Source organism: Crinia signifera, unplaced genomic scaffold, assembly GCF_055691185.1.
Source record: "Crinia signifera unplaced genomic scaffold, ASM5569118v1 HAP2_SCAFFOLD_89, whole genome shotgun sequence".
Lineage (NCBI taxonomy): Eukaryota > Metazoa > Chordata > Amphibia > Anura > Myobatrachidae > Crinia > Crinia signifera.
Window position 1 is genome coordinate 671,682 of NW_028142806.1, and position 62,916 is coordinate 734,597.

The following is a 62,916-nucleotide window of genomic DNA, read 5'->3' on the forward strand; positions in this document are numbered from 1 at the left end:
ACTATGACCAGCGGGGCGGCCCATGGGCTGTGACTTTCCTTGATCACACCGGCCTCCTGCATTTCTCCGAGCATGGTCCTCACTGGCTGGTACATGGCCGGTGGAAGCGGCCGGTGTCTTTCCTTAATGGGTGGGCTGGATCCGGTAGGAATATGGTGCTGCACCCCTTCCGCACGTCCGAAGTCGGCTGGGTGTTGGCTGAACGCGCTGGCATTCCGGCAGACGACCTGAAGGACGCCCTCACGCTGTTCTGTTGGGGTATTGGAGTCGCCAACCTGTATCTCCTTCCACCACGCGGTTTCAGTTGTGATCAGGCTCGACTGACCCACCACGGCTTCTAGTTGGGCTTTCGGCAAAGACTCTCCAAGGATATCCTGGAAATCAACCAGGACCACGTTCGCCACTGTGCAGTGTCGGAACAGCCGCACCGGATAGCTGTGCGGGTTCAGCACGCGGACGGGGACTCTCCCACGCTCTACTCTGGCTAACGTCCTGGCCACGGCAAAAGGCTGCTGTCCCTCGAGGTCACACGGTTCAATGACGGCATCATAGTCTCGCCCACCTGGGCCAATCCTGGCCTTGCACCAGATCACGTGTTCGGCATTGGGGCGCAGAAGGATGGGTTGTCGGTCGGTGATCCTCGCCTTGCCCACTTCCCCTTGTGAGTTGGTGAAGCGCTTGTGCCCTTCGATCAGGCACACTGTCTGCTGCATGGCTCTTCGCTCTTTCGGGGCGGCAGCCCGCATCTTGATCCGGAGAGCTTCCACCAGCTCGTCTGGGCAATTTTTTAGGACGTTCATTCCCAGGATGACCGGGGGTAGATGTTCGTTGCAGGTGGACGTGACCAAGCAGCCCTGACGTTCTAGTCGGGCATCTCCAATGTTGAGATCTGCTTCCCAATAGCCGCTGAACTCAATTGGCTGTCCGTTACTGGCCAGCAGACTAAGCCACGGGGTCGGGGGTGACACTATCTCTTCCTCTCTCCAATAGCGTTGAAACGCATCCAGTTGTATCGTTGTCACCTGGGACCCGGTGTCCAAGAGAGCTGCCATTTCCACTCCGTTCACCTTGATCTTCAAGTGGGGGCACTTGCCAACGAACTGCGGCCACCACTCTTGGGTTGGCGGACCTACTGGCGAGGTTCCTCCCGAGGGTCGGTCCCTGGCCTCGGGGTTGAGTCGTTTAAAGGCTGTTTGTCGCACTCTCGTTCGACATGCCCGCTGAGTTTACATCGGCGGCAGATGGGCCTTCCTTGGGCATCAAACTGATCTGTGGAGCGCCTGCCCGACCTTCGTGGGATGTCCCACTGTCGCCTGCCTCTTCCACCTGAGTCACGTTGCCATCCTCCTTGACGGGTTTCATTCTGTTCCTTTCGCATGTCCCGTAGCTCTCTCATCATTTCTGTGACTGCCGTGGTGAGGGTTTCCATCTGATTCGAAGTCGCCTGGGCTTGTTGTGTTACTGTGGGCTTGGTCTTTCTGGGTTCAAATCTTGGGAAGAACTGGGCTTGTTCCACCTCATCATCCTCCATTCCCGCTGACGCAGCTCCACCTTCTTCATCGACATTCTGATTTAACCCCAGGATGGTCAAGGTGGTTTCTTTACACTCCGGGAAGGTGCAGTCGGGTTTCTGTCGCCTGCACATTCTCAGCTGTGACCTGATTGCCTCTCCTCGGGCTCCTTCAATGAAAATGTCAATCAGCGTCTCATCCACTGGAGTAACGTCTTGTGGGGTTCTCGCTTGAATGGCCCGCATCGCTTCCTGCAGTCCTATGGCGAAGTCCCGCAGGGTCTCCTGAGGCTGCTGTTTCCGAGCATACAGTCGCCGTTTCAATTCTGCAGCGGATTGTGCGTTGAAGATGCCGGCCAGCTTCTTCAGTATGCCATCAGCTGACTTCCTTTCTTCCGCCGACCATGACCGGACCTCTGGTCGCGCCGCCCCTTTCAGCTGTCCAATTACCATTCCCGCCTTCTGTTCTTCGCTGGGGCTGTACATCAGGAATGTGTTCATTAACCCCTCCTTGAACTCTCTGAAGGAGCTGGTTCCAGGCGTGCGGGAGTCTCCGGAATATGTTGGCATCCACGGTGCCCCAAAGAAGTAGGGCATGGTGATTTGAGCCGCTGGAGCCATCGGTGTATCTGGCAGCCTTCTCCTGCCTTGTACTTGTTCTGCCGGCTGTTGCTGATTAGGTTGTTGCTGGTCGAGCTGTTGTTGGTCGACCTGCTGCTGGTCGACCTGCTGTTGGTCTCCTGCGTCCGCTGCGTTCTGTGGCTGCAACATCTTCGCCGTTCACAGGGGTCTTTGACAATCCTGTTCGTAGACGCCAAGTTGTGACAGGTGCCCCTGAAACTATTGGATGACAGCGTACCTGGATCGGACGACGGCTGTGCACTTGGGAGTCTTCACGGCCCTTTCTGCTGATGAAGACGCACCTGTGGCAGGGGATGGAACACCCGGGAGAGAACCCACAAAAAAGCACAAAACAACCACAGCTGGCAGCAACTGATATTTATTAAATGGAAAATACGGCACGGTTGCTGCGGTTTTCTCAATGAAATATAATAACATCACACTTATAGTACAGACTACACAAATGAATGAATAAATATCCCTGTAAAACACTCTAGGAACCAATGACCACCTCAGTCCGTATCAAAGCTCAGACTGCTTTGGTCATGAGCAATTCTACCTACGGTACCGTAAGACTAAGGGATGGCACATAAAATAGCAACAACGATAATGACAGAATAATGCGACAAATAAACTAGGAATAAAAGAGCTGTAATAAAGATAGATATTACAAAAGGATACTGAACTGCTTCACTAAAGAACGTCCACCAGAGGGCACCATACACCTTACCAATACATTTACATTACAGTCTCGGATGTGAGTAAGTGTCCCTAAACTCAAATAAAGGTCCCACGACGTTCAATCCTCTGGGTGAGCAACGGGCCTACCTAAGTGTGCACACTTTTATAAAAAGACTACGGCAAGATAACGGTCCCCTTAGGGGTACAGGCGAGTCCCCGCTCCCTGGGTAACTCCCTGCTAGTACTGTGGCAACTTGTCGCTAGGGCTGGGCTTAACCGGGCAATTGGGTCAGTGGCACAGGCAAGTGTCCTCTTTACTTAAATACTGCGGTGAGGCAATGTCCCAGTGGGTGGGTATGGCCAGGCAGACCCACAATGGCACAACAGGGCGGCAGGACTGTTAATTAAGTGGAAGTCTATCTTCCCCCAGGGACCCTTGTGGAAGGGGATAATACTGAACGTCCCAAGGGACAAGGTCTCCGGGAGGGGCTTGGGCTCACAGGGTGCTGGCCAGGTGGGTGGCAATGAGTACCTGATCAATCGGCTTCCGTTGCCGGCTCCTGCCAGTATCGATACGGCTCCCGGCTTCTGGGTCTTTTCTCTGCTCCCACAGGTCGGCGGGGGTCACTGCAGCTTCTCCTGTCCCGCGGCGTCAGCAGCATCTTCTCTTCTAGGTGCAGGCAGCATCTTCCCTGGACACCGGCAGTCTTCTGTGACGTGACCCGGCGCTCCGCTCTCCGCCTGCTGTCACTGACGTCGGCTGGGGGTGTCTTCTCCCCTCTGCTGCTCCCGGTCTCCTCACCGCTGGGACGCCTGCTGCTGGAGACTGCTTCAGCTTGACACGGCGTCTCTCACAGCTCCCCGGCACGCTGGTCCCCGTGTCAGTCTTCCGCTGCGCACCGCTCTGCTAGCAGGTTAGTGGCACCTTCTTCAGAGGCTCCGTTTTCTTCTCTCCCTTCTCGGTGCCTCTTCTGCCTACACGCTGCCGGGCGCCCGCTGTCAATCAGCGCCGGAGGCTTCAGGCTGGGTGACGCGCAGTCTTCTGTTCTCCTCACGCCGCTCTGCTCATCAGTCACGCTTTCGCTGCAGCTCTCCTCTCTGCTCTCAGGTCAGTCTTTTATGCCCTCCTTCCTCACGCCGACACCACGGGGCTCACCTCTGACCCCTGTTCCTTCGCGCCATTCCAGCGCCAGGCAGGCTCCTTTCACGTGAACAGGAGCTGGGCGCTCACTGGGCTCATTAACCCCTTCCGTGCCTGCTAGGCAGGAAAAGGATTTCTGGTCAATAAATTCCACCTGAGGCACCACACAAGGGGCACCACGGCAGTGGGGTGCCACACTTGTGCTGGCTGGATGGATGAGAGAGCCACGAAGAATGGATAGTTTAGTGATGGGAGGTGCTAACAAACAGAACCCTCATCTCTGCTGTCAAATATCATGCTAGCATCGGATGATTTGATGAGAGTCAGAGGATCATGCGATAGCTTCCTCTAAGATGAAAGAGGACGGGGAGGGATAGGGATGAGGGAATAAGAGCCCTTAGGGCTTTAGAGAAAATTCATTTTATGAAGAAAAAATGGTAAATGTACCCACGGTCCCTAGATAGGAGGGAGATTGGTCCCTAGTGTCAATGTATATGTTACAAAAGACACCAGAAACAAACCGGGGAGTCCAGTTATTGATTGGGGTAATTAGGGCTGAGAATAATGAATGATTCAGTCCTTAGAATTCTGTGCTGCAGTAGATATAAACACAACTTGGTAGTAAGTGTGCGGTCTCCCAACAGACCATGTGGATGTAATCAGACACTGATTAAACGGGTAGTATTAGGTATCAGACGTCTAAATGACATGCATGAGTGATAGGTTACTATAAATCACAGAGAACCACAATGCAGAGTGTTTTGGAAAACAGGTATTAGCAATATAACCTGGAGAGAATGTATGCTGTCACCAGGTATGCAGGGTTAAATACAAGCACAAATGCAGTAGGCAAATCAATAACTTGCAACTAAGGGGTTAATATTCTACTAGTACCATTTCAGTCCTTAGAATTCTGTGCTGCAGTAGATATAAACACAAATTGGTAGTAAGTGTGAGGTCTCCCAACAGACCATGTGGATGTAATCAGACACTGATTAAACGGGTAGTATTAGGTATCAGACGTCTAAATGACATGCATGAGTGATAGGTTACTATACATCACAGAGAACCACACTGCAGAGTGTTTTGGAAAACAGGTATTAGCAATATAACCTGGAGAGAATGTATGCTGTCACCAGGTATGCAGGGTTAAATACAAGCACAAATGCAGTAGGCAAATCAATAACTTGCAACTAAGGGGTTAATATTCTACTAGTACCATATAGACAAATCTAGTGATCAAGCAGATAAATATGCAGATAATGCTATTAAATGCCACACAGACTCATGCAGTCTCACTTTAGAGAATCCCTCTTTTCAAAATTAGGTGGGTATTAAAGGGAACAATAGGGATGATTGTTGCCCGTGAGACCAGGGTGTGGGGGTTAACCCCGTTACCTGCGCCGGCTGCGGCCGGTGGGGAGGACACTGCTCTTGAGTTGGGTGCAAGTCCAGGGCAGGAGCATGGGAGGCTGCAGAGGGTGCTGGCCGTGTGGTGCGCGCTATTGCGCCGTGTGCGGGGTGACAGCGGGACGGCTGGAAGATAACTCCATCACACCCCTGTGACCAAGCTTTACGCGAAACACGTGTCAGGACGCACGTGGTCACGCCCACTGCCCCCACCAGTGCCGGCTGAAAACTCCAAACTGAGACGGAGTTATCTTCCAGCCGTCCCGCTGTCACCCCGCACACGGCGCAATAGCGCGCACCACACGGCCAGCACCCTCTGCAGCCTCCCATGCTCCTGCCCTGGACTAAACTATCTATTCTTCGTGGCTCTCTCATCCATCCATCCAGCCAGCACAAGCACTCCTGCAATGCTACATGGGTAACAGGTCTGCCTTGCTCTGAACGGTTAGGACAGCAGAAGCTTACTTTGGCTCACCCTCAAAATTGACATCGGAATTAACCAGCGAGGGCCATACAGCCATACTTCACTGGACCGCCTGTAATCCATCCGAACACAGAAGCTAAGCAGTGAGAGGCTGGATAAGTACCTATATGGGGGACCTATAGGGAATATCCAGTGCTGTATTCATCCACTGGGGCAGTACGCCTGTTAATACTGTTGAGGTGCAGCCACAACAAACTTGGACCCCCTCCTTCTCTTTTCCTCTCATGCCCCAACTGTCCATACCCATCTCTGCCGACACTGTGGTGGATATCGTAGTGGTGGTGCGCAGTGACCTATGCCCTGTCCGATTGCCGATACCGTATATTATATATAAAAATTGGTACTAGGCAACACTCTACCGAAACATTTTCGCTCTTGTTGAATTATCTTTATTCTTGATATTGTCATAATAAGTGGCGGGAGTCCATCACGTATGGTGCTCTCCGATAATCACATAAATGGTGTGTGGATATAGTTATATGAACCTATTTTATTAATTAAGCTTTCAATTAAAAGTTACGTTTTATTGTTACATCATCTGTACATCCATTTAACTGTATATTATATCAAGTGTGCCCCAAAAACCTTGTTGGTTCTTCTTTAGTCTTCTTCTATAGACTACCTCCATTCTCAGTTGATATTCTGAACTTTTTCTTGGGAGCACCACCAACCAGTAAAACAGCCTGTCAGGGTCTTTCCCGCACGGCTTTCCTCTTATGTTGGTTTACTTCAATTAACAACGCTTAAATTATACCCAGTAATTCTTCCCCCAAGCCTGTGCCAGCCCAACCCCTATCTCAAACCAGTAGGGAAGCCCCAGAAATACCGCAATCAAATTTGGACTGCACCAGCGGTGGGAGCTCACCTCTGTGGATCAGGAGCCTGTCCCCTCATTCCAAACAGCAAGTAAATTCTGTTTTGCAAAGCAGCATCTAACCACTATGTGCACTTAAAGTGGGGACTGTATCTATACTAACAAACGTTAATAACAACTTATCAAGCCCTAAGACTAACCATCTGGATGATTGCATGCATAAACTAACCTGCTAAATACTAGTATCCAAGGGGAATTGTTTGTCATTTATGTATGTATGTCCTGTCCATGTTGCTGGCCACAACACAATTTTTATGAAATTTTAAAATAAATATACAATTTATTCTGCACAAGTGCTGCTTGAAATCTTTGTTTTCATCGTTTTCTTTTGCCTGTAACGTCTAGCCAGCATCGGGCTCCCTATAGACGGTTTGGGAAGGGGTGGCAGTAAGGTCCTCAGGTCCTAGTACCTTTTAGTTTGTGGAATACAACCACGCAGGCGCATTGGACTGTTACAGGGCATTACCGTTACTGTACTGAGACATTTCCACTTTTCACCAAGCGCCTGGGATGCTCTTTGTACAACTTTTGAAACACCTTCAGTCTTTGCCGTGTGCAGAGCCTTCCATAGGATTTCCAAGTCAACTGAATTTAGTTCCTCATAAGATATGAAGTCCTTTATTGCTGTTATATGCCTCACAACTGCCCAAGCTTCTGCAGATGCAGGAAACGCTTTTATTGCTTCAAGTAGCAAGGCCTTCAGATGGCGTTTCTTAGCCAGTTTGCGATAAATGGCCGTTATGTCCCTTGTGTCCCACCACTCGGTGGCACCTTCCAGGACAATGGCCCTGCAGCCCAGGTGGGGAAGGCAGTGGCCGAGGCAGACTGCTGCAGCTGATACGATTTCTGGGTTATAGCTGTGCAGATTGACCAATAATGTGCTGCAATGTTCATCAATCAATCTGGTGATGGAACTGAATGGAAGCCTTCTGGATTGCTGGACTAGCTCACCAAACAGCTTAGTTGCACATAGTCGGGTGCTTGGTTGTTTATCATTGAGATACTGTGCGATGTGGCTGAGTATGTCATCATCGTATTTGTACCAAGCTTTCTCCTTATGCAACTCCAGAATGGCCAGCAATGGTTCTAGGATCATGTAGACCGAGTTCTGATTTTCTTCTTTCTTTAACTCGCGCACGAGTGCCCCTGTAAGGGCTTTTCTGAATTTTATAGTCAGATTTATAAAGGTCTTTGTGGTGTATTTAATGCAGTCTAAAATCTTTTGGCGCGTATAGATATTAACGCCGTCCATTATGCGCAATAGATCATTGAGGAGTCCTTTATGTAGGTCTCTTGGCAGACTCAATGGAAATGACAGGAGAGATGCGCAAATTGTGACACTTGTTTGTTTGGTGTCTACATCCTTCGAGTCCCATAGTGGCCTAAGAAGTCCCAACATCTCTGTGCATTTCCCAGTTTTGATCATTTCCATAACAAAGTCATCCAGAAGTTCAGACTCGTTATACAGACTGCCAGATAGATCTTTCCGGTACACTGCTTCGGGACCATAGACAATGAGCTTGGCCTTGGGGTGCTGGTCTACGTGGCTGGCATCGGTGCTGGGTGTTGTTGGTCTCTGCTGGTGGTCGGCCAGTAAGGTAGACACTTGGTGTATAGTGGCTGTTATGATCTCTTGGACCTCAGCACAATCCACGTTTTGCACTTCCCAGTTAGCTAGCACAGTGCGGGCTTTTGTGAACAATAGGACAATATTTGGCTCTTCCATGCCATTACCTCCGAAGGCCACAGAGGCATTATTGATGAACATGGCAAATACCTTTTGGGTGCCAGGATGAGTTGCGGCTACCATGTTGTCACATATTTCCGCTAACAAATACACCTTCCGATTGAAGGGAACGGTGGGATAAGACATTATAGCAGTTAGGGTGGTAAATATAGACAAAGTCGAGGAGTACCCGATGCTTTGAACGGTAGTCACAAGCTCCTCAATAGTGGCCTCCATGTAGTCCCGGGCTAAGTAATAAAGGACTTTGCTGGCTGAAAGCCAAAGGCCCTCACTGTTGACACACTCTGCCCCTAGCATTGTCTTCACAACGGCCGGTATGATGTTGCTGAATAAGCTGCTCACGTCCGTTCTTAGCCGTAAGACGTGGCTCAGAAAGTCAAAGATCACGTGTCTGTCTGTAAGGGCCATCCAGTGCATCTCCTTCCTGATGACATGATTTATCGTGCGGATCTTCTGCACAAGGCCCTCCAATGGCATGCAGGCAATGATATCAGGCAGACATCTCTTCATCACATGAGAGTAGATGGGTTTCAGTTCATCCAGGATCTTCTTACTGGAGTTTAGGTTCATAGTAAATTTTTTTTTTTTTTTTTTTTTTATTTTGTGTCTAAAAAAATAAATAAAGGGTTATCTACTGTGGTACAATTACTAAGCCTCGTTCTGTGTAAGAGAGGAGAGCTCCTCATACGTGCAACTAAATCTATATTATCTGGTTATTTGACTATGATCAAAAAACAAGTGCTTATACATTCAACCTCTCACAGTTATTGACTCTATGGTCTGCTGACCTATTCCAATATCCCCAAATGCCCTGGTATTTAGAACTCGAACCCCTGGATGCATGCACAAATTTCTCATGTTCACTGGTCTGGTTCACTAGATTGACCCATTCTCCATGGAGCGGTCCCAAAGGGGACATCCACCTACGTGCTATTATTACCTTCGCTAGGGCCGCTAGGTTCTTTGCCAACTGCTTCATTTCCCGATTAATTGTCCCTTCCGCCCAGATCCCAAGGACCAGATTTAGTTTATTTAAGGTATTTCGTGGGACACCAATCAGGACCAAAGTTTTAATTATTTCATCCCAAAACCTACTAACCATCTTGCAGCTCCACAACAAGTGGTCAAGGGTGGCATCCCCTTCTCCACATTTCGGACAACTATCAGACCCTCCTCCAGCGAATTTTTTCATTCTTTACTATGTATTCCTTCACACAATATAAATGTGAAAGCTGGATATAATGCAGAGGTGACTAGAGGGGTAGTAATCTAGGCCAAGTATTATTCCGGCCTTACCCAAAGCTGGTTCTTTATCCAAAGATGTTTTCTTATTGGAATCCAGTCCTCTGTAATCCAGTAGTCAGTAGTAAATATTTTTTCCAATGGGGTTTTCGGACTCAAATAAATTGAGAAGAAATCACTCAGAGAGAAGCAATGCGGTTCTAACTGTAGAGCTGTCACCACAAAGTGGCTGGCAGTTGCCCAGCATCGCTTTATGTAGGACAGCCTGTGTGATTGTGACATCACAGGCATGTAGAGGGCAGTAAGCAAAGGTGTCAGGACCTGTGGTTAGGAAAGGGACTAGTGTACTGGTAGAACTACTAATCTTATCACATCAACCATGATCTTATAAAAGCCAGTCCAATCCCAACTGTCACGTTACCGTCTGGGTTTCACAGATGACAGTTAGGGGCTGACTGGCTTCTGTAATGTCACCTTCCACTTGGTCACTTCATCAGGCTTAAGGTGGCCATACACACGCAGATTTATCTGCAGATCTGTCTGGTTGGAACAAAAACCTGGTTATGGATGAGAGCAAATGACAGTTGACTATTTGCTTGGAAATGCTGGAAAACTGTCAAACTGTCACTCATCCATAACCATGTTTTTGTTCCAACCAACCAGATCTGAAGATAAATCTTACTAGTGTATGGGCACCTTAAATGTACCTGTCCTAGTTCCTAGCGCAAAGATCTAGTTCCTAGCGCTACCTTTGTGTGCAGTTCTAAGTTACTATAAAGGAGCCCATACACGCTCCGTTCTGGGCGTCCGTTTTGTACTTTTAAAGTACACATCGTATCGCATCGAATGCCTTGTGCGTGCAATGCGATACGATGTAAAGCTAGTACAAAAAGTATGAGCTGCGCGGGAGCGCACATCTCAGAGTACAGAACGGACGGAGCAGGAACGGAGCGTGTATGGGCACCTTAAGGGGGGTGGAAAATCAGTTCAAGGGCAAATAATAATAAAAAAAAAAACATGTCATTTACTCAGATTATAGCTATGCATTTACATTCCTATACGTGTAAACCTCACACATATGTACCCCTAGCTATGCATTTACATTCCTCTAGATGTTACCCCACATAGGGCCAGATGTATCAAGCTTCAAAAAGTCATTAAGTGGAGAGTGATCAACAAGCAGCCAATCAGCTCCTACCTTAAATTTTTAAAACCCAGCCTGGCAGGTAGGAGCTGATTGGCTGGTGGTTTATCACTCTCCATTTTATCACTTTTTGGCCTTTACACATACTTGCCCACCTTTATAGTCTCCTCTCCATGAGAAACCCAGAGAGGAGACTCTCTCTGCAGTTTTCAGGGGGTGGAGCTTGCCATCATTAAGCCCTGCCCCCATTTCAGTAAATGCCGCTATTCGCAGCTCTTAGGGGAGGGGATGGTACCAGTTGCATCATTTTAGCTCCGCCCCTCCTAGATGAGGGGGGCCTAATAGCAAATTAGCAAAGTATTAGTCTGACGTACAGGGGAATATGGATAGTGAGATTTAAGCTGTGTACACACGGGGGCGATAGGGGCTGAAATCGCTGGAAATATGGTCGCAGGTGACCATATTGCCAGTGATGGAAGTGTGCCCCGGCGATAAATCGCCGGGTGCGTGCTCCCGTTTTCTGCCCCATTCTAATCGCCAGCTGATTACCTCTGCGGCACCGCCGGCTGAGGTTCCTTCTCATCAGCGACCATCTGCTAGCAATATATCTCCCCCCGTGTGTACGGGGCTTTAGAAATGAATTTACTATTAACTCTCCTATTTGCCATCAATGTGGATCATTTTCAGATGCAAATAAACCTAATTTCTATTGTGGTATCTTTAAATTGCCATTAGTAACACTAATCAGACTGTGTGGTTTGTCGCTTTCTGATGATGTCAAATATAAGACACAGGTGTATTATTTATTTATTACCAGTTTCTTATATATCGCATACATGTTCCGCAGCGCTGTACAGAGAATATTTGAACATTCACATCAGTCCCTGCCCCAGCGGAGTTTACAATCTATGTCCCCTTCCACATGTACACGCACACACAGACATTCTAGGGTTAATTTGTTCGGAGCCAATTAGCCTACCAGTATATTTTTGGATTGTGGGAGGAAACCGGAGTACCCGCTGTAAACCCACGCAAGCACTGGGAGAACATACAAACTCTGCACAGTTAGGGCCATGATGGGAATGGAACCCATGTCCTCAGCACTGTGAGGCAGTAATGCTAACCATAACACCGTCCGTACTGCCCGCCACCTCTGGGTTTGCTTCTGAGCCGGGCCATCTTGGCTGGGATTACATGTGATATATTGTATGCTAAAGGATATATATGTATGGAATGCTGCAGATTTCTGCCACCCTGCTACTTCTGTCAGTGCCGTCTGCTGATGCAGCTGTGGTTATGTCCCCTGTGCTTGTCTTCTATCGTATTCACCTGTTTCCTGTTTGCTTACTTCTCTATGTACTCTGTAATTGGGCGCTGCGGAACCCTTGTGGCGCCATATAAATAAAGGATAATAATAATAATATAATAAACCTTTTTTATATGTATTTCTTTTTCGGTTTATCCTGTTTGTATTGTATTTTATAGATTAAACACTTAACCAATGGGAAATGATTTCTTTCCTGCATAAAATCAAAAGTAACCAAGATTATTCCTGCTCCTGATTTTCCCGATATGTCGTCAAATGGGCCAGATGCAGCTCTGTTAGCTGGCCTTCCATCCACTAGGGCGTGGAGGGAGAATATAATAGTGCGCCGAGCGAAGCAAGGCACCGTCATTCGGGACAAAGAGAGTGGAAAAACGCATGTCGACCTTTTCACTGTCGACCTAATGCTTGAGCCGACCTTTTGACCCTGTCGACCATCAGTGGTCGATCCAATGGATATGGACCTAATGATCCATCCACCTCTATATACAGAGCGTGTGGTGGCGTTATAGAAGGTGACAGCCGTTAGATGCAGCAGATGGCCACCATCCACCTCTATATACAGAGCGTGTGGTGGTGTTATATAAGGTGACAGCCGTTAGATGCAGCAGATGGCCACCATCCACCTCTATATACAGAGCGTGTGGTGGTGTTATATAAGGTGACAGCCGTTAGATGCAGCAGATGGCCACCATCCACCTCTATATACAGAGCGTGTGGTGGCGTTATATAAGGTGACAGCCGTTAGATGCAGCAGATGGCCACCATCCACCTCTATATACAGAGCGTGTGGTGGCGTTATATAAGGTGACAGCCGTTAGATGCAGCAGATGGCGACCATCCACCTCTATATACAGAGCGCGTGGTGGCGTTATATAAGGTGACAGCCGTTAGATGCAGCAGACGGCCACCATCCACCTCTATATACAGAGCGTGTGGTGGCGTTATATGAGGTGACAGCCGTTAGATGCAGCAGATGGCCACCATCCACCTCTATATACAGAGCGTGTGGTGGCGTTATAGAAGGTGACAGCCGTTAGATGCAGCAGATGGCCACCATCCACCTCTATATACAGAGCGTGTGGTGGTGTTATATAAGGTGACAGCAGCCGTTAGATGCAGCAGATGGCCACCATCCACCTCTATATACAGAGCGTGTGGTGGCGTTATATGAGGTGACAGCCGTTAGATGCAGCAGATGGCCACCATCCACCTCTATATACAGAGCATGTGGTGGCGTTATATAAGGTGACAGCCGTTAGATGCAGCAGATGGCCACCATCCACCTCTATATACAGTGCGTGTGGTGGCGTTATATAAGGTGACAGCCGTTAGATGCAGCATATGGCCACCATCCACCTCTATATACAGAGCATGTGGTGGTGTTATATAAGGTGACAGCAGCCGTTAGATGCAGCAGATGGCCACCATCCACCTCTATATACAGAGCGTGTGGTGGCGATATATAAGGTGACAGCCGTTAGATGCAGCATATGGCCACCATCCACCTCTATATACAGAGCGTGTGGTGGTGTTATATAAGGTGACAGCCGTTAGATGCAGCAGATGGCCACCATCCACCTCTATATACAGAGCGTGTGGTGGCGTTATATAAGGTGACAGCCGTTAGATGCAGCAGATGGCCACCATCCACCTCTATATACAGAGCCTGTGGTGGCGTTATATAAGGTGACAGCCGTTAGATGCAGCAGATGGCCACCATCCACCTCTATATACAGAGCGTGTGGTGGCGATATATAAGGTGACAGCCGTTAGATGCAGCATATGGCCACCATCCACCTCTATATACAGAGCGTGTGGTGGTGTTATATAAGGTGACAGCCGTTAGATGCAGCAGATGGCCACCATCCACCTCTATATACAGAGCGTGTGGTGGCGTTATATAAGGTGACAGCCGTTAGATGCAGCAGATGGCCACCATCCACCTCTATATACAGAGCGTGTGGTGGCGTTATATAAGGTGACAGCCGTTAGATGCAGCAGATGGCCACCATCCACCTCTATATACAGAGCGTGTGGTGGCGTTATATAAGGTGACAGCCGTTAGATGCAGCAGATGGCCACCATCCACCTCTATATACAGAGCGTGTGGTGGCGTTATATAAGGTGACAGCCGTTAGATGCTGCAGATGGCCACCATCCACCTCTATATACAGAGCGTGTGGTGGCGTTATATAAGGTGACAGCCGTTAGATGCCGCAGATGGCCACCATCCACCTCTATATACAGAGCGTGTGGTGGTGTTATATAAGGTGACAGCCGTTAGATGCCGCAGATGGCCACCATCCACCTCTATATACAGAGCGTGTGGTGGCGTTATATAAAGTGACAGCCGTTAGATGCAGCAGATGGCCACCATCCACCTCTATATACAGAGAGTGTGGTGGCGTTATATAAGGTGACAGCCGTTAGATGCAGCAGATGGCCACCATCCACCTCTATATACAGAGCGTGTGGTGGCGTTATATAAGGTGACAGCCGTTAGATGCAGCAGATGGCCACCATCCACCTCTATATACAGAGCGTGTGGTGGCGTTATATAAGGTGACAGCCGTTAGATGCAGCAGATGGCCACCATCCACCTCTATATACAGAGCGTGTGGTGGCGTTATATAAGGTGACAGCCGTTAGATGCAGCAGATGGCCACCATCCACCTCTATATACAGAGCGTGTGGTGGCGTTATATAAGGTGACAGCCGTTAGATGCAGCAGATGGCCACCATCCACCTCTATATACAGAACGTGTGGTGGCGTTATATAAGGTGACAGCCGTTAGATGCAGCAGATGGCCACCATCCACCTCTATATACAGTGCGTGTGGTGGCGTTATATAAGGTGACAGCCGTTAGATGCAGCATATGGCCACCATCCACCTCTATATACAGAGCATGTGGTGGTGTTATATAAGGTGACAGCAGCCGTTAGATGCAGCAGATGGCCACCATCCACCTCTATATACAGAGCGTGTGGTGGCGATATATAAGGTGACAGCCGTTAGATGCAGCATATGGCCACCATCCACCTCTATATACAGAGCGTGTGGTGGTGTTATATAAGGTGACAGCCGTTAGATGCAGCAGATGGCCACCATCCACCTCTATATACAGAGCGTGTGGTGGCGTTATATAAGGTGACAGCCGTTAGATGCAGCAGATGGCCACCATCCACCTCTATATACAGAGCCTGTGGTGGCGTTATATAAGGTGACAGCCGTTAGATGCAGCAGATGGCCACCATCCACCTCTATATACAGAGCGTGTGGTGGCGATATATAAGGTGACAGCCGTTAGATGCAGCATATGGCCACCATCCACCTCTATATACAGAGCGTGTGGTGGTGTTATATAAGGTGACAGCCGTTAGATGCAGCAGATGGCCACCATCCACCTCTATATACAGAGCGTGTGGTGGCGTTATATAAGGTGACAGCCGTTAGATGCAGCAGATGGCCACCATCCACCTCTATATACAGAGCGTGTGGTGGCGTTATATAAGGTGACAGCCGTTAGATGCAGCAGATGGCCACCATCCACCTCTATATACAGAGCGTGTGGTGGCGTTATATAAGGTGACAGCCGTTAGATGCAGCAGATGGCCACCATCCACCTCTATATACAGAGCGTGTGGTGGCGTTATATAAGGTGACAGCCGTTAGATGCTGCAGATGGCCACCATCCACCTCTATATACAGAGCGTGTGGTGGCGTTATATAAGGTGACAGCCGTTAGATGCCGCAGATGGCCACCATCCACCTCTATATACAGAGCGTGTGGTGGTGTTATATAAGGTGACAGCCGTTAGATGCCGCAGATGGCCACCATCCACCTCTATATACAGAGCGTGTGGTGGCGTTATATAAAGTGACAGCCGTTAGATGCAGCAGATGGCCACCATCCACCTCTATATACAGAGAGTGTGGTGGCGTTATATAAGGTGACAGCCGTTAGATGCAGCAGATGGCCACCATCCACCTCTATATACAGAGCGTGTGGTGGCGTTATATAAGGTGACAGCCGTTAGATGCAGCAGATGGCCACCATCCACCTCTATATACAGAGCGTGTGGTGGCGTTATATAAGGTGACAGCCGTTAGATGCAGCAGATGGCCACCATCCACCTCTATATACAGAGCGTGTGGTGGCGTTATATAAGGTGACAGCCGTTAGATGCAGCAGATGGCCACCATCCACCTCTATATACAGAGCGTGTGGTGGCGTTATATAAGGTGACAGCCGTTAGATGCAGCAGATGGCCACCATCCACCTCTATATACAGAGCGTGTGGTGGCGTTGTATAAGGTGACAGCCGTTAGATGCAGCAGATGGCCACCATCCACCTCTATATACAGAGCATGTGGTGGTGTTATATAAGGTGACAGCCGTTAGATGCAGCAGATGGCCACCATCCACCTCTATATACAGAGCGTGTGGTGGCGTTATATAAGGTGACAGCCGTTAGATGCAGCAGATGGCCACCATCCACCTCTATATACAGAGCGTGTGGTGGCGTTATATAAGGTGACAGCCGTTAGATGCCGCAGATGGCCACCATCCACCTCTATATACAGAGCGTGTGGTGGCGTTATATAAGGTGTCAGCCGTTAGATGCAGCAGACGGCCACCATCCACCTCTATATACAGAGCGCGTGGTGGTGATATATAAGGTGACAGCCGTTAGATGCAGCAGATGGCCACCATCCACCTCTATATACAGTGAGTGTGGTGGCGTTATATAAGGTGACAGCCGTTAGATGCAGCAGACGGCCACCATCCACCTCTATATACAGAGCGCGTGGTGGCGTTATATAAGGTGACAGCCGTTAGATGCAGCATATGGCCACCATCCACCTCTATATACAGAGCGTGTGGTGGTGTTATATAAGGTGACAGCCGTTAGATGCAGCAGATGGCCACCATCCACCTCTATATACAGAGCGTGTGGTGGCGTTATATAAGGTGACAGCCGTTAGATGGAGCAGATGGCCACCATCCACCTCTATATACAGAGCGTGTGGTGGCGTTATATGAGGTGACAGCCGTTAGATGCAGCAGATGGCCACCATCCACCTCTATATACAGAGCATGTGGTGGCGTTATATAAGGTGACAGCCGTTAGATGCAGCAGATGGCCACCATCCACCTCTATATACAGAGCGCGTGGTGGCGTTATATAAGGTGACAGCCGTTAGATGCCGCAGATGGCCACCATCCACCTCTATATACAGAGCATGTGGTGGCGTTATATAAGGTGACAGCCGTTAGATGCAGCAGATGGCCACCATCCACCTCTATATACAGAGCGTGTGGTGGCGTTATATAAGGTGACAGCCGTTAGATGCAGCAGATGGCCACCATCCACCTCTATATACAGAGCGCGTGGTGGCGTTATATAAGGTGACAGCCGTTAGATGCCGCAGATGGCCACCATCCACCTCTATATACAGAGCATGTGGTGGCGTTATATAAGGTGACAGCCGTTAGATGCAGCAGATGGCCACCATCCACCTCTATATACAGAGCGTGTGGGGGTGTTATATAAGGTGACAGCCGTTAGATGCCGCAGATGGCCACCATCCACCTCTATATACAGAGCACGTGGTGGCGTTATATAAGGTGACAGCCGTTAGATGCAGCAGATGGCCACCATCCACCTCTATATACAGAGCGTGTGGGGGTGTTATATAAGGTGACAGCCGTTAGATGCCGCAGATGGCCACCATCCACCTCTATATACAGAGCACGTGGTGGCGTTATATAAGGTGACAGCCGTTAGATGCAGCAGATGGCCACCATCCACCTCTATATACAGTGCGTGTGGTGGCGTTATATAAGGTGACAGCCGTTAGATGCCGCAGATGGCCACCATCCACCTCTATATACAGTGCGTGTGGTGGCGTTATATAAGGTGACAGCCGTTAGATGCAGCAGATGGCCACCATCCACCTCTATATACAGAGCGTGTGGTGGCGTTATATAAGGTGACAGCCGTTAGATGCCGCAGATGGCCACCATCCACCTCTATATACAGTGCGTGTGGTGGCGTTATATAAGGTGACAGCCGTTAGATGCACCGGATGGCCACCATCCACCTCTATATACAGAGCGTGTGGTGGCGTTATATAAGGTGACAGCCGTTAGATGCAGCAGATGGCCACCATCCACCTCTATATACAGAGCGCGTGGTGGCGTTATATAAGGTGACAGCCGTTAGATGCAGCAGATGGCCACCATCCACCTCTATATACAGAGCATGTGGTGGCGTTATATAAGGTGACAGCCGTTAGATGCACCGGATGGCCACCATCCACCTCTATATACAGAGCGTGTGGTGGCGTTATATAAGGTGACAGCCGTTAGATGCAGCAGATGGCCACCATCCACCTCTATATACAGAGCGCGTGGTGGCGTTATATAAGGTGACAGCCGTTAGATGCAGCACATGGCCACCATCCACCTCTATATACAGAGCGCGTGGTGGCGTTATATAAGGTGACAGCCGTTAGATGCAGCAGATGGCCACCATCCACCTCTATATACAGAGCATGTGGTGGCGATATATAAGGTGACAGCCGTTAGATGCAGCAGACGGTCACCATCCACCTCTATATACAGAGCGTGTGGTGGTGTTATATAAGGTGACAGCCGTTAGATGCAGCAGATGGCCACCATCCACCTCTATATACAGAGCGCGTGGTGGTGTTATATAAGGTGACAGCCGTTAGATGCAGCAGATGGCCACCGTCCACCTCTATATACAGAGCATGTGGTGACGTTATATAAGGTGACAGCCGTTAGATGCAGCAGATGGCCACCATCCACCTCTATATACAGAGAGTGTGGTGGCGTTATATGAGGTGACAGCCGTTAGATGCAGCAGATGGCCACCATCCACCTCTATATACAGAGCATGTGGTGGCGTTATATAAGGTGACAGCCGTTAGATGCAGCAGATGGCCACCATCCACCTCTATATACAGAGCGCGTGGTGGCGTTATATAAGGTGACAGCCGTTAGATGCAGCAGATGGCCACCATCCACCTCTATATACAGAGCGTGTGGTGGCGTTATATAAGGTGACAGCCGTTAGATGCAGCAGATGGCCACCATCCACCTCTATATACAGAGCGTGTGGTGGCGTTATATAAGGTGACAGCCGTTAGATGCAGCAGATGGCCACCATTTACCTCTATATACACAGCATGTGGTGGCGTTATATAAGGTGACAGCCGTTAGATGCAGCAGATGGCCACCATCCACCTCTATATACAGAGCGTGTGGGGGCGTTATATAAGGTGACAGCCGTTAGATGCAGCAGATGGCCACCATCCACCTCTATATACAGAGCGTGTGGTGGCGTTATATAAGGTGACAGCCGTTAGATGCAGCAGATGGCCACCATCCACCTCTATATACAGAGCATGTGGTGGCGTTATATAAGGTGACAGCCGTTAGATGCAGCAGATGGCCACCATCCACCTCTATATACAGAGCGCGTGGTGGCGTTATATAAGGTGACAGCCGTTAGATGCAGCAGATGGCCACCATCCACCTCTATATACAGAGCGTGTGGTGGTGTTATATAAGGTGACAGCCGTTAGATGCAGCAGATGGCCACCATCCACCTCTATATACAGAGCGCGTGGTGGTGTTATATAAGGTGACAGCCGTTAGATGCAGCAGATGGCCACCATCCACCTCTATATACAGAGCGCGTGGTGGTGTTATATAAGGTGACAGCCGTTAGATGCAGCAGATGGCCACCATCCACCTCTATATACAGAGCGTGTGGTGGCGTTATATAAGGTGACAGCCGTTAGATGCAGCAGATGGCCACCATCCACCTCTATATACAGAGCGCGTGGTGGTGTTATATAAGGTGACAGCCGTTAGATGCAGCAGATGGCCACCATCCACCTCTATATACAGAGCGTGTGGTGGTGTTATATAAGGTGACAGCCGTTAGATGCAGCAGATGGCCACCATCCACCTCTATATACAGAGCGTGTGGTGGCGTTATATAAGGTGACAGCCGTTAGATGCAGCAGATGGCCACCATCCACCTCTATATACAGAGCGTGTGGTGGCGTTATATAAGGTGACAGCCGTTAGATGCCGCAGATGGCCACCATCCACCTCTATATACAGAGCGTGTGGTGGCGTTATATAAGGTGACAGCCGTTAGATGCCGCAGATGGCCACCATCCACCTCTATATACAGAGCGTGTGGTGGTGTTATATAAGGTGACAGCCGTTAGATGCAGCAGTTGGCCACCATCCACCTCTATATACAGAGCGTGTGGTGGCGTTATATGAGGTGACAGCCGTTAGATGCAGCAGATGGCCACCATCCACCTCTATATACAGAGCGTGTGGTGGTGTTATATAAGGTGACAGCCGTTAGATGCAGCAGATGGCCACCATCCACCTCTATATACAGAGCGTGTGGTGGCATTATATAAGGTGACAGCCGTTAGATGCAGCAGATGGCCACCATCCACCTCTATATACAGAGCGTGTGGTGGCGTTATATAAGGTGACAGCCGTTAGATGCAGCAGATGGCCACCATCCACCTCTATATACAGAGAGTGTGGTGGCGTTATATAAGGTGACAGCCGTTAGATGCAGCAGATGGCCACCATCCACCTCTATATACAGAGCGTGTGGTGGCGTTATATAAGGTGACAGCCGTTAGATGCAGCAGATGGCCACCATCCACCTTTAGTTCTATTCGTTATCCTTTCCTAGGAGTTTCTTCCTTACACATTAACCCTTTACTGCCCCTTACACGGGTTCATCCTTTATACATAGTAATAAGTGGCAAACACAGGATTTTTAAAGGGGGGGATCCAAATAATTGGTTATAGACCAATGGAATTTTTTTTCCCATTGCATCATTAATGATACAATGGAACTGGGGCTCTGTGTGATTCTTACACACAACTATATACAACTTTCACATCGCGATCCCAGGTCTGGCGCTTTTATACCCATTACACAAGGGGCAACCTGGTTTTAACCCTTCTTATAACCCAGGTCGAATTGCCGGGTTGGTCGACACGGTTATAAGCTTTGGTTCTTTCACACCATACCTTGACCCGGGTCCATACATCACCAACCCGGCAATAACCAGGGTCCATGGTACGGTGTGAAAGGGGTACTAGAAAGACTCATGCACAGAAACCACCATCATTCCCCCCTTAGACAAAAAGCACCCCCTTAATTGACAGACTGAAAAGATACCATAATACCCCCCCCCCTCCCCCCCATAGACAGACAGAAAAGAGACCATCTTATCCCTCCCCAGAAATCACAATCACCCACCATAGACAGACTTTGCAGGCACAAACACCCTCCACCCCCCCCCCCCCCCACAAACCCAAACTGGTGCTATAATGAATACTTAACTGCCACGATCACCTCCTCAGAAGGCAGCGCCGCTCAGTACCATTGCGTTTCTCTCCTCTCAGGCTCTAACAATGTGCATTTGACAGCAGGTCATTTGCATGCAATTTGGGCACTTTTTTTTGCAATTGTGGTGATCACTCGCATATAAAAAGTCTGAATAACATGTACTGTGCGAATCACACCAAAGCCTGGAAGTCACACCAGCTGCAGAAGTGATCTGCTGGATCACACACGAGCTGCGTAGGCTTTGCTGAGATCGCACGCGATATAACGTATGTGAAAAGACTGCATGCGATTCTGCCACACCGGACGGTCATGGGCAGCTCAAGTGGGGACTGCTTCTGACTTCTACACTCAGAGAAGTCGCCCTAGTGCAGTGGTTCCCAACCCTGGTCCTCAAGTACCCCCAACAGTGCACGTTTTGCAGGTCTCCACACAGAATCACAGGTGAAATAATTAGCTCCACCTGTGGATCTTTTAAAATGTGTCTGAATAATGAGTGCACCTGCTGGGTGACCTGGAAAATGTGCACTGTTGGGGGTACTTGAGGACCAGGGTTGGGAACCATTGCCCTAGTGTATGGGGGAATTAAGACATAGAGCAATTTAATCATGCATGGAATAGACATATGAATGTCTTCACAAAGAACTAAGGAACAAATACAGTTGTTGTTACTAAAAGGTATAAAAATGGGCAAAGTGGTTCTTATCTGCCGTCACATTCTATGTTTCTATGTAACAGACCTTGGAGTTTTACAAGCCTGGGACTCCATGAATGAAATGCGATACTCACGGCTGACAAAGTTGTGATGTCATTTAGTTGTGATGTCAGTCACCAGCATCCTCTACAGAACTATGCATCTATACATCTGCAGATATACTGCCTGTTGGCAGTGCAGCAGGGCCGGTGCAATGGAATCGGTACATCTGTCAGAACAGACTTAGGTCTACAGTCATTAAGTCGACCCCGGAAGGTCGACTGGCCCCAAGGTCGACAGGGTTAAAGGTCGACATGGGTCAAGGTCGACATGACTTAATGTCGACATGGGCCAAGGTCGACATGGTTCTAGGTCGACAGTCATTAGGTCGACATGAGTTTTCACTATTTTTTTACCCGAATGTCGATTGTTGGACATGGACACAGTTGGAGTTGAACCGCAGCCCCTCGCATCGCTTCGGGTCCTTTTCATCAGCGACCAGAGATGGTCGCTGATGAAAAGGAAACTGCCGGGGGAGCCGATCACCACAGGGGCAAAAACGGGAGCGCGCACCCGGCGATATATCGCCGGTGCACACTCCCATCGCGGGCAATATGATCGCTTAGCGACCATATTTCCTGCGATATTACACAAAATCGCCCCGTGTGTACGCACCTTAAGACGTTGTTTGCAGACTTATCACTGGTACACCAGCAGATCATCCCACAATGTATCGAACCAGAGGTGGTTTGGGTACTAATAGAGTCACTGGATTGCAGAGCTGCCATACTGCAGATGGGAATAGCAGAATGAATGGGAACAATGTAGTGTAACGTGTGCAGACGGCCTCATATACTCGCTGGCCCACCAGGAATATTCCCTGTGTAACCTGTGGCCGATCCTCCCTGTGTTATCCAGTGTGTACCCAACTATAGTCACCTGCACCAAGGTGTTTACTGGTCGCTGATCTCAGATACAGATCTGAATCCATTGAAATAAATTATCCGATTTGCCCATTGTGAATTGAATTCTTTTCTTTTGGTGAATTGTGTATATTTAAAACATTTTCCTTTATTTGTGATTTTTGCCTTTAAATATTTGTGCATTAAAAACCGTTCATCATCAACAAAATTTATTGTGACAAATATCCCATTAAAGCCAATGTTTCTGATTTGTTTAATACAGTTTAGTATAAAGTATTGCCATAGGCCTTTTTATCATATTTACAATAAAATAATTGCGCGATATACAAAATATTTACAAATAAAAATGACAGGAGTGCAAAACAGCACATGCCCACCCCAGTCAGCACCTTATAGAGGAATACACCTTCCCTACAGGTGTACATTGGGCCTTATTCTAGTTCACTCTTAGGGGCAAATTCCTTCTCAGATGGACAAAACCATGTGCACTGCAGGTGGGGCAGATGTAACAGGTGCAGATAGAATTAGATTTGAGCGAGTTATTTTGTTTCTGTGCAGGGAAAATACTGACTGCTTTATTTTTACACTGCAATATAGATCTCGCTTTGAATAAAATCCCCACCCAAATCTAATTCTCTCTGCACATGTTACATCTGCCCCACCTGCAGTGCACATGGTTTTGTCCATTTGAGAAGGAATTTGCCCCTAAGAGTGAACTAGAATAAGGCCCATTGTATGCTGCCATCACTTATCTACAACTATGGGGTTGATTCAGGTTAGTTTGCAAAAGCAAACTCCCTTTTTGATAGACAAATCCATGCTGCACTGCAGGTGAGGAAGATGTAACATGTGCAGAGAGAGTTAGATTTAGGTGAGTAATTTTGTTTCTGTGCAGTATAAATATACTGGTTGCTTTATTTGTACACTGCAATTTAGATTTCTGTTTGAACACACCCCACCCAAATCTAACTCTCTCTGCACATGTTACATCTTCCCCACCTGCAGTGCAGCATGCTTTTGCCCATTAGAGAGAGATTTTGCTTTTGCGATCCAACCTGAATTATGCCCAATATTAGCCGAAGAGGTTTAACCTTTCTGGAAATTACCCCGTAACCCAATTCATATGGCAAACGTTCCAGGTGGGTAGGTGATGGGGTTGTGCGCTGGCACCTTCTCAGCACACTGAACACAGTGCAAGAAAGAGTGGCACGGTGCCATTAGATACCCGGCATGCCGGAACTTAGGCAAATGGACCTTCCAAGGTTCAATATCATTTTCACTTTTTCTGTCTTGCGTTTTTGTACTGCGACAAAAATATATATATTTGTTTCCGTTACTTCCATGTAGAGCTTTCCTTCCATAAATATGTTTATTGTCACATTGGGTCCGATTCAGACCTCATCGCACTGCCTCAAATTCGAACGCCCAGAGTTCCGTGAAGATGGCGCTCTGCTAGTGTGAAATCCCACCTTGCGAATCAATGTCAATGGATGTGTACGGCTACTCATCCGTTCTTCGCAGCTGTGCGAGTATTTTGAAATCCCATCGTAACAGTCTCACCGTCGAATGATTTTTACACTGGGCACAAGTCTTCGCAGGCGCCATGTAACCCTGGACTTAGTCAGCGGTGCGATGAAACAGACATATCCAGCCTGGAGCTGACGTCACACACCCTCCCCTAACATGCCTAGCGGTTTCCCAGACACTCGCAGCGTTTTATTTCCGGCTTTTCTTAGCACTCCCACTAAATGTCCGGTTTCCACCCCCAGACGCCTACTTCCTGTCGATCACCTTACGAAGGCAGGATGGCCTTGCGCATGCGTACTGTGAACCATAGGCAGGCGCTGTGCGAATCCAGGCCTAAATCGGATCTACAACTCTATCGATCTGGTTTGTAATCTGACATATGGAACCGTTTCACTTGCAGATAGGCGTCAGAAAATGCATTTTTCAAGAATACGGAAGCGCTCAGGGGTGATAATCCAGGACTCCTGCACCCGCGGGTCATGTGAGATGTTCCTCAGTGTGATAACGGTGTAGCTAATGTCATGTCAAAGAGGTCACGTAGGTAATATCTTGTGCCGATGCCATAAATGTCTTCTTAAAACAGAAGGTCTTCCCAATCCTTCCAGCGCAGTTCCCCATAACCTCCGTCACTGCCTGTCTGCCTGAGTAGCTGACGTATATGATGGATCCTCTTCCATGTTGTTTCCAGTGTCTTTTTCTTCAACGCTTTGATAATGGCGGAAATAGTTACAGAAGTCCATCTCATCGTAGTCCTCGTCCTCTTCAGATTCCGAATCGTCCTTATAGAAGTCAATGGTGGCTTGTACGGGGAAACTGGCGAGAACGGTCTTCCCCATCTGCTGCAGATATTTCTCCTTCTTGGATTGGGGCATGTACAGCCTGTTCAATGCAGAGAGAGAACAATTTAAAAATATATATCAATTCCATCAGTAAATTCAATTTCAATGACATCTACATTGCTGACCCAGAGAGATAAAGTACTAGCCAATCAGCTCCTGTTCAAATGCAGTATGTAATGTGGCAGTTAGGGGCTGATTGGCTAGTACTTTGGGATGTATGTGCTAACGGGTCTATGTATTGAAGAAACAAGTGCAGGGTGTGTGGTGTGGGACCCGCAGGAGTCCATACCTGCACTCATTATCTATATGCCCAACAGTGGCGTAACTAAGTTTTGGGCGCCCCCCCCGCCGCCACCCCGCCAAGCACCCCCAATCCCCCGCCGCCCATGCAAACCCCCCCCCCAATCCCCCGCCACCCCTCCCCCCCCCCAATCCCCCCCGCCCCCATACAGCAGACAGTTTCAGAGAACTGTGTGCTATATGGGGGCGGCCATTTTGTGGTGGTCCTCAGCAGAAGAACGGAGCCGCCGGGACCAGCGAGATAGGTAAGTCTGCGGGGGATTGGGGGGCGGGGGGTATCTATAGCACCGCAGCCCCCGGCGCCCCCACATGCACAGCACCCCCCCCCCCCCCCCCCGGCGGGGGCTGCGGTGCTATAGTTACGCCGCTGATGCCCAAGATATATCCAGAATGCAATATAGGCACAGGCCAATGGGGTGATTCAGGTTGGTTTGCAAAAGCAAACTCCTTTAATATACAAAACTGCTGCACTGCAGGTGGGGAGATGTAAAATGTGCAGAGAGAGTTAGATGTGGGGGAGTTATTTTGTTTCTGTGCAGGGTAAATACTGACTGATATCTATATTACTGTGTAAGAATAAAGCAGTTTGAACACACCCCACCCAAATCTAACTCTCTCTCTGCACATGTTACATCTGCCCCACCTACAGTGCAGCATGGTTTTGTCCATTAAAGGAGTTTGCTTTTGCAAACCAACCCGAATCATTTATATATGACATTTATACAGTATCTGGGGGTGCTAGGCGCGACCTCGAACAGGTCAGCAAGATCTTCTAATAGCTCAATGAAGTATAAATCTTTGATCTTCAGATTGGCGCTCTGCGCAGACCTAAAACATAACAATGACAATAACATTTTTATCAACCTTTTTCCTTTGTGTGTTAATAACGGGTCATCGGTCCACATTTCAAAGGATTTCACGTCGCACCTGGTGAAGGCAGCCATTTTGTGGGCAGAGCCGAAGTTTACATGACAGCCAAACTGAGAACTAGCTTATGCCCACACAATGCCAACTTCCACTGTGTGTGGGCGACATCACAATTTACTATCGGTGCATTGATTCACGCGGCTTTGTGTATCGACAAATACACGCACGTGTAGGGTCACTGTGCTATAGCCTTTGGCACCTATCACAGTCGCTGACTCGCTCGCACAGGGGGGGGGGGGGGGGGGTTGGCAAATGCAGGCAGGTCAAAGCCTGCATGGGGTGGGCCCCTGAATGGGGTATGGATAATATGGTATGATAGTCACTAGTTCGACATAGGTCAAGGTGGACATGGGGTTTGTCACTGTTTTTTTACCCTAATGTGGACACCGTTGACATGGACACAGGATAAAGTGCACCGCCGCACTCACCATGTTTGGGCTCCGCACGCTATTTTATTTTCCCACCTAGTGGACGGGTCAAAAAACAGTGAAAAACCCCATGCCGACCTTGTCCCATGTCAACCCTTCATCATGTCGAACTAATGACCACATCCCCCTGAATGTTATAGGACATCAGCGCCCGACCCATTCTCGGCCATTTACGAGCCAAATAAAACAAGTGGAATGATGTTGCGGCTGTACGCCCGCACAGAAGGGAGGTCTGAACGTGCACATCCATTTGCATGCCGCTGCGTTTATTCGCGGGCGATGTTAGCGAAAGACCACTGCTAAGCGATCAAACCTGAATCAGGCCCAATATCTAATAGTCCCAGGACCTACAGGAGCAGAAGACGTGTCACTCACCTAGGGCGCTCACATGTTTTCTCAGGTTCGCCTACGAGGATCGGCCACAGCAAATAGGTTTTCAATAACTTGCAGTTCTGTATCACCTCTTCATTTGTATGAGAAAACCAGAAGCCGACTGGGTCGACTGTGAAAAAAGAAACATATTCATATAAACACACAGTTGTGCTCATAAGTTTACATACCCCAGCTGAATTTGTGATTTTCTGGCCATTTGTCAGAGAATTTGAATGATAACCCAGAAGCCATTTATTGTCAAACAACTGTGTTTACTCTTTTTAAATCAGAATGACAAGAGAAACTACCCAAATGACCCTGATCAAAAGTGTTCATACCCTGGAAATTTTGGCCTGATAACATGCACACAAGTTGACACAAACGGGTTTGAATGGCTACTAAAAGGTAACCATCCTCACATGTGATCTGTTCGCTTGTAATCAGTGTGTGTATAAAAGGTCAGCGAGTTTCTGGTCTCCTGAAAGACCCTTGCATCTTTCATCCAGTGCTGCACTGACGTGTCTGGAGTCATGAGGAAAGCAAAAGAATTGTCAAAGGATCTGCGGGAAAAGGTAACTGAATGGTCTAAAACAGGAAAGGGATATAAAAAGATATCCAAGCAATTCAGAATGCCAATCAGCAGTGTTCAAACTCTAATTAATAAGTAGAAAATGATGGATTCTGTGGAAACCAAATCATGTCAGGTAGACCAAAAAAAAAAATTCAGCCACAACTGCCAGGAAAATTGTTCGGGATGCAAAGAAAAATACACAAATAACTTCATCTGAAATACAGATTCTCTGAAAGAAAGTGGTGTGGTTGTTTCAAGATGCACAATAAGGAGGCATTTGAAGAAAATTGGGCTGCACGGTCATGTCGCCAGTAGAAAGATGTTAAAGGGGGCAATACACGGTATTAAGAACTGGGGTATGTAAACTTTTGATTAGGGCCATTTGGGTAGTTTCTGTTGTCATTATGATTTAAAAAGAGTAAACACAGTTATGTGACAATAAATGGCTTCACCCAACCACTAACCACGAGTGAAAGAAAATTGTGAGTTATCATTCATATTCACTGACAAATGGCCAGAAAAATAACAAATTCTGCTTGCTGGGCAACGGACAATTAGGATTCTAAACTGAAAAGGGAAAATGAGCCTCAGGTCCGGCTAGTGGGCCTGTACAGACATTATACCAGGTCCTGTAGTTATATACCCTATTCTGTACAGAAAATACATTGTTCCTCTATCAGATTTAGCACACAGTAACAGTGAGGCTATGGCGAAGAGGAGACAATGTATTAGCATCGCAGGGACACTGGGTTCATCCAGGTATTGGCTTGTATAGCGGTGAAATCCTAGAAGCATTGGAAAATAGACACCTAGTATAGGTCAACATGGGTAAGCTCAACAGGGTTGAAGGTCAACACACTAGGTCGGCAATGGGAAGGTCAAAAGGCCAACATGAGTTTTTTTCACGTTCGATTTCTTCCCGAATGTTAACACAGGGAGCAAATATACGGTTATTAGTTTATACGCTATTAAGGTCGACATCTGAATAGGTCAACACAAGCATTGCATGCCCTGGCATACACTACGGTGTGGTGGGAGAATACCATAGTGTGCAGAGGGTAGTGAAGCATGGCGAGCGCAGCGGTACACTTAGACAGTGTGTCAAAGTCGAACTTTGATGCCAACATGTCAATTGTGTTGTGTGTGTGTGTGTCACTTGCGTTGGCAGCCTCCTTCCTTGGGACACGATGTGCATAACACATACATGCAGCCATGACAGTTTGGGCCTCAGACACAAAACGTTTGGGACTAGAAGTATTTGGGATATTTCATAACATCCGCCAGCCAATCACAACGCATTACCATGGAGCTCTTTAAAAATGTGACAGTTGGTCAACTGGTCTGGAAACTATGACAGTTATGTGCTGCCACTCACGAAGCGGGGATACTACGGGGTATCGGCTCCGAAGGGGTAAAAAAGTTCCGCTTAGCAAACATGTGCCCGATTTTTAGCACATCGACTAATTTTATAGAATATACTAATAAACGCTAACGAGAAGCAGATTAGTCGCCATAGGCAACGGCTCTACTTTTTAGAACCTTCAAAACATTTCCCTGAATCTTCTCAATATTTGGACACTCGCTATAGTGTAACTGTACGGGGTCTGACAAATGGCAGTTATTTGAAGGGACCGACACGCCCACTTTTCGACGCTCAAATTCCGGCTGTCGAGCAGAGCGAAAACGGGCAGGATTCAGACGGACGTTCCGACAGTCAGAATCCTGGATCTCATACCGCTATTTATCTCTACAAATAAATAGACCAATGTATTTCTGCGGCCTGCAACATTCAATTAATGACATACAAAACCCCCGTCACTTTAGAAAGGAGATCGGGTGCGATAGAACAATTAAACCCCACCCATAGTGGTTGGTCTTATCTGGACTATGTTGAAGATTCCCCTCCAACACCAGCCTTTATTAAAGCTACCCAACTTTTTAGATCTTACCTTTTTTAATATAATCAACAACAGTAGAACGTTCGTGCGCTGTGTGCCCCTGAAACAGAGAAGCAGACAGACAATTATAACAGCAGGAGATAAAAGTAGTCTACAAACCCCAGTATTCATCAATGCCAGTAATACAGACTCTGACATACAGAACAGGGAAGCGTAAAACCACCGCGTAATGACTAAACATTACACATTTTAAAAACAGAACTAGCGTCAATAAATACGCATTAACTAAAAAAGTCATTTTTGTTGGAGAGACATCCAAAACATATCAGCATTAAGTGAGGCCATGCTAAGGTTCTAACCCATTGTAACCTTCGGATATTAAGAATATAAAACCAGGTCACCTTCGGAAACCGTGACAGCAATTAAGTGACTGTAATCAATTAAATAGATAACAAAAATACAAATGAATGTGTCTACTCACCCATCTACATTCGGTCACCCTACCACGAGTAGTGCTCACGCAAAACTCGGTAGTCCTCTCAGTCACCATAGGCATGGCTAAAAGGGTCAGACAAATAAATAAGTGGTGGTAGTATAAGGAACACATAGCAGCATATGGTCACATGAGCTGCTCCTCCAGTGCATACTGGGCAGTCAGCCATTTTGCTGTAGCCACAATGTACAGTTCCTCTACTCAGTGTGGAGAGGCATTCGGACAAAATTGAATGAGTGACGAATTGCTGATAAACAGACAATGCAACCACTGGCTTAAGGGCCCGACACACACACAGGGCGACTTGCAGGCATTTTCTGAGCGATTTTACGAAATCACTCAGAAAATGCATGTAAATCAATGTGTGTATAGCCCACACAGCGATTTACATGCGTGCACCCCCGCCGTTTCTGAATATGCCCCGTCTGTAAATTCAGTGCAGTCGCTGAGATGCTCCTGCTCATTTCCCGCATGTGTGGCGCAGGGGATAAGCAGGGCCATCTGAGCGACTGTCACTGAAGCGTTGGAGCGCACAGGACTGAGCCGGTCAGAACCGTGAGATCGGGACCCCGCTGCCACCAAGATGGGGATGTGACGTGCAATTTGCCGGGGCAACAGGAGCGGCGCTCGTCCCTCTCCTGCTAGATGAAGTTGGATATAATCGTCGGACCACGGCAATTGCTACGGCACCTAGCCAGAACAGTAAGGCGAAGTACGTGAGAGCGGGGGTTGCTGCACGTGGGGATGGACCCAGGCCTGGTTGGGGGAAGGGTATCCGTGTCACAATTACCGTGTACCTGTGCTACTATCCCAGCAGGAAGAGTGTGAGCGCGGCTTCTTCTTGTGTGTTGCCGAGAGCATCGGGCCTTCATTCTGTGTGTTATTATTGTCTATAGTGTACAAGTGTTTGTGTGTCACTAGTAGGGATGCCCACTATTTACTTACATTTGCGGAGGTTGCTGAGTGGGCGGCCGGGCTGATTGGGTGGCCGGCAGCCAGGTATGCTGAGTGGGCGGGAGGGAGGGCTGCTGGCTGGGTTGTCGCCAGGTTGATAGGCGGGGTGGCTGGTACCCGGGAATGCTGGCTGGGCGGGGGGACAGCTGAGGCGGGCTGTGCCCTGCGCAGCGAGACCTCTGACCTAGTCACGCTGCGCAGGCCGCACGCCGGGTATGGGAGAAGCCGGGCAGCGTCTGAGCGATTGCTCAAACGCTGCCTGTCTAATCCCAAAAATCCCGGGATTGGAAACTCCAATCCAGGGATTGAAATCCCAGCGTATTGGGGACCAAATCCCGGGATTGGCCACCCTAGTCACTAGTGTCTGAGCTCACAAAGATTCCACATTGTGCTTTGGGGGTTTAGGTTAAATGTTCCTTATTCCTACCATTACGGATCTCTTCTTTTGTATGCAGAGGGATAGGAGCTCTGGAAACATACATATTTTATGTGGTGCATAGGAAATTACTGGTAGCCAATACCATATAACAGTGGTTCCCAAACTGTGCGCCGTGGCTCCCTGGGGTGCCTCGGGACACATGCAGGGGTGCCCTGGGTTGGTGGTCCAGGACCAACTCAAATTATTAATGGTTAATTATTTATAAGCAAAACCAGTGCTGGTGGCTGCCAATCATAAAATGTGTACAAATAGAAGCAATTCCTGCCCTTTTCCACATAACTGACCCTAAGAATCGCATATAAATCCAATCTAATTAAAATAAATTTGGCCTAGGGGTTCCGCAAAAAAAAATCTTATACTCTAGGGTGCCGTGATTAAAAAAAGATTGGGAACCCCTGCCATATAACATTTTTGTGATGAAGTGCAGTTTTTTACGTCACTTTCTGTGACAGATTTGAAATCTCCCGTTATGTATCTCTGACACAGATCTCTCTGTGTGTGGCTCATTATCTGAGAGAGAGACATCTCCCATGCTAAATCTCCCGTTATGTATCTCAGCGTATGTAGGGCCCTTTAGAAAGCGGTCATTTTGACCTAGAACAATGGTTTATTATGCATATGCACAGAAGTTCGGCAATGATTCCTTAAGTCCCCAAGAATACTACATGGCCTAGTCAGTATCCATTCAGCAAATGCACTAATTGATAATAGCAACAATATCATTAAAAGTGAGAAGCACGCACCTAATGCCCTATTATGACACATGTACGGTGATAAAGATTCCTGAATACTGAAGCTAGTGTTCATTCTAGCACCCGCTATCTTTGAAAACACATGCACTTCCTCTTCCCTGCCTGGGGTGTCGCGGTCTGCTGTAGTGCTTCTAGCACAGTGTGGTCTGTCTATGAGCACTGATATGCAAACCAGACCTGTGCTAGAAACACCACAGCAGACAGCGACACCCCAGGCAGGGAAGACAAACTGCATGGGTTTTCAAAGATAGCGGGTTCAAGAATGAACACTCGAACATATCTGTGGAACTACCCTGTCAGGTTCCTTATATGTAGCTTTCACATCACATAAAACATTTTGAAACGTTTTGAAAAACTGTAATTTCATGCCCCTTTCCCACTGCAGGCTTTACACGTGTAAATGCCGTTTTTTTAGCCTTTTTAAACGGCTAGAGCTGCAGTGGGAAAGCTCCAGGTTGCTTTACACGGGTAACAAATACCGGTTTTTGTTACCCGTGTAAAAAGCAGTGTTTTTACCGTGTTATAGCCGTTTTTTCGGCAGTGGGAAAGGGGTAGCCCTTTACCCGTTAAAAAAAAAACCGGCATGGGGTCCCCCCCCACTGCCGAAACCAGCACCAGGCTGAAGGAGCCGGGGCTGGTAATAAAAAATCAGGAAACCCGACAAATAGGGGTTCCCTGATTTTTTACAACCAGCCCCAGGCTCCAGGTCCGGGGCTGGTTCCCAAAATACGGGGGACAAAATGACTAGGGGTCCCCCGTATTTTAAGAACCAGCCCCAGGCACAACCAGCCAGCAGGGTAATGCCACAGCCGGGGGACACTTATGATATAAGTTCCCGCGACCAAAGCATTAACCCTACCGACCAGTCAGCCTGGCCAGGGGCCCTGGGGGAGTGGGGACCCCCCCAATAAAGGGGTCCCCCCCCTCCAGGACTTACCTGACCAGGCTGAAGCCTGGTGCTGTCCCCGGTGACCCTGGAGCGGTGGTCACCGGGCTGATGGTATTGTGTAAAAAAATAGAATAAAAACCATTGTCTTTTACTGGTGAACTATGAGTCCCAGCAAGCCTCCCCCGCAAGCTGGGACTTGGAGAACCACAAGTCCCAGCCTGCGGGGCATTAAAGGGCCCGCTGGGTCTTGTAGTTCCACAGTAAAAGAAAGAGTTAAATAAACACACTGACACACGTGAAAAATAAAAGTTTAATACATACATAACACATACATACTGATACTTACCTATCTTGAGCCCGTAGGTAGCCCTGGTCCTGATGTCCTGGTCCGTGTCGGCGTCTGTATCCAGTCGGCATCCCTGTCGGCGACGGCGTCGGCGGTCCGGAGTCCGAAGAAATCCATTTGGGAAGCTGTGGAAGGAAATCCTACTCACCTGTCCCAGCGCGACGTAGTCCAGGTAAGGTCTTTGCAAAAAAAACAAACCGACACCCGAACCAGACCGGACTGACGGAGACACACGTGTGTTTGTTTACATCGTGCGGCTCCGCCTCCCGAATGCCGCTATTGGCCGCCTTGCGGCCTAGCGGCTCCTGATTGGCCGCTAGGCCGCAAGGCGGCCAATAGCGGCATTCGGGGGCGGAGCCGCACGATGTAAACACACCGTGTGTCTCCGTCAGTCCGGTCTGGTTCGGGTGTCGGTTTGTTTTTTTTGCAAAGACCTTACCTGGACTACGTCGCGCTGGGACAGGTGAGTAGGATTTCCTTCCACAGCTTCCCAAATGGATTTCTTCGGACTCCGGACCGCCGACGCCGTCGCCGACAGGGATGCCGACTGGATACAGACGCCGACACGGACCAGGACATCAGGACCAGGGCTACCTACGGGCTCAAGATAGGTAAGTATCAGTATGTATGTGTTATGTATGTATTAAACTTTTATTTTTCACGTGTGTCAGTGTGTTTATTTAACTCTTTCTTTTACTGTGGAACTACAAGACCCAGCGGGCCCTTTAATGCCCCGCAGGCTGGGACTTGTGGTTCTCCAAGTCCCAGCTTGCGGGGGAGGCTTGCTGGGACTCATAGTTCACCAGTAAAAGACAATGGTTTTTATTCTATTTTTTTACACAATACCATCAGCCCGGTGACCACCGCTCCAGGGTCACCGGGGACAGCACCAGGCTTCAGCCTGGTCAGGTAAGTCCTGGAGGGGGGGGACCCCTTTATTGGGGGGGTCCCCACTCCCCCAGGGCCCCTGGCCAGGCTGACTGGTCGGTAGGGTTAATGCTTTGGCCGCGGGAACTTATATCATAAGTGTCCCCCGGCTGTGGCATTACCCTGCTGGCTGGTTGTGCCTGGGGCTGGTTCTTAAAATACGGGGGACCCCTAGTCATTTTGTCCCCCGTATTTTGGGAACCAGCCCCGGACCTGGAGCCTGGGGCTGGTTGTAAAAAATCAGGGAACCCCTATTTGTCGGGTTTCCTGATTTTTTATTACCAGCCCCGGCTCTTTCAGCCTGGTGCTGGTTACGGCAGTGGGGGGGACCCCACGCAGTTTTTTTTTTTTAAATTCTCCCCCCCCCCCCCCTATCTTTACACTGCTTAAACGGGTTTTTAAACGGGTAAGTGTGAATGTGACAAAAACAGCTTTTAAACGGTAATTTACCGTTTAAAAGCTGCAGTGGGAAAGAGTCTTATGGCTCTTACCCGTTTAAAGACCCGTTTAAAAAAAACGGGTCTTTACCCGTGTAGGCAGTGGGAAAGCAGCATCAAATGGTATTTTAAACGGGTCTAGTGTTCATATTGCAGCAGATTACCATTTAAAAATACAGTTTAAGTACCATTCACATCACCAGTCAAGCCGTTTAAACTCTGAACACATTTCTACCCACAGCTTATTTCCTGGTTCAGGGAAGGGACACAAGACAAGGGACAGCCTATCACAGTGCTCTAACCTTTATTTTTTACTAAATACCATTTCAGTGCCATTCAGACAGCACAAAAAACGGCTCTGAATTGGCTTTAAAACGGGTAGGACTCTGCTTTTTAAACGTGTTGAAATACCAGTTAACTTTAAATGGTATTTCAACTATGACACTTTCACACTGCAGCCTTAAACGTTTTAAAGGGCAAAAAAATGGCAATATACCGTTTTAAAAGTGTGATGTGAAAGCTACATAAGTGTAATACTGAAGCAACATTGTATCTGATATATTACAGATTATTGTCATATCAATACAAACATCAGTACTTAATGTATAAATGAAAGCTATGACCTAAATTGGAACCACTGGTGTAATAAACTAACTGTGATGTGCTGATTTGAGTCATATTCGTCACACTACACGGCTCAAGCTGACCAATACTCAGTGATTAACTGACATAAAACAACATTATTTATCATTTGAACACAGACCAAATTGCATTGTTTTGTCTGTAGTATTTATTTATAGCCATACACACAGATCCGGTCCTTGACATCAGATAGCGTGAGCAGATTCAGATTTATTAAGCTTGGAAAAGAGATAAACTGGAGATAATGCGGATAAAAGGTAAAAGGAGATAAAGCACCAGCCAATCAACTCCCAACTGTCTTTTTCAAACACAGCTGATTGGCTGGTGCTTTATCTCCTTTTACCTTTTCTCCGCTTTATCTCCAGTTTATCTCTTCTCCAAGCTTAATAAATCTGCCCCTCTGTCTCCCTAATACTGAATAGGCTACATAGCCATAATTATTAAAGGGATATACACACAGAAGCTCACATTGGTCAATGAGACCATACTCAAGGGAAGAGACACGTTGGGACACCGCATGTGCATTTTAACATGCACTGGATTCACTTTGTCTTTGTTTTATGTAGTTAGCCGTATATCGCAGCATTTTAACATGAACCTAATAAAAAGGTACATTTTAGAGAATCTGTTTTTTTCTCTTTTGAAGCACCACAAAGCGTCAAACCTTATCCTGTCCCCCTTGTTACTACTTACCATTTGTCCATGGTAGCACACCTCTGTAAGCTTTATTGATATCATACCCATTACCTATACCCTCATGCTGATATAACTCAATATACCTCTATGGACTTGTGCGACTGACCTCCAAAACCTCATCTGCTAGGCAGACTGCAAGCCAGATTCAAGGGCCGAGGGTAATAGGTCATACCGCTCACATCACCATTCACTCCCGCACACCTCTATTTATGGCCATGTTCTTCGAATACCCTCCCAACTCTCCTGCCTCTGTACTCTCTATATGAGTTACATACGGGCTTGTCGACAAGCAGTACAGAGCCCCCCCATACATAGGGCCAGATGCACTAAGCTTCAAAAGGGATAAAATGGAGAGTGATAAACAACCAACCAGTCAGCTCCTGACTGACATTTTTCAAACAGTCTGTGACATGGCAGGTAGGAGCTGATTGGCTGGCTGTTTATCACTCTCCATTTTATCCCTTTTGAAGCTTAGTGCATCTGGCCCGTAGTCCCTAGAGGTCACAGCCGATCCCCCTTGAGCCACCCGGGAGCTTACAAGTGTTTGCAGGGAGGGTCTGTGACATCACCGCCGGCCTTGATCAGCCGGATTCTGTGGCAGATGACCGGTACGGTCAGACTTGTTCACATTTGTACAGACTGGAAAAACCATTACATAGTAACCGGCAGAGGGTTCCATACATTTACTGCCCTGACTGTAAAAAAGCCTTTCCTTCTAATGGTAGGGAATTCTCTCTCCACCAGCCTGAGTGCATGCCCACATGTCCTAGTCTCCGACCACAAAGTATAGAGGGTGTCTGACAGTTCATTATATTGCCCCCTGATTTGTACATGTTAAGCATGTCCGCCCTTCAACGTCTCTTTTCCAGTGTAAACATTCCTAATTTGACTAATCTGTCCTCGCAGCATAAATACCCCATTCCTTTTATACCCCTTTTACACCAAAAACACTGGGTCGCACCCGGGTTTTTGATCCCCGCTTCAAGCCGGGTGCGACCCGGCGTTTGCTCCCTTTTACACCGGTAATCTGCTGGGCTGACCCCAGCCCCCGTGCACCCCCCAGCCCTTGTCCGGGAGGTGAATGGATGCAGCACACAGGCATCCATTCACCTCCTCCGCTGCCATGGCTGCTGTCAGCAGAGTGTAGCAGACAGCAGCGGAGGCTGTGTGTGCCCCCCCGCCCAACCTGCGGACGCTGCGGTCCGCAGGTTGGACGTCCCCCATTCATGTAAACGGGAGCCAGGTTGGATGACCCGGCGTACCCGTTTACATCGCCCTCTACCCAGGTCCTAGCCGTGTTCTACCAAGGTCAGGACCTGGGTAGAAGTCCCGTGTAAAGGGGCACTGTGTGACCCATTTACACCGCAGCTGACCCGGGTCTGACACGCCGATGACCCAGGTTTTTGCGGAGGTGTAAAAGGGGTATTATTAGCTTAGCTTCCCCTTCTCTGGACTTTCTCCAGTTTTATAATGTTCTTTATGTGATGTGGGGCCCAGAACTGTACTCGAAATCCAAGAGGAGGTGACTAGTAGAGTGGTATAATTACATTGGCATCCCAAGTTTCCATGCCCCTTTTTTACAGACCCGTTTGCCTTGTTGGCTGACCCTTGTGGCCTGATTCAGACCTTTTTGCTGCAAATATACGCAGCCTAGCAAACGCGGCCCATGCCGATTGAACGACCCCCCCCCCCCCAATTCGGCCCACTACGAGCTGGTCTGAATCGGCCCCAATGGTTTGTGAATTGCGTATGGTTTTGCAGGAGGATAGTGATCCATGCACAATGTTACACGGGGGGAGGGTTTTTCGTTTGAGCGGCGGCTATCTACTCAGTCACCTGTAACTTTTCACATGAGCGATCAGCTTTGAATCAGGCCCAATGTACTAAACTACTATCTCTGTATGGATTACCAGCAAACCCTGTTACTTTGCTTATTTGTATTTTTTGAAGGAATGCACAGGTTTTTGCCATCAGCCGACGTACCTGTGAGAGAATGCCGACACCGTTGTAATATTCAATAAAGAACTTCAACCTTGTCGGCAATTAGAACTTTAAATCAACACACTTTACCACAGAATTATGCCACGGACATGCCGACAATCACTACTTCCCTTTTTATGAAACCAAGTTTTGGCTTCTTCCAGATTTATTAAAAGCGCCGTGCAGTAACAGACGTTACATAAGAAGAATTCCCTACATATGGTATAAGCAAAATAAGGGGTGTAAGGAGTCCATTTTATGGGTTTCCAAGGGAGGAAGAGAGAAAGAAACTCTGTGTAAGGAGTCCACCCTGGGCCTTCCATCGCTACAGCCAGGTCTGGTTTTCTGTAGAGCCCTTATATTCCAAAACATATGGAGCAAAGGTCAGCGCAGCAGGGGGCTGGAACTACCGGCATAGGTGTGGCGGTGTGGAAACGTGAGTGCTATATAACAGCCCCTCTATACAATGCCCATATTTCCAGCACTGAAAAAAGTGGGGGACTTGGCTACAATGATGCAAATCACATAATTGCCCCAGCCACTTATCCTCCAAATGTGGGGGCTGTTGGGGTGAGTGCACAGTAGCAAACGGTGTGTGTGTAAGCAGACTCTGGGGGACTTTCTTTGCTGAGGGTGCTGCCCGATTTCCGGAACCTTGCGAGTAAGCAATCTGAACTCTGACCCTAACACACTAACCAAACCCTTAACCCCAATAACGGCACCCTAAAAGGGGCAGATTAAAGAGGTAATTTGGTTCCAAACTGCCATCACTTTCTATGTTTCAATGTAAATTCCTAATATCTCTCCTGGCTACAGAGTGATACTTCCTCTATAACTAGAACTATATACTGCGGATGGAATGTTGAGACCTGCAGCATCGTGCCGCTCCACAAGAACCCCACAGCGCCGCCCCACGAGAACCCCCACAGCACCACACCACGAGAACCCCCACAGCGCCACCCCACGAGAACCCCACAGCGCCACCCCACGAGAACCCACAGTATTGCTGCTTTTACGTGTAATAGTACAAACCAACCTTATTGGCCATCAGAACAATATAAAGTTTCCTAAGAAGAACAGAAGAGATTGCCACATCCCCAGGAGCAGCCCTATGGGATATACAGCTGTTGTAGTGACTATCAGACTGTATATAGTGTATTCAGAGCCTACTATTGCTGCCCTACCATATTAGGCATGTACACCATGATACCTAACCCTCATTGCCGCAATCCTCCGAACCCCCTCCTGCCTCCCATGAGACTCACCTGAAAAAAGGCGCAACACCAGACAGTCCCACTTCCTCTGGTGTAAACACTTGCAGCTCCCCCGGACGGGCAAGTAATGTGCGCGGCGAGCGCAAAGTGATGACGCTAGAATGGGCCGCACACACACAGGGCAATGGGCCGGGCTTACACGGCTCCTGCGCTTTCCCAGCGGTGACGAGCTACTGGGACGCAATGCGTTCCACGCTGGCCGGCGCCACCTAGTGGTGATAAGGGAGAACAGCACCCAGTCCCTTCCAGGAAGAGGCATGGCGGCTGTTGCTGGTGAGTGTGCAGGATGTGTAGCATTGGTATCTCTGCTGGGATCTGGCTGTGACTGGCCTCCTGCCTGTGTGGTTATCACTGTCTGCCAGCTCCTGCCTGGACCCTGTGACTATTCCCTGTACGGCCGTGACCCTTTCCTTGCACCCTGACCCTTTTCTCTGTGGGGGTTATTAGGTGTGTACACACTATTAGATATGTATGGAGAGCTGCTCTGCTGCCCCCATAGGGGAGTCCATGGCTGTTTGTGGGGCTTTTTGATGCTGTTACCCAATTGTATTCTGTATTGTGCTCATGGGGAATGCTCCTGCCCCGACGCGCTCATGGGGAATGCTCCTGCCCCGACGCGCTCATGGAGAAGGCTCCTGCCCCGACGCGCTCATGGGGAATGCTCCTGCCCCGACGCGCTCATGGGGAATGCTCCTGCCCCGACGCGCTCATGGGGAATACCCCTGCCCCGACGCGCTCATGGGGGAATGCTCCTGCCCCGACGCGCTCATGGAGAAGGCTCCTGCCCCGACGCGCTCATGGGGAATGCTCCTGCCCCGACGCGCTCATGGGGAATGCTCCTGCCCCGACGCGCTCATGGGGAATGCTCCTGCCCCGACGCGCTCATGGGGAATGCTCCTGCCCCGACGCGCTCATGGGGAATGCTCCTGCCCCGAGGCGCTCATGGGGAACGCTCCTGCCCCGAGGCGCTCATGGGGAACGCTCCTGCCCCGACGCGCTCATGGGGAACGCTCCTGCCCCGACGCGCTCATGGGGAACGCTCCTGCCCTGACGCGCTCATGGGGAACGCTCCTGCCCCGAGGCGCTCATGGGGAACGCTCCTGCCCCGAGGCGCTCATGGGGCACGCTCCTGCCCTGAGGCGCTCATGGGGAACGCTCCTGCCCCGACGCGCTCATGGGGAATGCTCCTGCCCTGACGCGCTCATGGGGAACGCTCCTGCCCCGACGCGCTCATGGGGAATGCTCCTGCCCTGACGCGCTCATGGGGAATGCTCCTGCCCCGAGGCGCTCATGGGGAACGCTCCTGCCCCGAGGCGCTCATGGGGCACGCTCCTGCCCCGAGGCGCTCATGGGGAACGCTCCTGCCCCGAGGCGCTCATGGGGAACGCTCCTGCCCCGAGGCGCTCATGGGGAACGCTCCTGCCCCGAGGCGCTCATGGGGAACGCTCCTGCCCCGAGGCGCTCATGGGGAACGCTCCTGCCCCGAGGCGCTCATGGGGAACGCTCCTGCCCCGAGGCGCTCATGGGGAACGCTCCTGCCCCGAGGCGCTCATGGGGAACGCTTCTGCCCCGAGGCGCTCATGGGGAACGCTCCTGCCCCGAGGCGCTCATGGGGAACGCTCCTGCCCCGAGGCGCTCATGGGGAACGCTCCTGCCCCGAGGCGCTCATGGGGAACGCTCCTGCCCCGAGGCGCTCATGGGGAACGTTCCTGCCCCGAGGCGCTCATGGGGAATTTTCCTGCCCAGATGCGCTCATGGGGAATGCTCCTGCCCCGGCGCGCTCCTGACCTGACGCGCTCATGGGGAATGCTCCTGCCCCGACGCGCTCATGGGGAATGCTCCTGCCCCGACGCGCTCATGGGGAATGCTCCTGCCCCGACGCGCTCATGGGGAATGCTCCTGCCCCGACGCGCTCATGGGGAATGCTCCTGCCCCGACGCGCTCATGGGGAATGCTCCTGCCCCGACGCGCTCATGGGGAATGCTCCTGCCCCGACGCGCTCATGGGGAATGCTCCTGCCCCGACGAGCTCATGGGGAATGCTCCTGTCCCTACGTGCTCATGGGGAATGCTCCTGTCCCTACGCGCTCATGGGGAATGCTCCTGCCCCTACGCGCTCATGGGGAATGCTCCTGTCCCTACTCGCTCATGGGGAATGCATGCTCCTGTCCCTACGCGCTCATGGGGAATGCTCCTGTCCCTATGCCTGCATGTCCTAAAACTTTCACCCAATCTTATGGAACATATAACAGATGTTACTTAAGTCCTTATTTACTGAATACACAATAAGCCAAAACCAAGAGGGATGTCTGAAAAAGGGCAGGTGCAGTTACCTGAGAGTTCCATACTGTTCTGTAGTGCCGCCACAGTGGTAACATGTGTATAGATACCAGGGCTGTGGAGTCAGTAGATAAATGTTCCGACTCCTCGTACTTCTGACGCCGACTCCTCGACTCCGACTCCTCTGTATTAATATGCGAATGTATTTGATACATTCCTTGAAGGAAAGAAAGGCAACATACATATTATTACTACAGAAACTAGAGGCTGGGAAGCCAACAGTCTAGTGTATTGAACAGTTTAAGCAAAGGAAAAACACAATGAAAACAAAGTTTTATTAATTAATTAAATGGCTGGATAGTAGCAGTAGGCATAAACAACAGGAACTTTACCAGTTCAAAGATAAAAACCACTTTATTTGGTTGTTTTGGGAACAAAAACAATAGGAAAGGTTCAGAAGTGTGGAGCATGAGTTCCGCATGCTTTGTGACGACAACAAAAATCAACGAGCCACAATCTCCGCTGGTTTGCTTGCTCGTCACCGTTCAATTCATGGACACAAGGAACAATTTCTTTACCGAATTGTTACTGGCAACGAAAAATGGTGCCTGTACATCAATATGAACCAGCGTAAGGAATGGCTTAGCCAAGGTAAACGAACAACCATCCGCGTAAAAAGATGTTGTGCGTATGGTGGGAGAGCTTGGTTGAATGAATTTTTCAAGTCTACACCAGGTGATTTCTACCAACGAGGTATTAAAAACCTTATTGAACTTTGGAAATAAGTTGTAAACTACAAGGGAGAATAAATTTATAAGTATTGGTGCTCTGAATTGTGCCATATAGTGAAGCACATGAAAAGCATGCTTTTTCACGGTCACTTAACGTGTTCGTTTTGTGGTTACGTGAGGCACTGCATGCATTGGTCTTTATTCTTAAGGTGCCCATACACTAGTAAGATTTATCTTCAGATCTGGCTGGTTGGAACAAAAACATGGTTATGGATGAGTGACCGTTTGTCAGTTTTCCAGCATTTCCAATCAAATGGTCCACTGATGGTTATGTTGCATCAGGCACTCTGAGTAGTGATACGGCTGGATTTTTGGTAAGAGAGGAGTACTCTGTACCTGTACTCTATCTCTTGCCTAAAATTCATAAAAATTTAATAAATCCCCCAGGACGTCCTATCGTCGCTGGCACGAATAGTATCACTGCAAATTTATCTTATTTTATTGACCACCACCTGCAGCCAATTGTGCTCAAAAATAGGTCTCACCTTTAAAGATACTAAGGATGTTTTAAATAGGATAAAAGATGTTATTTGGGACGATGACTGTTTTCTGATTACAGCAGACGTCACGTCCTTGTATACCATTATAAGACATGGAGACGGCATACATGCTGTCAAACAAGCCTTGCTCAAAACTACCATTACTCCTGATTTGCAAAACCTATTGATACAAGGGATCGAGTTCATCCTACTCAAAAACTATTTCAACTTTAACGGGTGTTTCTACATCCAAGAGGTCGGTACAGCCATGGGGACCAGATTTGCCCCCAGCTATGCGAATATTTTCATTGCTGGATGGGAAAACCTGATGGTGTGGCCGGGCCATGGCTGGGGTGCAAATCTGGTCCAATGGTGGCGTTATATTGACGATGTATTGTTTGTATGGAGGGGACAGGAAACAGAACTTAACAAATTTTGTGAGTATCTAAATAACAATTGTTTCAACATCCAGCTGACATTTAACATCAGCAAACTTGAGGTAAACTTTTTAGATTTAAGAATCTTTGTGGAGAACAACAAACTTGACCACAATTTACTACAAACCCTCAGATTGTAATTCATATATTTGTCCATCCAGCAACCACCTGAAGAGATGGGTATCTAATGTCCCTAAAGGACAGTTTGTGTGCCTGAAACGCAACTGTTCAAGTTCCAACAATTTTGAAGCCAGTGCCGAAAAAATGAAAAATACATTTTTAAATAAAGGTTATGATGGTAGTGTTCATTCTAGCACCCGCCATATTTGAAAACCCATGCAGTTCCTCTTCCCTGCCTGGGGTGTCACTGTCTGCTCTAGTGTTTCTAGCACAGGTCTGGTTTGCATATCAGTGCTGATATACAGACCACACTGTGCTAGAACCTCTAAAGCAGACAGCGACACCCCAGGCAGGGAAGAGGAACTGCATGGGTTTTCAAATATAGCGGGTGCTAGAATGAACACTATGATGGCACACTACTGGAAGTAGCCCTGGATGAGACTAGGTCCCTCTCAAGAGAGGAGCTGCTTAAAGATAAACCCATTAGTGACATACTTGCCTACCCTCCCGGAATGGCCGGGAGGGTCCCGCAAATCGGGTCCCCCTCCCGGTCCCCCGGGAAGGGGGGCAAGTCTCCTGCATTTCCCTACAGCCCCGGCTCCCCCTCTCCCCGCGGTCTAAAAACTATGACTTTCGCGGGTCCGCGGGAGGGGGCGGGGCTAAATGACGCAATTTGCGTCATTTTTAGCCCCTCCCCCCACCCACGGACCCGCAAATTGAGGCTTCAGCCCATCATGGGGGCGGGGCTTGATGACATCACCCGTGCCCCGACCCCAAAACGAAGCCTCTACCCGCCCCCTTTCACTCCTCTCCGGGCTTCTCCCGGAAAGGAGTATGCCAAAGTCGGCAAGTATGATTAGTGATACCCCCAAACCCAGGATTATAACATAGCCTTCAGTACACAGTATAATGCCTACCATAGGTCCATTGAGCAGGTTTTTAAACGGAACTGGAAACTTCTTCTAGAGGATCCAGTCCTAGTCGATATTTTGCCCAATAAACCAAAATTTGTTTATAGACGAGCTGCAAGTCTCAGGGATAAACTGGTCAAAAGTGCTTTTATTGAACAGAATACCATTTCTACATGTAACAATGGATTTCACCGCTGTGGCGACTGTGCCATGTGCAAATCATGTCCATCAACCACCAGAAAGTTTACAGCGATTGAATTAAATCACTCTATTATTAACCCCTTCACGACATATGACGTATATATACGTCATATGTCCGTTGCGGGGGAATCAAGCCAGCTCACGGAGTGAGCTGGCTTGAAAGAGAGCAGGAAATGGCTGTATATTACAGCCAGGTCCCTGCTCTCACGGCCACGAGCGGCGAGTTCGCCGATCGTGGCCGTTTAACCCTTTAAGCACCGCGGGCAAAGCGCCCGCAGTGCTTAAATAGCTGATCGGAGGGGGGGCGCCCCCCTCCGGCGCCGATCGGGGCCCCCCGCAGCGAGATCGGAGGGTGCCGATCGGTTGCCATGGTAGCCAGGGGTCTAATGTAGACCCCTGTGCTGGCCGTGTATGCATACCTATTACATCCTGCCTCAGGCAGGATGTAATAGGAAGTGCATAAAATCACTACGTTCAGCCATAGAGCTCTATGGCTGAACCTAGTACAGGCGATCGCGCCCCCTAGTGGTCAAGTACACTAGGGGGCCTTGTAGTAAAAGTAAAAAAAAAAAAAAAAATAAAGTTTAAAAATAAAAAAAAAATAAAAAAATATTAAAAGTTCAAATCACCCCCCTTTCCCCATTTCCCAAATAAAAATAAATAAAAAATAAAAAAAATAAACATATTTGGTATCGCCGCGTTCCTAAAAGTCCGATCTATTAAAATATAACATTAGTTATCCCGCACGGTTAAAGGCGTAAACGGAAAATAATCCCCAACGCCAAAACTACGTTTTTTGGTCGCATCGCGTACCCAAAAAAAAATAACTAAAAGAGATCAGAAAGTCGCCCATATCCCATAATGGTATTAATTAAAAAGTACACTTCAGCCCGCAAAAAATGAGCCCTCACCCAGGTCCGTAGGTGGAAAAATAAAAAAGTTATAAGCCGCAGAACATGGCGACGCAACGCAAATTAGAAAAACCGTAAAAGTTGCGATTTTTTTTTTAGTGGTAAAACATAACGAAAACTATATAAGTTTGGTATCGCCAGAATCGTAACGACCCATAGAATAAAGATAACCCATCATTTTAAACGAACTATGAACTCCAAAAAAACCGTAACCAGCGCAAAATTGTGCAATGGCGGTTTTTTTTTTTTTTACCCCACATTGAATTATTTCCTGATTCCCCAGAATATTATACGGTACAGTAAATGGTACCATTACAAAGTACAACTTGTCCCACAAAAAAAAAGCCCTCATGTGTCTATATAGCCGGAAAATTTAAAAAGTTACGCTTATTTGAACGCAAGGAGGAAAAAAAAAAAAAAAATTACCTTAAAAGGCAATGTCGTGAAGGGGTTAAGCCTAAACAATTCATTACGTGCAATTCAAATTACGTTGTCTACGCCATCAGATGTTCATGTGAGAAATTATATAAGACTAAAAGGAGCCTTAAAGTTTGCCTTGCCGAGCACGTTAGAAATATTAAAAGAGGTTTTAAAGAACATCCTTTCTCGCAACATTTTTTAGAAGTACACAATAGCTCCACCAAGTCTATTACAGGCTTTTGGGGGTTGGAGATGGTTAAAACAGACGCGATGGATTTTTAATCTGTCCACTATCTCCTGATGGCTTGAACCACGATTTTGAATTGAAGTGGTTTCTGTAAATATTTTAAATAATTTTAAACATATTAAACTGAAATATTGTTATTTTTGTAAATTTTTTTGTATTTTTTTTATATCTGGAAATGCAATTGTATTTATTATGTAAATGGAGAAAACACACAATAGAATGAAGACCCTCCCTTTTTTTAATGCGGTATAATTATCTAAAAGTTTTTAGGACTGCTTGATTTATATTTATGTATTTATGGTCATCCCGCTGCACAATGCTAAATTATTGTCATTTTGGCGGTGCGCTATATATAAACATTATGGGTCCACTATCTATGTCCTCTGAGCGTTATCTGTCTTCCGGCTGTGCGTTCCACAGCCCGGAAGCCCGATGCGGCGCATTAATCAAATGACCCGGCTAGGAGAGACGTGTCTAATACAACACTTCCGGTCTTGCGTTCCACATCGCGGAAGATACACGCGATTATGCGTTCCACTGCGGATAAACTTTGGAATGAACGCCTGTTAACTACTAGGCGTTCTCAAGTAAGCTCCCTTATCTTGTTCGCCACTAGAGCGGCATTAATAGAGTATATTTATGCACTTTATTATATCCTTTTGAGATTTTTTCATTTAATCAGATTAACCCGGAAGTGTTTTCTCCATGTGCTATTTAATCACTGCCAGGTCACTCACTCTCTACCTTGAAAAAGGCGGCTGTGACCGCCGAAACATGTTGGCAGAGAAGTGAGTGCTTTTATCTTTGTTTTTATTGTGCTTATTGGACTATCTGTTTGTGGCTATTGACCAATTGGCCACATTTCAGTTGTACCAGTAATAAACCCTTTTATTGACACCGTCCTCCTCCTCTTTGTATATACTGTACACCCCTGGGATGGGGTTGATGAGAATCTGAGAGACCAGGCCACATTTAAAGAAACCGCTATATGTGTATCCTACCTACATGCACAGTGAGTATGGTAGGCACCTATCTTGATATTTGGATATTTCGTATTTTGTGTCAGCAAAAGAAACCTTTATAGGCGTCAAGCTCCTGTACATACAGTGAGTACGGTACGCCATTAGGATACTGTTCAACTACCTTGGTATTCCATCCATTTCTATTTGCACGGGTGGACCCTCTAAAAAGATACCTTTATACACTTGTATAACACCTTTAACCAGTGAGTTTGGGTACGAATCCCCCCACTAAGTGTTTTTCCTGCTAACACCTTCTTTTTTATATTTATTTCTTTAGAAATTTTAATACGTTTTTTCATATACTTACTTTCCCTACATCACGAGAAACACATATTTCGAGGGACATACGAGTTCAGCGCCATCGAGACCTTCTTTTGTTCCAAAATGGTCCACTGTCATTTGCTCTCATCCATAACCATGTTTTTTTTCCAACCAGCCAGATCTGAAGATAAATCTGCATGTGTATGGCCACCTTTACACTAGAGAAGTCATTCATTATAATTGTCGGAGTCGGTGCACTGTTTGCCGACTCCGACTCCAGGTACGCAAAATTTCCTCTGAATCCACAGCCCTTATAGATACTACGCGAGATTACGCAATTGTCACAGATGCCTAGATTTGTATTGAGGGGCCCACCGGCAAGTTTGCTAGTCCAAGAACAAACACTCATCGTCTCTTGCTGATCAGTTGATGATCGGGCTTCTGAGTATCCTTAGGCCGCAGGAAGTGAGACGAGATCGCAGGCTCATCTGTGTTTTTCTGGCACTCCCCTTTACCTTCCGTGAAGTCATTGCTGGGTATGTGTCATTCGGTCGACCCAAGAAAGGTCGACACAGGATGGTTGACATGGTCCTTAGTTTGACCGGCGGAAGGTAGATAATGTAGAAGGTCGACTTGCATTTTTTTTATTTTTACCTGTCTAGATATAGACTTCTAAGCGTACGGTAGACTCTCGCACCGCTCACAAAGCTTCGGGCACACTATTCTATTTTCCCTCCATGCTCTAGTGCAGAGGTGGCAATAAGCGTCTCTACAGCTGTTCACGAACTACACACCTCAGTCGACCTTCCGGTGCATCCCGCATTGCTCTCATACACTGGTCAGTGGGTTGTGTGAGCTTTGTACATCTGTGTGCGACTAAAGGGGCCTACACACGGGGCGACACGGATCTGGCGCAATGTAGATCACTCAAAATCTGTCAGAGTCAGTGTTCTCTTGTGAGAACACTGGCCATGACCGGCGATCTTGCTAGATTTATCCTGCATGCCGGATATTAATTGCCGGGAAATAGCAACGCGCTGGGCCGCGCGTAACTAGCGCTACGGCCCCTGCACACGGAGCGATGTAGGGGCATTTTCTAAGAGATCTTCTTCTGGTTGATCCGCTCGGATGCGAGTGAACCAGATCCCGCCTTGTGAATGGTGGTACGCCTGCCCACCATTCGCAAGGCGCATACGTTTGCACTTGCTGCGAATGGATGATGTACATAAACACCCACATCATTTGATGGTCACTGACACTGGACACTGTCTAAGTGTACTCGCTGCACTCAGCACACTATTATATTCTCCCACCCTACCGTAGTGGATGGTAAGCCCTGTACACATGGGGGGATATATCGCTCACGATAAACGATATATCGCTTGCGATGAGCGATATATCGCTCAGTGTCCCGTTTGCATCAGCGACCAGAGATGGTCACTGATGAAAAAGAAACTGCCGGGGTAGCCCGGCAGTGGAAATCAGCTGGTCGCAGGAGCATGTTCCTGCGACCAGCTATCACTATGGGGGAGAAAACGGGAGCCCGCACACGGCGATATATCGCCGGTGCACACTCCCATCGCTGGCAATATGGCAATCTGAGGTAAAATCTCCAGTCAGTTCCTATTGTAGCATTGTGCTGCCGTCTGTCCTTGTCTGAGGTAAAAGTGAGAAGGGTGAGGGGCTTATATAGGGCCATTAGGTGACCCTGAGTGATGTTATCTGCGGGTGCAGCTGGATGAGTGATGTCTGCAGGTCAGGCAGCAGTGAGATAATAATCCCTTCCCCTCAGCTAGTGTCACTGTGAAATATTGGGAATCCACATCATTTGTCCTGCAGCCATGCTCCCTCCACTTGATTGACCCCTGAGCTTGGGAAAATATGTCTCCCAGTTGTCTGTCAGTGACGAGAGGTTAGCAGTTCAAACGCCTGTGACCTCTGTGAGATAATAAGGCCTCCCGAGCTTCAGCAAGTCACAAGGTGATGACCTTGACAAAATGGCTGCCTCACCTTTTATATTGTTCTTTATTAAGTTCATTATATAGCGCACACCTAATCCGCAGCGCTTTACACAGTGGAGTTTACAATCTATATGGATGTGGGTCCCATTAATATTCCTTCCCACTTGTGTACGCAAACACAGGTCATTTGTGGGGTGTTTTTTTTGTGTGTGTCATAAACCAATTAACCTATTAGGAGTACGAGTGGAGATGTTTCCAATAGCAACCAGCCAAATTATAGTGAACTTTTATTTAGTGCCTACTACAAAATGGTAGCTAGAATTTGATGGGTTGCTAAAGGCAACGCTTCCACTTGTCCCTTAAGAAAGTTTGATGCATCTTCCCCTGAAGTCCGGCTTCACGAGGAAAAAACGAGGGGTCATGGACCCCCACGAAGGAGCAGTCGGGATTCCGACGTCGCAGTACTGACTGTCGGAATCCCGCCTGTCAGGGAGCCGTCCGGCACCCGCTAGCGTTCCCCCCCATAGAAGCGCAGGGTGAGGGATCTGATATTGATTCCACCCAGCATGCAGTGCGGCTGCCGGCATCAGGGGCAAACACGTGATTTGTAAAGGGGGTTTCCAGATGGAATAAATAATTAAAAAAATATATATATTTATTTATTTTGTGACTATACAGACTTAAACATTTCGGTGCTTTACTTGCACCTGGTGACGGTGCATTTGTTTCATTAAATAGAAATAAACCATACACCCATATATTTTACAGTTCAAAAATTAATTCTACGCTAGTCGGTCTTAAAAGGTGCTCCTTCCTGTGCCTCAACTCTCCCATCATTATACAGCCCCGCGATTCGCGGAAAAATGCTGTGAGTGGGTGGAGCCTAATACGGAAAGTGGGTGGAGCTATGTCCGCAAAGCTCGAGCAGCAAAACATTTTATTTGCTTCATCAGGGGGTGGTTCTGGGTACTCGGAAACCCCCCCCCCCCCTGGGTGCACTACAGGGCGTCACTCTGCGCATGCGACTCCTGGCTGGTATCCAGTCCCTAGGTCGACACCTAAAAATGGTCGACAATGACAGAAGGTCGACACAAGCTTAAGTTTTAATGGGCATGGTTGACACATGTTTTTCATGTGTTTTTGGCTTGGACAGACTTCGTTCATACTTTTATTACTTCGTGTGCCTGAAGCATGGCGAGCGCAGCGGCCCTCCAGATGTTTTGAAACTACACATCCCAGCATGTTTTAGCATTCTCTAATAGAAAAACTGTGGCAAAGCATGCTGGGATATGTAGTTTCACAACATCTGGAGGGCCAACGTTGGACATGCCTGATCTACAGTTACAGGTCAGTTATCCGGCCCGGGGGTGCATGCACATGACATCTAGGCCAATGGGGCTGACCGGTTCAGGGGTAGGTCACCGCAGCCCTATCTAAACTACAGGAGGTGGTGAGATACTGATGTCCACTCAGGGGACAGAAACAAACATTCATGTTCTCACCATGGCCTGCAGACCTGCTATCAGCAGCCGCAAGGGACAGTGGTGCATCAGGCCTCGCTCCCTCACACAGCACATTCCTTCAGGTGAACGTGACAGAGGTTGGACAGAGTTCAGCTGCTATGGATAAGGCAGGTACATCTATTATACCAGAGCACGAGTCAGGCTATAAATACCTCACAGGCGTCCAATCAGATGAGGTATAAAAGACCGCAGTATCCATCCGCTTGGTGTAGTGATGAAAATGCCTTTAGAATCCTGTGGATCGCACATATTTTATTTTTAAATATTAACAGGAAATTATGGTTTAAAAAAAAAAAGATCCCTTTTCTTATTAGGGCCCCATATGGGCCGCCTAATATTCATCAGACTCGGATGTGTTTGCGTTTCGGGCGTTCTGGCACGTTCGCACACTCGGGCGAGTTCAGGCACTCAGAAATTTAATTGTTTGGGTGCATTTGGCCGCGTTCATGCCCTCCGGGAATCAGGTGTTTGGATGTGTTCCTGCATATTCACACACTCGGCTAATCAAGCGAGTTCGGTCGCTCATGGATTCGGGTGATCGGCACGTTCGTGCACTCGGGTTCCCGGGGGTTTGGGTGTTCGGGCTTTCAGACGATCGATGGGGGAGCAGCGGGGGGGGGGGGGGTTGTGGTGTGCGGTCGATTAGGTGAACGGCGTGTTTGTGTGGGAGCATGCATGGAAATCTTCGGGGGGGAGGCAGCCTACAGACAGGGTGACACTGGTGAGCAATGTAGATTACTCTCAACAGGATACGGTCATTAGCTCTACAGTAACTAGGTCGACAAGCATTGGGTCGACATGGGTCTAGGTCGACATGACATTAGTTCAGGGTTGTCGACTTTAGAAAGCTCCTCTCCGGGGGAAGCCCGGAGAGGAGACTTTCAGCAGGAGTTCGGGGGCGGGGCTTAAACGTGACATCATTAAGCCCCACCCCCATGAAGGAAGGTGCCTCAATTTGACAATCTTTACGGAGGGGCGGGGCTAAATGACGCGATGATGACACTTTGGCCCCGCCCCCTGTAACACCCATATTGGCTGACATGTGATGTCATGTTGTTTGTGCCTCATAGAGGCTACTCAATGTTTATTGGTTAACTAATCCCCATAGGGGACAGTGAAGGTTATACAGCATATAGAGACTGGCATAGGGGGAATAAGGACAGTGGAACGTGTATATATGTTACACAGTGCCTTCACAGAAGGCAATTAGGACTTCCATAGGAAATTACTGATTACCCTCACAGAGGGCAGCGGGGACTTTACTGTGTCACCCAGACGTTCATAGGAGGCACAACAGCTATTTCATTTGTACAGCAAGCTCCCCTCTCACGGGGGAAAATGGATTGAACCTGCCAGAAGGAATAGTTACAGGGCGAACCTACGACGCTGGTTGGGGGGAAGAATTGTCTGATCCTCGAGCCAGCGCAGGTGAATAAAGTTGTGGTGCTCGTGGCTGGAGGGGAGCGCGTGAAGAGAGAGGGAAGTTGAGAGCCGTTAACGGCTGTGGCGCAGTTCTCCGGAGGCGTCCGGTTGGAGCAGAGCTACGCAGCTGGATCGGAGGCGGATAGCGGTGCTGACAGAATATAAAGCGACACTTACCCGCCCCAAGGAGCCGCTGATATATGTTGCCGAGAGCTGCCATCTTCTTCCCTCACCCGCGGTCAGCGGTGTAGCGCAGTGTGGAGAAACTCTGGGGAAGACGCGGCGTCACTGAGGAGGCGGGACCCGAAGCCGAGGGCTGGGCCGGAGGCAGCAGCAGCGTTGGGCAGCATCTAAGTTGGAGGGCTGAGCCGAGGTGACGTGGAGTGACCTGACAGGCCGGAGGCTGGAGGAGGCCGGTGTTCAAGTACGGTGAGTCCCGCCCAGAGCTCCCTGTCATTAGAGAAGGGAAAGCGACACATAGTACAGGCTGCACGGAATTGCCACAGATCACATAAAACGGGGAGATAGAGAGCTAGGGACCCTAAACAGCCTCTGAATACACGCTACCCAGCATATTGCTCAGACTGTGCAACATTGTAGCTATGCGACCAGTTAACAGCCTGTGCAAACGGTGAACTGCCAGTGACCCCGAATTAGACTGAGAAAGTAGATATAATTACTCCAAACGCTAGGTATAGTGCAGTCATATACCATAGTCGCTTGTCACCAGGGCTAAACCCGGCGTAAGTCAGGGGACGCCCACTGCGGTGACAAAAAGCCAGCCTACCCAAAATACAGATTCCGCTGATACATTGTGAAGAGTGACATTTTCTAGTTTGGCTATTGGCCTGTTAAGTGCAGTGTTATTCCTGCGTAGACCTACTAGTGAAGGAGGGCTAAACCCGGCTTACGAAGGGGCCTGGGGACGCCCGGAAAGAGGAGAATATAACTAGACCAACCCAGGAGTACAAGAACGAGTGATACTGCAGGAAGGACAGTTATCAGTACAGTAATAAGTCCAAATGCCTAGTAAGTAAGAACTATTCTCAGCCAGCATACAGCGCAACGCAGTTAGTTACCCTAACAGGCTACTTTACCGTTTCTAACGCATCACCTTGCTAGCAAGGAAAGTCAAATGCCCGTTACTCGGTGCAGAGAGAAGGTACATTTGCTCTAGCTCAGAGGAGGTGGGAAAGGAGTAAATTATTGGATGCCGTAAGGAGAAAGACTAGAAAGAAGTGCTGATTAACGATACTACACTTACATTTGTACACACTGTAAACATTCCGGACTTGTCTGGGTTTTCGCTGGACTGTGGCCACGGGGTAGAACTCTGTAAGGGAATAAAAGCGCTTAGTTTAGAAAGTTAGAGTTAAGCAGTGATTGTACAGTATATTATTGCGCAATAATAGGATAGTAACGAGTTGCATACACTTATTCAATGTGCATGGTGCATGAAATGTTCGACTGGAGTTAATTTAAATATTCGTTTATACTTACCTTGTTTGTTGCCACTTAAGAGGTGGTGCTAACCCTAATTGTTAATTGCAGTGAATACGGTAAGATGCTATAGTAGGGAGTTAACGTGAACCCTGGCGAAAGGAGGACCGTAGGAGTCGAATGCAGGTTCCAGTGCAATAAAATCTTTTGGTGTACTGTATTAATTACCCACTGCCATACCCTGTTCTTTTATGTATTGATTGTATTGTGATGTTATGCTTGTGACTGTACAAGAAGCTAATTCTTTCAATGAATAAAGAAAAGTTGTAAACCGTCTGAAATCTCCTGTGAAAAACAAGCAAACCTACTTACCTACTGGGAGTCCGAACCTATCGACGGTGAGAGGTAAAGAATCTGCAATTACCTGAAGGTTTACATTTGGCGTCATTGAACAGGATACGATCAAGAAAATGGCGGACGAAGTGATAGATAATGAAAAGCCATCAGGAAGTCAGGCACAACCGGAGCAGTCAGTCGTGGTCAGCTCCTCACCTGGCCCTTTACCCGGTCAAAGTGGTGTAACGGGTGGGAGTGTGATTACCATGCCATATTACTTTGGCACCCCTTGGTTGCCGACGTTTTCGGGAGAGTACCCAAGGAAGGAAACCACCACGTTTACGGATTTCCAGAAGAAGATGCGGTCGACATTTAAAATTTATCCTCTAACAGTGGAGCAACAAATAGAGATCCTGATTGGTCAGCTAAAAGGATCGGCCTTACGAGAAGTACTATCATGGCCAGATACAGAAAAGGAAACCGTAGAACACATCTTCAAAAGGTTAGGCATGTTTGTGTGGGAGCATGCATGGAAATCTTCGGGGGGGAGGCAGCCTACAGACAGGGTGACACTGGTGAGCAATGTAGATTACTCTCAACAGGATACGGTCATTAGCTCTACAGTAACTAGGTCGACAAGCATTGGGTCGACATGGGTCTAGGTCGACATGACATTAGTTCAGGGTTGTCGACTTTAGAAAGCTCCTCTCCGGGGGAAGCCCGGAGAGGAGACTTTCAGCAGGAGTTCGGGGGCGGGGCTTAAACGTGACATCATTAAGCCCCACCCCCATGAAGGAAGGTGCCTCAATTTGACGATCTTTACGGAGGGGCGGGGCTAAATGACGCGATGATGACACTTTGGCCCCGCCCCCTCTCCGGAGATCGTCAGAAAAGGTCATTTAAACACTGTGGCCGGGGTGGGGGAAGCCGCAATCAGGGGTGGGGAGGAGCGGGGGTCCCCCAGAATCCGGGAGGGTGGCCCGATTTTCGGGACCCTCCCGGCCATTCCGGGAGGGTAGGCAACCCTACATTAGATCGACAGTCAAAAGGTCGAATTTGGGTTTTTCACAGTTTTTTGTGCCGACAGGAGGTATTTCATGCCCTACCATCCACAAGGGCGTAGTGGGAGAAAAAATAGTGTGCCCGACGAATTGTGAGGGGATGCGGTGCACTTCAAACTGTGTCCATATCGACTGTCTCGACATTCGGGTAAAAAAAACAGTGAAAAACCCCATGTCGACCTAGCCCATGTCGACCTAGCCCATGTCGACCTAATGTCACGTTGACCTAGATCCATGTCGACCTAGTGGTGTCGACCCAATACTTGTCGATCTAGTTATGGCCGAGTAAACGATCCCAACCCCTCTGCGCACAGTGCTGCACATTGATGTGTTATGCTGGCCACACATCAGACCAACTTTCCTCCAACCATCCAACTAGTTGGTTGGAGTAAAAAACTGGTACTGGATGGGAGCAAATATTATTTGTAATGAAGTCATTTGTTTCCTAAATCGGAAACTGGTCAACAACTGTCACTCAGACAATGTCCTGTAGTTGGACCTGTTTGATTTAAACAATTTCACTGAATGTCCATTCTCCTGAGTTTGTGAGCAGATTGCTTATTGGCATTTGCCCCCATACAGTACCAGATTTTCAGTCCAACCAATCAACTAGTTGGATGGTTGGAGGAAAGTTGGTCTGATGTGTGGCCAGCATTAGCGCTGCGCTGAGTGATCTGTCAGGGCCAGTATTCTCTGGTGATAACACCCGGCGATCGGACTAGATTTATCCTTCATGCAGGAACTTAATCGCCCGGCGATAGCAGCTCATAGGACAAAGCATCACTATGGCCCCTATACACGGAGCGATATAGGGTCATTCGCTAAGAGGTCTAGCCAGATCGCTTACAAAATGGTCTGAAATCGCCCCGTCTGTAGGCCCCATACACACTTGCTGAACAGCTGCTTGGTATGTCGGTCCCTGTCATACAGCTAGGCCAGCTGAATGTGCCCTCCCAGCTGTGACGCCGTTCAGACATATTGCTGTACACACTTGCCAACGCTGTGACGATATATCGGCCAGCCAGCCCATGATACATCAGCCTGTATCCAGCACTGAGGTACATCACACACGATATATCGGCCAGCCAGCCCATGATACATCAGCCTGTATCCAGCACTGAGGTACATAACACACGATATATCGGCCAGCCAGCCCATGATACATCAGCCTGTATCCAGCACTGAGGTACATAACACACGATATATCGGCCAGCCAGCCCATGATACATCAGCCTGTATCCAGCACTGAGGTACATCACACACGATATATCGGCCAGCCAGCCCATGATACATCAGCCTGTATCCAGCACTGAGGTACATAACACACGATATATCGGCCAGCCAGCCCATGATACATCAGCCTGTATCCAGCACTGAGGTACATAACACACGATATATCGGCCAGCCAGCCCATGATACATCATCCTGTATCCATCACTGAGGTACATAACACACGATATATCGGCCAGGCAGCCCATGATACATCAGCCTGTATCCAGCACTGAGTTACATAACACACAATATATCGGCCAGCCAGCCCATGATACATCAGCCTGTATCCAGCACTGAGTTACATAACAGCACTGTCACACACCTGCTCGGTCCCACTGTCCCTGTGACCGCTGACCTTACATTGACCATTTTCTCCTATTAGCGCCTCAGCTAAGTTGTTGATTAACTGCAGTGAACTTTTCCTGACATCCCTCCCTCTGTCCTCAGACTCGCTGTTATCAGCCATCGCTGCCTCTGAGGTAATCTAAGAATATGTTTATATTGTTACACTTGACTGGAAGGCAAACTGCAAACCAAATACTATATAAAGTGTCTGTGGGTTTCTATTTTAGTGCCTAGCGGTATATTGTAACCTGCCTGGCAGACTCCCATGGGAATAATCACTAGATTGTAGCAGGGCCCTCCTACCTTTGACTGTCTGTAAATACCCAGTTTGTTGTATCGCCGTCTCCTTTGTAAAGCGCAATGGAATATTCTGCGCTATATAATTAATAAATAAATAATCGTGAACTGTCCAAATCCTTGTGCACTTCTGTAAGTCGAGGTGAGGGAGCCTCACAGCGCTGAGGTCATGGGTTCGATCCTCACCATGACCTAACTGTGCAGAGTTTTTATATTCTCCCCGTGCTTGCGTGGGTTTCCTCCGGGTACTCCGGTTTCCTCCCACAATCCAACAATATACTGGTAGGCTAATTGGCTCCCAACGAAATTAACCCTAGAATGTCTGTGTGTACATGTACATGTGGTAGTCCTCAGCATTCTGTATCCAGGATATAAGTTCTTAATAAGATACTTACAGAAAGGGTCCAATTCAGACCAGCTCGCTGGGCAGCAATGTCAGCGAGCAGTGGCTGGGGAACGCCTGCGTTTTATGGCGAAGGCTGTCTTCCTGCAGGCGGCTTGCACATGCGCGCTGAGGAAAATGCGCTTATGCGGTCGTTCGATAATGACTAGCCCAGCAAATGAGTCTGAATCGGGCACAACGATTCTTAGCTCTGTTTACTAACGTGTGGCAATTATGACATTTTCTGCCATGATGTCTTTTATCACTGCAATTTACTAGGAAAAACCCGCCGCGGTCGCTGTGTGATACTTGTTGACGATGGTTCCGCGTGGCGGCGGTAGTCCACATTTGCATTGGAATTGCGCACTGAGGCTCCAGTTCTACCTCCCACAAAGACTTCACATTTTAAATTAAATATTTCTACTGCTGCGGTTCCCAGAAAAAAAACCATTCCGCTGACAGGGAAGAGGCGCGACTTCAGCAAAAAAACACCCTATTTCTCGCCTTAATAAGTCTTTTATATGTGATAAGAATTATCCTCTGTAATGGAAAATATCCGGCACATAGGTTTTAATGACCTACATGCGTGTGAATGTTGTTTCCCCACATGGCGCCCTGATGTCTCACGCTTCAGTTATTAAGTGCGCAGGATCTAGGTGAGGAGAGGAATGGCACGTTGTTTATTGTAAAGAGGGTTATCTTTCCTCACGCCCTTTTTGCCCCACCCATAGTCGAATTCATTCCCCCCGTCGAGTAGTGACCTGTCAGGTGCAGCCTGCTGGGTCTTTATACTAATGGGGCCTACATACGGGATGACTGTGCACAGCGATGTATCAGCACTGTGTGCTGAGCGATCGGTCAGGGCCGGTGTTCTCAGGTGAGGTCCTGACCGGCGATCTGACTAGATTTATCCAGCAGGCAGGATCTTAATTGCCCGCTGATAGCAGCGCGCCGGGCCGTGCATCACTATCGCTGTGGCCCTACACACGGAGCGATGTAGGGGCATTTTCGAAGTGCATATCTACCAGCCAGTCAGCTTCTGACTGCAATGGGAGAGGCTGTGGGCGGGATGCTCTAATGCCGCGATCTCATTGCCGCCCCTGCAAAATTCCGGGTTTTTCTTGCCAGATATTTGGCGGGGCACAGAGCTTCTCAGCTCAACAGACCCCCTTCATACTGCACCTCAGACCTGGGAATTTCCCCTGTCTGCCCCTTTCACACTGCTTTCCATGGTCTGCCTTCCAACAAGTGTGTGGAATTTGATTGGGTGTTGGGAAATTTGTACAAATTGCTGTGATTGACTGTTTAAAAAACAGCTTTTATTGGCTGGCTGTCACATATCACATGATTACATCCCCCAATGAGCTTGTTTTTTGGCATCATGTGTGAAAAACCCGGGTCTAGCCTGTTCACACTGTCGTACACCCGTGTATTATCCAGGAAAAACCCTGCAAAAAACCCATGTCTAATTCCCAGGGCATATCACCTGGGAATTACACAAAGACAATTTCACACTGAGACAGGACACGCAAAATTACTGCTTGCCCTGGCAAAAACCCGGGTTTTTGCAGCAGTGAGAACGGGGTATAAATGAAAAATGCTGTAAAAAAACCCATTATTGGGTTTTGCACTGCGTTGAGTAGACTATGGGCTTCTTAACGCGATCCAGCGCCGACACCACCCCCCCCCCCCCTTCATCTCTTACCTGTGTCGGGGGTAACCAGTGACCTCCTCCTCCCTGCACTGTACATCCTCCTCAGGTGCAGGGGGGAGGAGGCGGAGCCCACCTAGCAGCAGCCAGGTAAGGGAGGGAGGGGGAGCCGCTCACCCTCCGCCGGCTGCTTCGCAAAAGCTACCCGTTGCTATACTAATCGCATATGTTAGAGCATATGCATTTAGTATCATTGGCATAGGCGACAGAGGGGGACAGTAAGTGGCGGCGGAGGTTAGAACATACCTGTGTGTGAAAAATGACAGGAACTGATTGGCTGGAACTTCCACTTTATCTCTCTCCAAGGATTAGAGAGTAGCGGCTAGACTCCATGTCTGGCTGCTACTCTCCGCCTTGTGCCCCACATAAGATTTTACCTGATTCGCTCTTTGCAGAGTTCTGTTTGTGTAAAACTCTTTCCCAAATGTAAATGGAAAATGTTTCTGTAAGGGTATGCTGTCAAGATGTCGGCATTATCAATGTCAACAGCAGGTCAACGGTGATGATCTGGAAAAAAAAAAATATTAACATGGTTAAAAATATCACCATCAATGTTGACACCTGCAAAATGTCAACACTGACTTATGACCGCAGCAGTGTCGACATTTCCCCAGGGGGTTAGCAGCAGTGTTACATTACAGTTTTTCATTACAGACAGAAATTCTAAAGTCAACATGCTAAAAATGTTGACACATTCATTGTGGGCATTACAACTATATTGATGTGTATTAGGACGGCACGTGTTCTAAATGTGTGCTTTATTCCTAGGAGAGGATCCATCTGCTGCTACTGTATGACGGCACATTCCCTGGTCGGGGCTCACTCAGGTCTGTGTAAGTGGACATTTTTGTCTTCTTTTTACCCATAAACAAGTCCTTCTTGTCCCTATCTATCGCCACTTCATCTCTCTCCAAGCTTCGGTAACTCTCCCCCCAAAGACCTCACCTACAAGCTCATTGTTTATCTAGTGCAGAGATGAATGTGCAGCATCAGGCTCCTGTCAATGTGAAGAAGCCGCCACTTCAGCCAGAGCAGACCACATCTCCAAGACCCTTGGCGTGTTGAATTTGGTGGTCCAGCCCACAAAGCCACGCCCCTCCCAGCAAGCCTTACCCTGCATCGGGTGTCATTCGGGTATATGATGCCACCGCTTTATTAATACCTTAGTGCAGGGTTGCCGACTTTCAAAATATCCTCTCCGGGAGAAGCCCCCCATTACAACAAATAACCGAAATAACAGTTAGCCATGGAGGGGGCGGGGCTAAAATGTCACGATTGTGCCGTTTTAGCTCCGCCCCCTCCCCTGAGACCCGCGGATTGCATGCCGCGATTGGGGGGCTCAGTGGGGGTCCCCCTGATTCCGGGAGGGTTGCCCACCCTTCCGGGGGCCGGGAGGAAGGACCCGATTTTCGGGAGACTCCCGCAAATTCCGGGAGGGTCGGCAACCCTGCCTTAGTGATTATACCATCTCTGCACTAGCATGGATATTCTTAAAACCTGGACTGTCATACCCCTTTTACACTAGCAAGCCGGGTCACACCCAGCATTTTGTACCAGGCTTGCAAGCACTTTCACATTAACCATCCGACCAGGCATAAAGCTGGGCGTGTGATGTCATCAGGAGGCGGTGCTGGGTGATGACAGCATCTCCCAGCGGCACCTTTACAGTGTAGTGAATGGGACCCAGGTCGCGTCGACCTGTTTACACAAGCGGCCCAGGTTCAACCCTGGTAGTTACCAGGGTTGGAGTTCCGGGTCAATCAACCCGGGATTTTGCGTTGCCACTAGCAAAAAAACACCCCCGTGCTAGTGGCAAAAGGGTATTAGATTGCCACGAGGACCGCATTTGGAAACCACTGCAATAGGTTATAGAATATGTGCTACTTGTGTTCTCAGCCGTGAGCCATGACAAATCTTCTTCTGTTCCATACCAGGCTGTCTGAGGTCACAGGATGGTAGAGAACTCCCCGTCCCCGCTGCCAGAGAGAGCCATATATGGATTTGTCCTCTACGTGGCGTCTCAGTGTGGATTTAGTGAGTATTGGTGACATGAGAACTATACTAATGACCAATCGGGGCTATGGGATCCGGAATGTCATTCAGGCTGCGTCATCTCTGCACGCTGCAATCAGACGCAAGAGGGAAACATTACGGGGGGGGGGGGGGGGGGGCGTCTATACAAACTGTCATCGATTTAACTTATATTACACTCTTACACTTTGCTCTTCCGATTGGTTTTATCCAACCAAGCGCAGTTACTGAAGAGCAATTAAAGTGATACCGAAGATAATGCCGCCTTGCTGAACACCCGCCCCATCGCTCTGGAAGTCCATACTTGCTTTCAGATGCCCACTATCCACCCAATTGGTGGTGGGCATGTAACGTCAGCCATCCGCTTAGAGCTGGCATCCCCACGCCTGTGTTCGCAGGGGAATGCTCAGCGGTTTTATGTGGATGCCCATATAATACTCGGTGTTCCACAGCCGCCGCCGCCCCCCAGCCCTCTCTTCCTGGGAGTGAGCAGGAGAGTTGGGTCGGGAGGGAGTTTGCCCGTGTGCTGAGGAGTTATCGGTTATCTCCACATTATACCTAGAAGTCTGCTGCATAGCCGCTTTTGAGACTCATCTTGGTCTGGGAAAGCAAGGTCTGAACATAGGGGACCCAGTAGGTGAGAAGCGTGCTCTTTGCAGCCACAGCGGCACTGGCTAGGAACCGCTTGACCCCACAGCCCAAGTGGATAGGAGAGTTAGAGGAACGTGGGGTGGAATGTGATGCTGAACGAACTATGACATTTTTGTTTAAAGGGTTGTGATTGGCATCTTGGACCGATAGCTTTACAATGGTAATAGGAATAAACGTAACCCAGGCTGGTTCTGCGTTTCTGTTGCTGGTCATTATATGGTCAAAGCCGCTGACACATCTCCCCCATTGTGGGAAATACCAGAGGGACTAATATCTTGGTGGACCCAATTCATGGCTCTAGTCTCCTATGTCCTATGACTGGTCCAGGGCTACTTGTGTCCTTCATGCCTCTCTCTTGTTGTCTTCCAGTCCTATATCTGACGTGGGCTTTCATTCCTGAGTCCTGGTTACATTCGTTAGGACTGACTTACTGGCCCCAGAAGTAAGTACTGTACACGTATGTATGTATGTATGTAGTTATGAGGCAGA

The 62,916-nt window shown here is 48.4% G+C and overlaps 1 protein-coding gene, 1 long non-coding RNA gene and 1 pseudogene across 3 annotated transcripts; 1 reads left to right on the forward strand and 2 right to left on the reverse strand.

Moving 5' to 3' along the window:
• The first annotated feature begins 5,872 nt into the window (after positions 1-5,872).
• On the forward strand, positions 5,873-5,991 carry LOC146056794 (5S ribosomal RNA; annotated as a pseudogene).
• Positions 5,992-23,454: 17,463 nt separating this feature from the next.
• On the reverse strand, positions 23,455-40,098 carry LOC146056760 (uncharacterized). Its single transcript, XM_083168436.1, has 5 exons — positions 39,908-40,098; positions 30,569-30,645; positions 30,139-30,187; positions 27,622-27,748; positions 23,455-25,631 (listed from the first exon to the last, which is right to left on the reverse strand). Exons 2-5 carry the CDS (start codon positions 30,641-30,643, stop codon positions 25,379-25,381), a joined length of 504 nt encoding a protein of 167 aa, XP_083024562.1. The 5' UTR covers positions 30,644-30,645; positions 39,908-40,098; the 3' UTR covers positions 23,455-25,378.
• A 2,156-nt stretch (positions 40,099-42,254) lies between these two features.
• Positions 42,255-60,349, reverse strand: LOC146056761 (uncharacterized). Of its 2 annotated transcripts, XR_014469398.1 has the most exons (5): positions 60,123-60,349; positions 54,166-54,234; positions 53,079-53,351; positions 51,632-51,713; positions 42,255-42,412 (listed from the first exon to the last, which is right to left on the reverse strand). It is a non-coding gene; the product is annotated as an uncharacterized LOC146056761 (long non-coding RNA). The 2 variants fall into 2 exon arrangements; XR_014469399.1 differs by lacking the exon at positions 51,632-51,713.
• Positions 60,350-62,916: the final 2,567 nt, after the last annotated feature.

Excerpts from the sequence above, each read along its gene's own strand:
- LOC146056760 (XM_083168436.1), bottom strand. The coding sequence starts at position 30,643 with ATGCCTATGGTGACTGAGAGGACTACCGAGTTTTGCGTGAGCACTACT. Across the intron at positions 27,749-30,138 it reads TGTTGATTATATTAAAAAAG|TCGACCCAGTCGGCTTCTGG; the intron begins GTAAGATCTAAA and ends CTTTTTTCACAG. Across the intron at positions 25,632-27,621 it reads AAAACATGTGAGCGCCCTAG|GCTGTACATGCCCCAATCCA; the intron begins GTGAGTGACACG and ends TGCATTGAACAG.